This window comes from Notamacropus eugenii, chromosome 4 (genome assembly GCF_028372415.1).
Source record: "Notamacropus eugenii isolate mMacEug1 chromosome 4, mMacEug1.pri_v2, whole genome shotgun sequence".
In the NCBI taxonomy this organism is placed as follows: domain Eukaryota; kingdom Metazoa; phylum Chordata; class Mammalia; order Diprotodontia; family Macropodidae; genus Notamacropus; species Notamacropus eugenii.
In genome coordinates this window covers 168803876-168864842 of record NC_092875.1, presented here as the reverse complement: position 1 = coordinate 168864842, position 60967 = coordinate 168803876, and the positions used below count along the sequence as shown (strand labels likewise).

At 39.8% G+C, this 60967-nt stretch overlaps 1 pseudogene; it reads left to right on the top strand.

The window, feature by feature from the left end:
- Window positions 1–941: 941 nt before the first annotated feature.
- Window positions 942–40405, top strand: LOC140502374 (RNA-binding region-containing protein 3 pseudogene; annotated as a pseudogene).
- The last annotated feature ends 20562 nt before the right edge of the window (window positions 40406–60967 follow it).

The window sequence follows — 60967 nt, the reverse complement described above, 5'->3', positions numbered from 1 at the left end:
TATGAGGATAACATAGATTCTCAAAAGAATGTCTACGGTTACTCATATCTCTCTCAATCCACTTTACTTTCAAGTTGCACTCTTGGAAAAATCACTTAACTATGTATATATGGTTCATGTGTGGGCTCCCATCTCTAAATCCAATATAATATAAACTTTCCAGATCCTGAATGAAAGGGAACCTCAACTCCTTTCAAGTTTGCTCTCCTCTACCAAATGACCTACTAAATTTCTTTCTAATAAATTTCTTTCTTTGGATTTGTTCTTATGATCAGTGAAGACTTCTTTAAATAATGACCTCATGCAAGTTGACTAAAACACCTGCTATAAGAACCAGTACACCATGTTCTAAGATGGTGAAGAGAAGTTTGTTCTTCAAACTCTGCCAAGAGACTATAAATGAGATTCATCCACCACATGGGAGGATCCATGTACAATCTGGAAAAGGTACTAAGTGCTATTTCATGCCTATCTCTCCTGCTAAATATGTTAGAAAAGGAAAAAGTAGAGTTCATCCATGCTGACTAAAGAATCCCTTGCAAATTGGCAAATATAGAAGCCCAAAGTCAAGAATGGGGTCAATACTGGTAAAATAATTGGTAATTCTTATCCTATTCTTATCCTATGAAGTCCTGATATCTGATGTATCCTAATACATGTTGAGGGGTGAATGGGATGTTCAGAAAGGACTGGAATCCCTTTTCAGGGCTGCTCATCTAACTTTGGTGCCCACATGGCACTCAACTCTCACCTGCGGGTCCAAGAAACTGTAGCATGTGCAGCAGCTACATCCTGATAAATCCATCTTGGCAGATGGCCCAAACTAGGTTGAATATAACCAAAATGCTTCAAACCCATTGGTGAGATAGGATGCCTGTCCCAAGAATGTGAAGATTTCCCCTGGTGGAATGGGCAGATGTGAACAATTTATTCCAATCGCCATGAAGGCAGCTGAAGCAGGTACTATGGTCTGCTAAGAGCTTGCTCAGATATCAAAGATACCACATCTTGGGCTATCGCCAGTCATTTCAACTTTTTTTTTTGCCACTGGAATGCAACGACTTTGGAAGAGAGAGAGTGAAGTCGATGACTATACAGCTTTGCTTCTCTTAAATCCAGTTCATGAAGCAGTCAAGATATTACCCTGTGATGTCACTGATCCTCTTCAAAAATGAAAGATAAACAACAGCATATATGTTGACAGTACTAATCAGAAGAAAAGGTTCAAATGAGTAACTGAAAGCTGATGAAGAGCGCATCACCAGATGGAAAGCTAGCAAAATGGGAGGAACATGGAAAAAATAAGAATAAGTGCCATTATTTATTATTTTCATTTCTCCCTCCCTCTCCCTCCATCTCCCCAACACTCTGTCATTTGTTTGTTTGGGAAAAAAAGATACCAAGGTTTGGGGAAAAAGTATCCTTAGAGAACAGTGCTGAAGAGTGGACTTTGGACTACTTTTGGTATTATGGTTTATAAATAATGAGAGGAGGTAGAGACAAGACAGTGACACAACTTACAAAAAGATGGAGTGAAACAATTTTGCAGTCCAAGACTACTTAGAAGATTGGCAGAAAAGATCCATTGCACCAGGGTGACAGTGGAGTGCAGTCCCTGAAGGATATGTCCAAGGAAACCAGCAGTAGGCCTTGGAGGCAATTGAATCAGTGGTAGAGGTGGTAGTTTCCAGACTTTTCAGACCATAGACAATAAGGGAGTCAGACAACTGATCAGAAGTAGATTACAGGGATCTCTTTTCTGGCACTAGGGGAAAGATTCTGTTGCATTGCCTATACTTGGATCTGGTTGCAGTCCTGGGTCTCAGTCCCAGGCTGAGGAGGAGAGTTAGTACACCAGAGCTACTGAAGAAAACAACACCTTAAAAAACAGAATAGGTCAAATGGTAAAAGAGACACAAAAATCCAGTGAAGAGAAGAATGCATTGAAAAGTAGAATTGGCCAAATAGAAAAAGAGATACAAAAGTTTACTGAAGAAAAGAACTCCTTAAAAAGTAGAATTGGGCAAGTAGAAATTAATGACTTTATGTTAAGCAGTAGAATGATCTAAGACAATTCTGAAGGACTTATGATGAAAAATACTGTCCATTCCCAGAGAGAGAACTAATGGTGTCTGAATATGCTTTTTACTTTATTTTTCTTGAGGCCTTTTTTTGGTCTTTTTTTTCACAACATGATTATTATGGAAATATTTTGCATGACTATACACATATAATCTATATTAAATTGCTTGCTTTCTCAATGAGGCAGGAGAGGAAGGGAGGAAGTGAGAGAATTTGAAACTCAAAGTTTTAAAAACTAATGTTAAAAATTATTTTTACATATAACTGAGGAAAGATAAAATATTAAATGAATAAAAATAAACAAATCAGAAAAAAAGCAAAAAGCCATACAAAATAAGGAAACAGTATGCTTCAATCTGCATTTAGACTTCATCGGTTCTTTCTCTGGAGATGAATAACATTTTTCATCATAGCTCCTTCAGAAACATTTGGATCACTGTATTGCTGAGAATTGCTAAATCATTCATAGTTCTTTCTCCTACAATATTGCTGTTACTGTATACAGTGTTCTCTTGATTTTGTTTATTTCACTTTGCATCAACTCATGTAAGTCTTTCCAAGTTTTTCTGAGAGCATCCTGCTCATCATTTCTTATAGCACAATAGTATTCCATCACAATCACATACCAAGGAGTTACAATTGCAAAAGTATTTGATCTCTTCACCTTGTCTTCTCTTCTTGAACATGAAATACTTTCTTACTCTGACAAAAAAAAAATCCTGCCAGTTACATTTCAAATATGTATTCCCCTTTTCCCACTTAGTCATACCCTCAATCTCCTGTGATGTGCTCTACTCTTTGAAAAGAAGTTATCTCAGGAGGAAAAACAAAAATTAGAGATTAAACTCTGATCAGAAAATTTAAAACAAAAATCAGTAAGTCAGTTTTTCCCAGCCTGAGGCAGCTTAGAGAGATATAGGTCTGGGAATGGAGTCTGGCTAGGAACATTGTAGAACACTTCAGTGCCCAGAAACTGAGAGAAGTCTGGCATAAGTTGCAAGGGCAGAAAGATCAAAGAAGATTCCTACTTTGGAAGCTAACAGTAGCTGTGTTACTGGTTCAGATTCCAGGAAATGCCAGGAGAAAGATTGAGTTTTAGCTTCCTGACCAGTGTGCAAGCTGCAACCAGTACCTTTGGTGTGATGGCTGTTGAGCCCTTTTCAGGGCTCTTTCCACCTTTGGTGTTCACGTGTTCCACCCAACTCTCACCCGTGGCTCCAAGAAGCTATAGCATACACAGTGGCCAAACCCCTATAAACCATTTCAGCAGATGGTTCAAATCAAGGTGAGGGTAACCAAATGGTCTCAAACCCATTGGTGAGTTGGGGGGTGTCTACCCCAAGCATATGAAGACTTCCTCTGATGGAATGGGTGGATAAGAACAATTTGTTCCAACAGCCATGAAGGCAGCTAAAACAGGTGATGTGGAGCACTTGGAGCTTGGTTAGACACAGAAGACACCAAGGTCATTCACTGCAGCCTGAATCATCACCAGCCATCTTGACTCTGCCCTGTCACTGGACTATGATGGCCCTGGAGGAGAGAGTGAGGCTGAAGGCTTCATATAACTCTGCCTTACTTAAATTCAATTTACACACGAACCAAAAGACTTCACCCATACCATTTCACTATTATGCCGCAAAGGCCTATGGAGATAGGCAAGTGATGAAGCAGCAGGTGCAGATACAATGGGAGCTGTAGTCACAACCCTGTAGTCACAACCCAGGCAACCCAGGCCATAGAGTCATTTCTCACTAGAAGCAACAGTGGGACTCGGCAGCCCCCTGGGTATCTGAGCAGCCTTTTAAGGATAGCACTGCTCACCTCCTGCTGTGAGGAAGGGGGCTAGAAAAGGTGCCCTAAATATTGTCTGCTTACTCAACCTTGACCTGATTACCTTGACAGGCAGGGAATCCCACTATGTGGTCAAAACACAAAAAAAATGTACAAAAACATCTGCAAAGATGATTTCACTCACCATCACCACATGGAACATGTGCACACTTATAGACAACACAAAATCCAGTAGATCTAATGCTCTTGTTGCAAGACAGCACAACAAATAACACATCCAAATAGCAGTCCTGAGTGAAACAAGGTTGGCAAATGAAGGCCAGCTTACTGAATTTGGAGCTGGATACATATTTTTCTGGAGTGGGTGCAGTGAATGGGAGCACCACGAAGCTGGCATGAGTTTTGCTATCAAAACTAATCTAATCAGCAAGCTGGTATGCCTGCCAAAAGGAGTGAATGACAGGCTCATGACAAGGTGATTGATACTTGCAGGAAAATTCCATGCCGCCATCATCAGTGCCTACCCTGATGAGGTCAAAGAAAAATTTTATGAAGACTAGAAACTGTTATCATCAGTGTGCCAGTGATAAGGACATGATCCTAGAGAGATGGGCTGAACCCTTCCATAGTGTTCTCAACAGACCATCATCAATCAATGCTGAGGCCATTGACCATTTACCTCAGGTTGAAGTCAATCCCTCCTTAGCTGATCCTTCACCTGGAAGCTGGTCATCTATCTGAGAGTGTGGCTTCAGAAAGGACTGAGGAACAGTTGATATGGTTTTTGCTGTCCGACAATTCCAGGAGAAATGCCAGGAGCAGGACAGAGGTCTGTACACAACATTCATGGATCTGATCAAGGCCTTTGACATCTTAGTCATGAGGGCTTATGGAAAATTTTTGTCAAAACTTGGTTGCCCAGAGAAGTTCATCACTGTCGTACATCAATTTCATGATGGTATGTTTGCCCAGGTTCTGGATAGTGGACAATGTTCTTGTGCCTTCCCAGTCACCAATGGAGTGAAACATGCCTTTTAGCATGATATTTTCAGTCATGTTGTCAAATGCTTTCAATGAGAATGAACAAGGCATCAAGGTCAACTACTGTACTGATGGTAAGTTCTTCAGTTTGAAAAGGCTGCAAGCCAAGATCAAAGTGGAGGGAGTGTTGGTGCATGATTTTCTTTTTGCAGATGATTGTGCACTCAGTGCAGCCTATGAAGCTGAGATGCAACAAAGCATGGATCAATTCTCTGCTATCTGTGCTAATTGTGGTCTAATAATTAACACCAAGAAAGCAGAGGTGCCCCATCAGCCACTACCACACCATCCATACATGGAACCATCAATTACAACAAAAGGAGAAGTTTTGAATGCTGTGGATAAGTTCACTTACCTTGGTAGTGTACTTTCCAGGGATGTACACATTGACAATGAGGTTGATGCACACATTGCCAGAGCTAGCTCAGTGTTTGGGAGGCTCCAAAGAAAAGTTTGGGAGAGAAGAGGTATTAGACTGACTACCAAATTGAAGGTCTACAGAGCTGTTGTGCTGACTTCATTTTTGTATGCCTGTGAAACATGGACAGTATACCAGCACCATGCCAGGAAAATGAATTGCTTCCATTTGAACTGTCTTAAGCAGATTCTGAGGATCACCTGGCAGGATAAGTTACCAGGCACTGAAGTCCTTGCTTGAGCTGAATTGCCAAGCATTCAAACTGTGCCTCAGAGAGTGCAACTCCAATGGGCTGGCCATGTTGTTTGAATGCAAAATGTAAGCTTGCCAAAAGACTATGGAGAATTCACATGTGTTGGGGGACAGCTCTGGACCGGGGTCCCCCGTGAGGACCGTGAGACGCCTGAGGGTCCGAACCTGCCCCCTTGTGGGGTACTGGGATGGCCCTGGTAACAGGCTGGCTCCACCCATGGGGAGGCACTTGGGAGGAGCTCGCCCGCCCATGGGAGGTACGGGGGAGGAGACAGGGGATAATAAAAGGGGATGACCACTAGAGCTGGAGGGGAAGAAACGCAATAAAGCTTGCTGACTGCAACTCCTTTCGGGTGCTCTGCCTGTTTATTGCCCTCCCCCAACCGGGAGAGGGACCGGAGACGTCTGAAGACCGGGGATAGGTAAGTAGAAGGCGAAGGCCCGGGAGTCGCCCCGGGCACACATGGTGGTCAGAAGAAGTAATACAAGGACACTCTCAAGGTCTTTCTCAAGAATTTGGATTTGACTATGAAACATGGGAGACACTGCCACAGGACTGCTCAGCATGGCATGCTCACATTGGAAAGGGTGCTGTGCTCTATGAGCAAAGCAGAATTGAGACAGCACAAAGTAAACTCAGGATGCATGAATTTGGAGTATCCACTCCAAATATTCACATGGACTATATGTGCCCATTCTGTGGTAGAGCATTCCAAGCTCATATTGGTCTAATCAGCCATAGTCAGACACACTGAAATTTCACTTTCTCATGGTTATGTCATTTTGGTCCTCTTCAAAAATGAAGGACAACAACCAAACCAAAGCAAGCTGAAATAACAAGGCCAGAAGTCCCAGAGCAAGGGGGAGCCTGCAGTTTAGTCCCTCTGAATCATCAGAGCCTCTTCAAATGAGGAGAGCAATGAACAGACCCTTGGCCAAGATCATACCATTTTGGAAGCACTGAAAGTTTGCAGGCCACCCAACTTAAGCTGCAAAAGCAATAGAAAGTCCCAAGAGGGCTGAAGCTAATCCAGATATTCCCACTACCCCTCAGCCCTTACCCCCTCCCCAAGCATGCAGAACCCAGCACTAACAAAGTCTAAGGTCAAAAAAGTAAACTGGAAGAATGAGTGAAAAATAAACAAACCACAAAAGAATCCAATTATTATGGCAGTAGGGAAGATCGAGACAAAACCTACAAGAGAATGACACAAATATATCTACAAACTAAGCCTCTCTCAAAGAAAGAGAACTTTGACAGAACTCCAAAAAGGATTCTTAGAGAAGTTCAACTGGAAGTTATAAAACTAGCTTTAAAAGGATTTTTAAAAAGAAATGAGAGTTAGAATAGAAAGAAATGAAAATAGAATTACCATCTGGGAACAAGAGATTAAAAAACTTACCAGAGAAAATAACTATGAAAATTATAATTGAGAAATAGGAGCTAATCATTCTATGAGACACCAAGAAATAATAAAACAATGAAGAGATTGAAGAAATAGAAAACAGGAGGGTGAAGCCAAGATGGTAGAGAAAAACAAGGAAATTGTTTGAGCTTTTTCCAATTTCCCTTGGAAACAACATTAAATCAAGCCTCTAAATGAATATTGGAGCAACAGAACCAACAAAAAGATGGAGCAAAACAATTTTTCAGCCCAACATAACTTAGGACTGTCTGTCTTACTTGGGTAAAAGGGGAGGTCAGGCTAACACAGATGATGTCTGGCCAAGCCAGGGGAGAGGCTCTTAGCCACAGCACAGATCAGCAACCAAGGTCCCACACCCCAGGCTTAACAGGCCCATGGCACAGTAGGCCGGCTGTGAGACTTTCACTCCCAATGAAGACAAACTGCCAACCCCAGACCCAACAGGCATGACTAAACTGGGCCACCCTAGCACATTGGGCAAGCTACCAACTCTGAAGGGCCTGGCAACTGAGTGACCAGGCCCCTGGTCCCCAGTGTAATAAGCTTGAGACAGTGCTCCCTGTACCCCACTAGAGAGGTCAACTTTAGAAGTCTCTAAACAGGCTACAAAATGAGCAAAAAAAAAAAAAAAGATCCCTGACCATAGAACATTACTTTGGTGACAGGAAAGATGAAAACACAAACTCAGACCAAAATGCCTACATGCTGATCTCAAACCTAAAAAGTCTTCTTTGAAGAGTTAAACAAAGGATTTTAAAAGTCAAATAAAAGAGGTAGAAAAAGATTGGAAAAGAAATGATCATCATGAAAAAAATGTCAAGAGGTCAGAAAAGGAAGCACAAAAATTGATTGAAGGAAACAACTTCTTAAAAAGTAGAACCGGCCAAATGGAAAAGTAGGTAAGACAGTTAATTGAAGAAAATAATTTCTTAAAAATTAGAACCAGGCAAGTGGAAATTAATGACTCTATCAAGACTCAAACAAAATCAAAAGAATGAAAAAATAGATGAAAATATAAAATAACCCATTGTACAAACAACTTGCATGGAAAATAGATACAGGGGAGATAATTTAAGAATTATTGGCCTACCTGAAAGATGGATGGGTGGGTGGGGTTGTTGTCCTTTGTTTTCAAAGAGGACCAAAATGACATCACCATGAGAAAGTGAAATTTCAGTGTGTGCAACTGTGGCTGATCACAGCAATACAAGCTCAGAATGCTCTACCACAGGTAGGGCACAGATTGTCTGATTGAATATTTGGGGTGGATATTCCAAATTTGAGCATCCTGCGTTTACTTTGTGCTGTCCCAATTCTGCTTTGCTCAAAGAGCACAGCACCTTTTCTTATGGGGCATGCCATGCTGAGCAGTCCTGTGCCAATGTCTCCCATGGAGACATTGAAGACTTTGGATGCACAGTCAAATCCAAAGTTCTTGAGAGACCTTGAGAGTGTCCTTGTATCACTTCTTCTGACCACTATGTGATCACCTGTCCCATGAAAGTTCTCCATAAAATAGTCGTTTTGGCTAGCTTACCTCTTGCATTCATACAACATGACCAGCCCGTTGAAGTTGTGCTCTCCAAAGCATAGTTTGAACTCTTGGCAGTTCAGCTCAAGCAAGGACTTCAGTGTCTGGTACCTTATCCTGACAGGTAATCCTCAGAATCTTCCTAAGACAATTCAAATGGAAGCAATTCATTTTCCTGGCGTGGTGCTGGTATACTGTCCATGTTTCACAGGCATACAAAAATGAAGTCAGCACAACAGCTCTGTAGACCTTCAATTTGGTAGTCAGTCTAATACCTCTTCTCTCCCAAACTTTTCTTTGGAGCCTCCCAAACACTGAGCTAGCTCTGGCAATGTGTGCATCAACCTCATTGTCAATGTGTACATCCCTGGAAAGTATACTACCAAGGTAAGTGAACTTATCCACAGCATTCAAAATTTCTCCATTTGTTGTAATTGATGGCTCCACATATGGATGATGTGGTGGTGCCTGATGGAGAACCCGTGTTTTCTTGGTGTTAATTGTTAGGCCAAAACTAGCACAGGTAGCAGAGAAATTCATGCTTTGTTGCATCTCAGCTTCATAGGCTGCACTGAGTGCACAATCATCTGCAAACAGAAAATCATGCACCAACACGCCCTCCACTTTGGTCTTGGCTTATAACCTTTTCAAACTGAAGAACTTACCATCAGTACAGTAGTTGACCTTGATGCCTTGTCCATTCTCATTGAAAGCATTTGTCAACATGGCTGAAAACATCATGCTAAAAAGCATGGGAGCAAGTATACAGCCCTGTTTCACTCCATTGGTGACTGGGAAAGCACAAGAACATTGTCCACTATCCAGAACCCGGGCAAACATGCCATCATGAAATTGATGTATAATGTTGTTGAACTTCTCTGGGCAATCAAGTTTTGACATAATTTTCCATAAGCCCTCATGACTAACATGTCAAAGGCCTTGGTCAGATCCATGAATGTTGTGTACAGACCTCTGTTCTGCTCCTGGCATTTCTCCTAGAGTTGTTGGGCAGCAAACACCATATCAACTGTTCCTCAGTCCTTTCTGAAGCCACACTGGCTCTCAGGTTGTTGACCATCTTCCAGGTGAAGGATCAGCCTATTAAGGAGGACTCTAGCAAGAATTTTGCCAGCAATGACTAAGAGAGAGATCCCCCTGTGATTGTCGCAGGACAATCTATTCCCTTTACCTTTATAGAGATGGACTATGGAGGCATCCTTGAACTCCTGAGGGATAACCTCCTCTTGCCATATAACCTGGAAAATTTCAGTCAGCTTTTGTATGAGCAAAGGTCCTCCTACGTTGTAAATCTCAGGTGGAATACAAACAGCACCAGGTGCTTTGCCACATGAAAGGAGCCTAATAACCCTCAGAACCTCTTCTTCAGTTGGAAGTTCAGCTGTTTTTGACATTGCAGCTCTCTAATTTTGCTCTCACCAGGAGAGGAATAGTCAGAATTTTGCAAGACTCCCAAAGCCAGGCTTGGGGGTATATTGAGGTATGCACAAGTTGTAGGAAACCTCTGAAGAGAGCTTTGAGTGGGGTGATCCAGCAGGATATGGCTGCCTGGGAAGTCCAGAGTTCATTTTAGAGTCATAGTCTGGGCACCTAAGTCCAATTAAAAATAGGCTTGACCCAGAAGCGTCTGGCAGGTAGTGTTTTAGGGAAACAGGCCAGCTGGGAGGGTACCAACTTTCATAAAAGACTACTAGTCATGGGGAGCATGTTTTCCAAAGTAGAAACTTAGCTTTTACATCTCAACTTTGATTCTCTTTGAATTTGTCTTTGTTTTGTTTTTAGGATTTGATCCAAATTTATTGGATGGGAGGTTGGTGGGGGAGGGAGGTTGAAAAAGCAGAATGAGACTTCCCCAGGTTATAATATTTTAAAATAGATAATTTTTATTTTAACACGTTTCTTTCAGTTTTTTTGATTGTGAGTTCACAGTTTTGGAGGTAGGATATGATAAGGGGTTTCTTTCTCAGTAAAAGTGACAGTTTTTTTCTCCCCTTTGGGTGGAGTTTTAGTAACTGCTTTAAGTAAGTAAGGCTAATTAAGTTAAGTACCTACTTAATGCCACTTAGTAAAAGGAATGTTTGGGTCACTCCAAAATCATATGAATTCAGGTGTAATTGGACCCCAAAGCTACAGTTTGTACATTATATTTAGATTGGATTTAGATTTAGATTTAGATTAGATTAGATTTAGAATGGTCTTTCCTCTACCGCTCCATCCTTCCCCACCCCCCATCTGACATCAGGGTAATGGGTTTAAAACTGCAAACATATATACATATACGGGACACTTTGATCAGGGCTTTTCTATCATGAGCTTAAATGCTATCACTCTAAGATTCAGGTAATTTATGTTTAAAGTGAATATTACCATTGTAAAAGCTGTTTTTATAAGTCATATTGGTGAAAAGCGTGAGAGAAAAACAGCTCTCTCAATTTGCAAATTGTTAACTCTTTCCAGATTCTAAAAGGGGAAAACTAGCAGGAAAGAATGAGTATGACTTTTAATTTGGAAAATTGTTTCAGTTGTTAAGTAGGAAGCAGTATTGACTTATTCTAAATAATATGGTGATCCAAGATAATTCTGAGTAACTTCTGGAAGAAAAATAATCTCTTTCTCCAGAGAAAGAACTTATGGAGCCTGAATGCAGATCAAAGCATACCTTTATTTTTTTTTTAACTTTATTTTTCTTGACTTTTTTTGGCTCTTTGTTTTCTTTCATAAAATGACTAACATGGAAATATGCTTTGCATGACTGCAGATATATAACCTATATCAAATTGTCTGCCTTCTTGATGAGGGTTGGGGAGGAAGGAAGTGTAGTTGGAACTCAAAATTTAAAAAATGAAGGTTAGAAATTCTTTCTATATAATTGAAAACCCCCAAATATTAAATATTTTAAAAGATATTTCTAAGTATGAAGAGGATTCAAAAAAGATGGCAAACTAAGGCAGGAAATTGTCTAGCTCTTCCACATTTCCCCACAAATAATTTAAAATAATGCTTCAAAGTGTACTTTAGAGTGACAGAAATAATTAAAAGATCGGGTAAAGCTGTTGTCCAGCCTAAACAATTTGGGAGTGTGTTAGGGTAATGGCCCCCTGGGGTGGTGCAGATACTTTGGGGCAGATATCACTAAATCAACAAATGAGAAGCCCTGGAGGCACCTGTGTCTATGGCAGTCTCAGTTTCAGGAACTTTTGCCCCACAGGCATTGTAGGGTCAAACAGTTGATCAGAGGAAGATTACAGAGCTCTCCAAAGCCCATGCTTATGCCCAGCTCTTTCATTTTCTCTAGGACTCTAGAGAATTGAGTTGACTGTGCTTTAGATTTCCTGAAGCTTACAGGCAGAGTCATCTCTTTAGGCCCTGCAGGACCCCTCTTCTCTGCAGGTTTCATGGTGGGACTCCCAGCTCCCATGCCCTGCCTGCCAGTTCCTCCTTCTCTACCGGCCTCCTGACTATTGGATCCTCCTTCTCAGCCCCACCCCCTAGTCCCTCCCTCACAAGGATTGGCACTTCCCTGGGATTCTCCCCTACTTTCAAAAAGGAAACCTTGTGCCCAGCCTCAATATGATCTAGAAGACCAAGAAAAGTTCTCTGATTTGTGCCGGGGGTTTCCGAAAAGCCTCTCTGAGCTTTTGGATTTTCCCCCTCAGTGTCTCTTTCACCCTGAGTGTCTCTCATGTTCATCCATTCTCCGTTTGTCTCTGTAGTGAGAGTGAGTGTCTGTGTGGAATGTGACATCATGGAAGGTTTAAAATGCTGCCAGCCGACTAGAGAAGCCTCTAAGGCTCTAGCTGGACTTCACTGGAATGCCTTTTTCTCCTTCTATCCCCTCCTCTCTCCCTCCTTGATTGCTGCAGCCTCAGAGGAGTGGGGGAATGAGAAGAAAAAGAAAATTCTTTACGTAGGGATTGGTAAAGGCAAATAGAGGAGGGTAAGAGAAGTGCTAGATCAGAATTAGAAAGAAATAAGATATGTACAGTTTTAAGCCGGCTTTAATCTAAATCTACCAGAAGGATAAGTAGAGAGAAGATAAGGCCAGAAGGTTTTAGCATAGAGGAATGAAAGCGGCATGAGTGGAAAGGAAGGCATCTATCTTCATGAACAGTTTGAGAGTCTGAGACTAGACATTTTGGAAACTTGGAAAGAAAAAAGTTGTTGATTAAAAACTCTCTGTCTCTGTCTCTCTGTCTGTCTCTCTCTGTCTGTCTGTCTCTCTGTGTCTGTCTCCATCTCTCTGTGTCTGTCTCTGTCTGTGTCTGTCTGTGTCTGTGTCTCCCTCTCTCTGTCTCTTTCTGTCTCTGTCTCTCTGTCTCTCTCTCTGTCTCTCTTTCTCTCTCTGTCTCTCTCTCTGTCTCTCTCTGTCTCTCTGTCTCTCTCTCTCTCTCTATCTCGATATTCAAGGGAAAAAGAAAGGAGGGAAATTTTTCCCCTTAGATTAAAAAAGGGGGTTCTCACATAAAGAAAAGATTTTGTGTAACGTGACTTCCACTACGCAGTCTTTTGCAAAATGGGAATAAATTCACCTTACAGGATCTTAAAAAGAGACACCTTAAAATGAGGCCTGGAGCTCTCTAGCACTGGGGAGAAGGAACTAGGAACCAAATGGATCTTTTCCCAGAGGTTTGGACTCACTTGTCTGGCAGGTTCCAAAGTTCAAAAAAAATTTCTTAAGCCTCTTCTCCCTGTAGTCCTCTCTCTAAGCAGGCTAAGGCTATATCGAAAAGTTAGAACAGCTAAAAACATCTTGGCAGATTCTGGAGGTTTTAAGATTGATCATTAAGGAGTTTTGAATCACCTCCTTACAATCCCAGTCACTTCCTTCCCTTGAGTCAAGAGGGTATCTCAGTGTAAGGACTGCAAACAGCCCTGTGGAGGGGGGAGGGGCAGCAGCTACAGCGAGGGCCCCACTGGCAAGAGGGGACCCTGTAGCCCACCCAGAAACCCTGGAAGTATCGCCCAGGTTCTTCAAATCAAATCATGTTCACCATCCCTCACCAAAAGCTGCAAGCAACATCGGCAGCAGTGGAAAGAAAGGAAAGTGTGGTGGGTCACAGCAGTATGAGATAAGAAGCCAGCCAGCCTTTGCCCTTGGTAAGTCCACTCTTCTAAAGTTGTTTCAACACGTTAATGATGAGATGCTGATTTTCTCTGTAAAGTAATTTGGAAATGCATTCTATAAGATTGAAGTCACATGATTGGTCATGGGTTCACTTCAAGGTTCAAACTGGTTAACTCTTATATCAGTTGGGTCAAGCAACTTTTCATAACTTGGATGTTCTTAGACTCTGAAATGAGACAAGCTAAATACACAGTGGAAAAACTGTTTCCCTGCTAACCCTGTCTTATAATGTTTTGTAACTGCCATCTAGAACACTGGGTATTTCCACCTTAGCCTACAGTTAAGAGGAAATTGCAGCTAAAACAATTTGACCTTCATTTATGAAAACTACGAGAGTGTTAAGTAAGATATTTGGGTTATTTTTAGTGCTAAAACCTAAAACTGGTAATTGATTAATGTGTATGTGTGTGGAAAGGAGGGGATGAATTGAAAGCCTTATCCAGATTGGTTCTGCCTATTCAGAGGAGTCTTCAGGGGTAGTCAAAAGGCACAACTCACAGCAGCTCTAAGGGTATATGGGGTGGATAGGCAGCTCCTTCTTTGGAGTACCTATGGATCCTCCTTATTTTGTAGAATTACCACAGAGCTTGTTTGTATGGAGTTCCTAAACAATGAACTTGGCTTGCTGAGAATTTGCAACATATAGAAATGATCTCTAACAATTGTCTTTCACACCAGAAAAAATTTAAATTTGAGATGTAAGTCCTGGTAGATTGTTCCCCAAGCTCTGGTTACTGAAACTCTCTGTTTGAGGTAAAAGCTCCTGGAACAGCAACTGATTTCATTTTGAATTATCGGACAGATCATAATAATCCATCAATAATTAGTAGTGAATGATCTACCGTCTGAGAGAAATGCCACAAGCTATTCAGAGAGAATGGGATACAGGTTAAGGTCTGCATCTGGAAAAACCCCAGGGATAATCTTAACCTCAGTCTAAGGTGTATCCTCCTGGGTCAGGTTCCCCATTGTGTTCTTTAAAAAGGAATGTTTCCCACCTGTCTATTCCTGAGTCTGGCTATGAGGTGGAATTGCTACTCTGATCTGAATTCAAAGAGAGCTAAGGTTGTTTTATCCTGTCATAGTTGGTATAATCATTTCTCCACTTTATCCTTTTATAGTCAATTTCTGTAATTCTGAAATTCTGTAATCAGAGCTAATGGTCAGTAAGATATTTTGTACAATGTGAGTATATGAGATCTTGCTGTTTTGATCTGAATGCGCAGTCATTCCATATCCCAAACAACTGGGTACATTAATACTCCACCTTGTCATCTTCCAGCCTGCATAGTCATGTGCATTATCCCATAGACTAAGGTTGGGATAATAAAATGCATGTTTAAGATCTGAGCTATTTAGCCCAAAATTATATTCCTTTCTATATCCTAAGCAACTTAGAAATATGGTACTGTTATTAATTACTGAAATATGTGCAAAGGTCAGCCTCCTAAAAAGCAAATTTATTTCTATTACTATTGTGAGGAATGATTAAAACTTTCATTTCCACAGAAATTATGTAATACATGACTTATGAAATCTAGGGAATCCATATATACCAGAAAGTTTTTTGCCTTGCAGCAAATGCAGGAAAATAAATTGATTGTACAAGAAAGCAGTGGGGTATGTTGATTCAACATTTTCACTCATCAGGCAAACCAGCATGGTGAAAAGAATCTCTGTCTCTGAATATTAAGGGCGAGACATTTAAACAGGGACACTATCAACATAGATGAGTATTAGATTATCTTCTAGCAGAAGAAGAGGGAAATTGAGAGATACAGCAGAGAAATATGTTTTTCCCATTATCTTCTATATGAGACATAATTTCTGTGTTATGTCTCCCATTCCGCTGATTGGAATTTATGGAAATATATTTCTCCTATCTTCCTGTCTTCAGGAATATTCATAGCTAATCACCTTGCAATATTATGATTTCTTTTTATACAGTACGTTTCACTATGCATTGGCCCATGCAAGTCTTTCCAGGTTTTCTGAGAGCATTCTGCTCATCAATTCTTTTTTTTTTTTTTTTACTTTGTTGTATGTTTATAAAGAATAGCAAGTTGTACGTAATGGATTGCCATTTCACATACAATCATCTTTTTTTTTTTAAATTATGCTATGTTATGTAAATGTTTGTTTTATTCCATAAATTAAAAATAATAAATTTTAAAAATAAGAAACAAAGTCCCAACCTTAAAGGAGATTACATTCTAATGGAGGAAGATAGGACATAAAACAGGGAGATGCGAGGTATGGGGGGTAAAGGGAGGAAAAGGATGACATTAAAGGAGATGCATTGCCAGAAGTTTTGCCACTGTACCTTTTTTTTTTAATTTATTTATTTAACTTTTAATATTCATTGTCACAAAATTTGGGGTTCCAAATTTTCTCCCCATTTGTCCCCTTCCCCCACCCCACAACACTGAGCATTCTAATTGCACCTATCACCAATCTGCCCTTTCTTCTATCATCCCTCCCTTCCCTTGTCCCCATCTTCTCTTTTGTCCTGTAGGCCCAGATAACTTTCTATACCCCATTACCTGTATTTCTTGTTCCCTAGTAACAAGAACAGAACTCAGCAGTTGTTCCTAAAACTTTGAGTTCCAACTTCTCTTCATCCCTCCCTCCCCACCCATTCCCTTTGGAAGGCAAGCAATTCAATATAGGCCATATCTGTGTAGTTTTGCAAATGACTTCCATAGTATAAGACTAACTATATTTCTCTCCATCCTATCCTGACCCCCATTGCTTCTATTCTCTCTTTTGATCCTGTCCCTCCCCAAGAATGTTGACTTCAAATAGCTTCCTCCTCCCATTGCCCTCCCTTCCATCATCCCCCCCACCCTGTTTATCTCCTTCTCCCCCACTTTCCTGTATTGTAAGATAGGTTTTCATACCAAAATGAGTGTGCATTTTATTCCTCCCTTTAGTCAAATGTGATGAGAGTAAACTTCATGTTTTACTCTCACCTTCCCTCTTTTTCCCTCCACTAAAAAGCCCTTTGCTTGCCTCTTTTATGAGAGATAATTTGCCCCATTCCATTTCTCCCTTTCTCCTCCCAATATATTTCTCTTTCACCCCTTAATTTCATTTTTTAAGATATGATCCCATCCTATTCAATTCACTCTGTGCTGTGTGTGTGTGTGTGTGTGTGTGTGTGTGTGTGTGTGTGCAATCCTACCTACTACCCAGATATTGAAAAGTTTCAAGAGTTACAAATATTGTCTTTCCATATAGGAATGTAAACAGTTCAACTTTAGTAAGTCCCTTATGACTTCTCTTTGCTGTTTACCTTTTCATACTTCTCTCCATTCTTGTGTTTGAAAGTCAAATTTTCTATTCAGCTCTGGTCTTCTCATCAAGAATGCTCTATTTCAGTGACCATTTTTTCCCCTGAAGTATTATACTCAGTTTTGCTGGGTAGATGATTCTTGGTTTTAGACCTAGTTCCTTTGACTTCTGGAATATCATATTCCACACCCTTCGATCCCTTAATGTAGAAGCTGCTAGATCTTGTGTTATCCTGATTATATTTCCACAATACTTGAATTGTTTCTTTCTAGCTGCTTGCAATATTTTCTTCTTGACCAGGAAACTCTGGAATTTGGCCACAATGCTCCTAGGAGTTTCTCTTTTTGGATTTCTTTCAGGTGGTGATCCATGGATTCCTTGAATACTTATTTTGCCCTCTGGTCCTAGAATATCAGGGCAGTTTTCCTTAATAATTTCATGAAAGATGATGTCTAGGCTCTTTTTTTGATCATGGCTTTCAGGTAGGCCCATAATTTTTAAATTGTCTCTCCTGGATCTATTTTCCAGGTCAGTGGTTTTTCCAATGAGATATTTCACATTACCTTCCATTTTTTCATTCTTTTGGTTTTGTTTTGTGATTTCTTGGTTTCTCATAAAGTCATTAGCCTCCATCTGCTCCATTCTAATTTTGAAAGAACTATTTTCTTCAGTGAGCTTTTGAACCTCCTTTTCCATTTGGCTAATTCTGCTTTTGAAAGCATTCTTCTCCTCATTGGCTTTTTGAACCTCTTTTGCCAATTGAGTTAGCCTATTTTTCAAGGTGTTATTTTTTTCAGCATTTTTTTGGGTCTCCTTTAGCAAGGTGTTGACCCGCTTTTCATGCTTTTCTTGCATCTCTCTCATTTCTCTTGCCAGTTTTTCGTCTACCTCTCTTACTTGATTTTCAAAATCCTTTTTGAGCTCTTCCATGGCCTGAGCTCATTGAATATTTATTTTGGTTGTTTGGGATATAGAAGCCTTGACTTTTATATCTTTCTCTGATGGTAAGCATTGTTCTTCCTCATCTGAAAAGGAAGGGAGGAGATATCTGTTCCGCAAGAAAGTAACCTTCTATGGTCTTATTTTTTTTCCCCTTTTCTGGGCATTTTCCCAGCCAGTGACTTGACCTCTGAGTGTCCTCTCCACACCCACCTTGCCTGAAGATCCACCCAGCTAGTGCTTAGGGGCTGAGATTCAAATGCTGCTTCCCAGCCTCAGGGCTTTGGGTGGGGGCAGGCCTGCTATTCAGTGTGAGATTAAGTTCAGGTGCTCAGGTGGGAGCAGGGCCGCCACGCAGGGCTCAGTTCCCTCAGGGGGTTTATGCAGAGACCTTCAACAATGGATCCTGGCTCCTGCCTGCTTTGAGAGCCCTTATCTGCTGCCGCCTCCGCTGCTGCCTCCTGAGGGGGCCTGAGTTATGAGGACACCCCACTCCCCTCTCACCAGCCAAAAAGACCCTCTCACTGACCTGTGGTGCCTGTAGGTGGAGGGACCTGCGAGGCTGCTGGAGATTCTGTCCCTGAAGCCTGCTTGGATCTGCTCCCCTCGGCGCTGTGCGGCCGAGGCAGGGCTGGGCTCTACTCCCAGTCTGGGGTGCGACGGACCTTTCAGGTCAGTTTTTCAGGTCTCTCTGGAACAGAAATCTCTTCTGCTCCATTGTTCTATGGCTTCTGCTGCTCCAGACTTTGTTGGGAGTTCTTCTTTACAGGTATTTTATGGACTGTGGGTTAGGAGCTAGCATATGTGTATCTTTCTACTCCACCATCTTTGCCACTGTCTCACCAATTCTTACAGTATAATAGTATTCCATCATGATCACATACCACAACTTGTTCAGCCATTTCCCCGTTGACGGGCATCCCCTCAGTTTCTAAGTCTTTGCCCTCAGGAAAGAGTTGTGATAAGTATTTTTGTACATACAGGTCCTTTTCCTTTAATCTCTTTTGGGATAGATACCAAGTAGTGGTATTTCTAGGTCAAAAGGTATACATGGTTTTGTAGCCTTTTGGGGCATAGTTCCAAAATTGCTCTATAGAATGGTTGAATGGGGTCAAGACTCTACCAATAGTGCATTAATGTCTCCTTTTTTCCCGTATCCCATTCAACATTGGTCATTTTCCTTTTCAGTTCTATTAACAAGTCTAATAGTTGAGATAGTAGTTCAGAATTGTTTTACTTTGCCTTTCTCCAATCAATAGTGAGTTAGGGCATTTTTTCATATGGCTATATATAATTTTGATTACTTCATCTGAAAATTTGTCATTTCTTTTCATCATTTATGAATTATGGAAATGACTTTTTAAAATAAATTTGATTCATTTCTCTCTGTGCTTGCTAAATGAGGCCTTTATCATAGGAACTTTCTTCAAAATTTTTTTCACAGTCACTATTACCAACTGCAATTTCCACCATCCAATACCTTCCCATTTATTCCATTCTCTCTCCCTCTCCTTAAACCCTGTCATTCATAAAAAGTATTTTGCTTCTGAGTACTTCTTCCCCAAATACGGCCCCTTTGATACCCCACTTGTCTTATTCCCTTCCCCTCCTAAATTCCTGTAGGGAAAGAAAGATTTCTATAACCAATTGCATAGGTGTACTATTCCCACTTGGAGCCAATTTTGATGAGACTGAGGTTCATTCATTCCTCCTTATCTCTCCTTTCTTCCCTTCTAATGTTAAAGTTTTTTCATGTTTCTTTCATGTTAGATGATTTACCTTACTCTACCTCTCCATTTCTCTTTCTCCCAGTACATTACTCTCTGACACTTTAATTTTAATTTTTAGATATCATCCCATCATATTGAATTCACACCTGCACCTTGCAGCTATATATACTCCTTCCAAATACCTTAATAATGAAAAAGGACTAATGGATTACAAATATCATCTTCCCATTCAGGAATGTAAACAGTTTAACCTTATTAAGTCCCTTATGATTTCCCCTGTTTACCTTTTTATGCTTCTCATGAGTCTTATACTTGAAAGTTAAATTTTCTATTCAATTCTTATCTTTTCATTAAGAATTTTTGAAAGTCATTTCTTTCATTGAATATCCATTTGTTTGCCTGAAGGATTGTGCTCACTTACACTGGCTAGGTTATAAAAACTGGGAAAAATGAACACCAGCACCCAGTGAAAATTTATTCTTTCATGTGTTTCGTACTGTCAATGAGCACAATGTTTGGTATCTGCTGGGCTTTCTATTTCTCCTGGAACAAAGCCACTGTGGCCAGAGGAATTTCAATAGGGCTCATCTTCCTTAAGAGAGCTTCCTCACTGAGCTTCTTCGTTCAAGGGCAAAGTACTCTGTGCTTCATTTCCTCATGTGTCAAGTGAAAGAGTTGGTTTAGTAGATGGTCTCTGAGGTACCTACCAGTGGTAGAAGTAGGAGATCACAAGTATAAAAAATGTAGATTTCCTGTAATTCAGTGGAAAGGACATGACAGATTAAGTGTACCAAATCACCAACTAATGCACTAAAGTTTAAAAGGGGAACTGCCCCTCCCCCAAAGAGGAGAACACCTACCTACCCACTTGTTCCATTTCTGTTCATTCAAGTGGCTGAATGACAAACATTACTGGCATTTACTATTGACCAGGTACTGTGCTTTGCATTGGGGAATCAAATGCAAAAGTGGGCCTGTCTCTAGCATCAAGGTGTTCAAATTCCCTCGGGAGAAGATAAGATGCAGGAGAATGGTCCATCACAGGTATCTCTGTTGAGAAAAGACCAAGGATCACCCTGTGATACTTATTAGACTGTTCGGAGGCCTGGCCTCTTCTGCATAGAGGATTTTTCCCAAAAGGAAAAATTGCCATTGTTTTGGCAAGGTATGCACAGGTTTGGCTGGATTGGCAGTACATTTGGAGTGCCTGGTAGGGACTGATTCCAGTGAGGCTGAGCAGGGAATGCCTGAATTAAAGACATGCAACTGGGAGTTTGGGAAATCACACATTTCTATCTTTCCTGGTATATACTCTTTGGTTTTTCTCTTAATCTCAAACTAATCAAATGTATGGTCAGTTCTGCTCAGGGCAGAAGAATAAGCCTCTGTTAAAAGAATTTCTGTTTTCTGTTTCTTTCTTGAGTTTCATGAAGAAGCTTTTGGATGGAATGAGAATCTTGGTATAGTGCTCCACCAACTTGGTAAAGTAGAGATCATTTGGGGATGTAGGCCATGAAAGTGATCACTACCCTGCTCTTTCTGCATCAGCCGGACCAGGAACTGACCACTTTTGCAGGCCACAATTTGGTGGTCAGTTTCACCACATCCAGGTTGAAGGCTGAGAGAGTGGTGACTGGGATAAGCTCTGGAAGGGCCTCTTTAGCATGCCCTGGGCTTGGACCTTTTGGGATAGCAGTTTCAGGGTGGGCTATTGCTTCGCCTTTTACTGCATTACCTTGGGGATGGCACTATAGTGCTACTGTACCTTCCCCTTCTTGAGCTTGTCAACTTTGTGTCAGAACTAGGCGCAGTACTTGTTGAAATTAAGGATGTTGAATTTAGCATTGCTGATTTCATTTGGAAAGGAGGGAGCTTGAAATTCGTAGCCATACTCTATTCCTATCCTCTTGTGGTGAGCAGATGATTCCAGCAAGGGGATTGGGGGCCATAGAGTTCACCTTGGAAGCTTCTGCTTCTGAGGCCTGTTTGGTCTCTAGCAGTCTTTTGGATTTTACTGAATTTGCTGGTCAGAATAATCTGGTTCTTTAGCTAAGGGTCTCTAAATAGCATGTAGAGATGGTTGAATTTCCCAGTCACACACAACTAGTTTCATACAGTGCAATACCATTTTCTCACAAGACAGAAGCTGAACTAGACCCCCACATTGATATTATATTGGATTCAAAGAAAGACATAAGGAAATGGTAGCTGATTGGCCAGTAAGGAGTCAATTTCTAGATAAGACACCTGGGTTGTTTGCCATGTATAAAGGGAAACAATTTCTTCCTTTTGCCACTTCAAGCTTCAGATCACTCTTGCATGCTGATCAGCATAACTGAGGTCAAGTGTTCAGGCATTAAATGAATCTCATCTTTAAGCAATAGCTCTGACTTCTCTACCATGCAGGGAATGGCTCAAACAGTACCAAGAAATGTTCCCACAGCTTGTGCCATTTGGGCCTTAAAGCTCAAAATTCCTAGTGCAGATATCATTACAGAGGCAGATACCTAAGGTAAGACTGAAAATAGCCCATGTCAGAGAGGGCATCTTTATCACCCATCTTCTCAAGAGCTTGAGAGAATTTGTTTAAAGTAGATAAGGACTAGATGGGTGGCAACTCATGGTCAGAGGGATCAGATGGGGTAAACAGTAGGGGTTATATGTCAAGAGATATAGACTTGTACCAGGAAACGAGAGCATCACTCAAGATTTCCCAGAAGGTGAAAAAACACCTGGCCATAAGTGTCACCAGAAACACACACACACACACACACACACACACACACACACACCTTTCCAATGCCATGGGTCCTTTGGTGTCATAACAGTTGAAGAACCTCAGCTAAGCAGAGTCATAATCTCAAACATCCTTTAAGGATATACATTTAGTTAAAAAGAATCTGTAGCTCAACTAATCCATTAATCTCCATTTACTCAACTTGTTTTATCCTGCATTTCCCATTTCCCATGGAGATGTTTGATACTTGGAAAGATCTTTATTTGGAAATTTTGGAATAGACTTGGAATAATGGTCTACAACTGCCATCTGAAGAAAATCTATTACAATAATGAGTTGATGTTGTGCAAGCGCATTGAAATATTACAAAGTTCCCTTTTAACTTCTCTTTTATCATTCTTTTTTTAAGGAGTGAATTTTATTCAATAATAAACTTTGCAAAGGGAACACAAACACACGGTGGAGACTTCTCCTTTCATAGCTTCCCCACTGTCAGTGACCACAGTGTTTGGTATCTGCTGGACTTTCCATTTCTTCTGGAGCAAAACCACTGTGACCAGAGAAATTTCAGTAGGACTCATTTTCTTGAAGAGAACTTTTTCATTCAGGGGCAAGGTAATTTGTGCTTCATTTTCCTCATGTGTCAAATGAAAGAGTTGGTCTAGTAGATGATCTCTGAGGTACCTGCCAGTGGTAGAGATAGGAGCTCACAAGTACAAAAGATGTAGATTTCCTATAATTCACTGGAAAGGACATGACAAAATAAGTGTACCCAATCACAGACCAATGTTTTGCACTGAGGAAGCAAATATAAAAGTGGGCCTGTCTCTACTATCAAGGTGTTCAAGTTCCCTCAGGAGGAGATAAGACATAGGAGAATGGTCCATTACAGGTATCTCTGTTGCCCTTGGTATGTACAGATTTGGTTGGCCCTTTCAGTAAAAATCCTCTATTCAGAAGAGGCCAGGTCTCCAAATAGTCTAATAATTATCACAGAATGATCCTTGGTCCTTTCTCAACAGAGAATAGGAATGTATGTGTAGAATTCATATCAGACTGAATGCTGTCTTGGGGAGAGAGGAGAAAGGAAGGAGGAGAAAATTTAAAACTTATGGAAGTGAATGTTATAAATGAAAAATAAATTAATTAATTTTAAAAAGAGGAAGCCAGTTTCATTTTTGCTTCTGTATTGAAAAAAGTCCTGTAAGACTAAGGCAAGCAGAAATATTTGGTAAATTTTATGAAATGTTCCTTGTTTTTTCAATCTTTTAAACTTTGCATTTGGGGCTGCTTGTGTTTTTTACCTGTACAAAGGAGATTGTTTAAGCCCATGCAACACTGACTGAGATTTTATTGAATGATGCTGGGGAAGCAAGTCAAAAGACATAGACTATGTGTCCCCAGAGAACAGAATTTGTTCCTCGATATTAGGTAATTTGTACATGCTTCAAATACAAGCCTCATTACAAATTGCTTACAGAGCAAACATTGAATGATTGGGTCACAGACACCACAGTTTCTTCTTCCATTGATTCATTACTTGAGAGATGCTGACGCTGATGACTCCAAAGAAAAGCAAGGAGACTGGAGAGAGCTTGTCCACCAGATCTCTGAGCAAGTCAGGATAGGAAGCCAAAACACAGAATTCCATTAGGAAGCCCTATTTTGGTGACTGAATAGAAAAAAAAGTGCAAAGGAGAGAGGGAATGGGCATTTATAGAGTGCCCACTATGTTCCAGATACTGTGCTAAGTACTTTACAAATCTCATTTAATTCTCACAACAACCCTGCAAGGTAGGTGCTGTTTTTATCCCCATCTTACAGTTAATGAAACTGAATCAGAGAGAGGTTGAGTGACTTGCCCAGGGTCACACAGCTAGTAAATGTTTGAGACTGGATTTGAACTAAGATCTTCTGACTCCAGACCCAGTGCTCTATCCACTGCTCTACATAGCTGACAAGAATTAGTAGTAAGTTTTTAATTGCATCTGCTCATTCTGACAATTGCAAGAGTGTCTACTTGGAGGAAAAAAGAGGAATACTGTCAGTCCTGAATATGAGAGGTTTTTTCACTAATAATGGGCATCAAGACGTTCCTCATGTATACATCAAGTTCTTACCCTTGACACATAGAAGCAGCAGACATTGGCAATTTGAGCCAGTGGGACTCATCAAGAAAGGGATTGGGAGTGCCTACCAAACTAAGAAGCACATTAGAGAGGAGAACTAACTTTAGGCAAGAGTTCATGGTAGCAGCCAGCCCAGAGAGGATTAGGATTCTTACTTGCCAGACTTCCAGTTACTCTGCCTGCCATGAAATTCTCATAGAACATCAAGGAACATGAACATTGACAGGAAATGACCAAATAGCCCACCATGTGCATGAAGTTGTTTGCCCTGCCTGGAATTGCTTTGGACACTATTTTACAATAAGGTTACCTAGCCTGGGCTGGTGGTTTCATTCCAGAGTCTGAAACTTGGCTCAGAGGCTGCTGTTCAATATAGAGGCATCATGTGATGCAAAATTGAGGCTACAACCAACTGAGCATGTAGAAGTAATAAGACATAGGCTTAGATAATCTGAAGTTGCAGGAAATGAATTGTCTTGGAGAGGGAGAATCATGGGATCAAGGCTTGATTTCCATTTTTCAACAGAATGAAAATCAATATAGATTATGATCATTTCCTGACAAAGTTTTAACTGATTTATTTATATCAGCGCTAGTGACTAGGAGACCTAGAAGCCCTACACGTCTTTACAAAGCAGACATGTAGCGCCCAAGGACACAACAGATTTAGCATCTAAACTGATCTTTAGTCCATCTTTTCTTTTTAGTTTATTGCTAAGAAAAGTCATCCAATAGCACTGTAAAATGCAACTGAGAAAATAGGTGAAAATATAAAAAAAGATTTTTTATAACTGAGTTACAAGGAGGATAGAGCCACCACTTTTGGGACTCAACCTCCAGTCCCCCAGTGGAAATGTAGAAATAGAAAGGGTACTGCAGGTAGAAGGTTCTGGAAGTGGAGAAACAAACAGTCCAAGTTCAAATCTTCTGTGCCCAGAGTCCTACAAAGCCATGCATTCTCAAGATCATAAGGCATGAACTCTTTAGGTCACGGGCAGCAAAGGAAACATTCTTAAGAGATTTCTGTTGTAGCTCCCAAGAAATGAAAGAGTATTTATTTATCTTTAACTTCCATCTCTAATCTCTTGCAAATTGGTCCCAACTTATCTTTCCAGCCTCACTGGATGTTCCCTTTCATGTGTTCTGCAATCCAGCCAAACTGGCCTCTGTTCTTCCTACATCATATCTCCCATCATTGTCTCAATACTGGCTGTCTCCATGTCTGGAAAGCATTCCCTACCTAGCTCTGTCTCAGAGTCCCTCTTCTTTGAACTCAAGCACTATCATCTTCATGCCAATATTCCTGATTCTAATTGATAGGGCCATCACCCCTTCTACACTACTTTTTCTTTATTAAGTGCATAATTGTGCTGTATATATTTTACATGTACATGTTGTCCCCCTTAGTAAGCATAAGCTCTTTGAGAATAGGAATTGTTTCATTCTTTGTACTTGTATCCCTAGTGCCTAGCATATAGTTACTCAGTGTCCATGATCCATAAGAAAGTGACATCTACACAGCAAGATACCTTTCCTTTTCCTTAACCTCTATCTCATCTGTATCCTTGGATGTTCAAGTGATGACTCTGAGGCAAGCAAAGAAATGGAGCAATACTAACCTGATTACAAAATGACCTTATTTCTTGATATTTGGATGCCCAGTGTTAGGCACAGGTCTAATACTAGCATTCTAGTCAGGCTCTACTTGGGGATGAAACAAGGCCCTCAAGTCACTGAACAGTCAACAAAAGATTTACTTAGCCTTAACATAGCACTTACATGCAACAAGGATAGAGTGGCACTTATCCTCTGCAAATTCATTCCCTCCCAACCCCCACCCCGACCTTGGGTCCATAGAGAGTTGATCAGTAGAAGAGGTTGTGATGACTGTGTATCTTCAGTCATTTATCACATCACAGGAGCTCAAAATTTGAAGTGACTTTTTTTTTTTTATGCACTCAGTACATCATTCAGCTGAGTCAACAGAGGTAGGGGCCAATCAGGTCCCAAAACACTTTATGGCTTTTTTAGGCAAAACTAATCCTTATTGTGGAGAAGAAGAGAAAACCCCTGATAGAAATTTGTCAAGTCATACTCATTATTCAGTAGAGAAAATATGCTCATGAAATACATTGACCTGTATTATAAAGGCTATCGTGTATTAAAGGCACAACAACAAAGTCCCTCTCACTACTCTCATTTGTGGATGATGAGCCAATCGCAGAGTTACAGAAAAGCCTCCTTAAGAAAATCTCAAGCCCTTCAATGGAAGAAGCTAACAATCCACACAAAAACCTAACTGGCTGATAAAACATGGTTGTGACTCAGATTAACATGAAACTGGATAGTGAAAATAACGAACAGGACCCAGACCTGAAGAGGAGTTGGAAGCAGACCTGGCATTTAGCCAGTTACCCATTTCCTCTATAATATGGAACGCTCAACTCCAAGTTTCTCCTTGGAACAAGTTCATCTTATAGCAAGAGGTTGATTCCCATTGGGGTAAGCTTATGGAATAGTCCATATTTTCTTGTCACATCAGGCAAAAGGGAATAAGAAGCAACTCATTAATGATAACTAGCCTTTATAAAGCACTTTATGTATATTATCTCTTTTTATCCTTAGAACAACCCTAAGGAGTAGATGCTATTTGCCCCATTTTTATAGATGAGAAAACTGAGGCTTGGAGAGATTAAGTGATATGCTCAGAATCACCTAGTAAAGAATTTGAACCCAGGATTCCTGATGTCAAGTTCAGGGCTCTATGTACTGTGACAGTGTCTCAATACCTCATTATGAAGTAAGTAGAGATGCTGCCTAAGCTGCCAGAGCTTAATTTAATAACCAACATTTTTGTAACACTTGCTATATGAGATATGTGCTATTATTAATCCCATTTTCAGATGAGGAAACTGAGGTTAAGTGACCTTCCCAGGGTTACACAGTCAGTAATAATCTGACACTGAATTTGAACTCTAGTCTTCCCACCTCTAGGCCCAGCACTATGCACTGCACCACCTAGCTGCTCCCGTAGCTTCGGCAACATGAGCTCTAAGTTCTGCCAACTGAGCAGAGCCAGCTTGCAATAGAATCCAGCATTGCAGTTCTGCTTTGGGCAATTCTATGGAAAGTCAGAAGGAAGGGAATGCTCAAGTGTAAAAGAAGGAGGTCTTTACGCAGAAGCCCAAAGGATTGTCTCTCTGCATTGTGAGAGACCTGCTCCTACCTACTAATCAAGAATTTAGATTTAGATGGGGCAAGTTTATTTCAGTCAGTTTTAAAGGACTACATTTGGGCAAGTTATTTGAGTCAGTTATCAATAAGGACACCCCAAAGAAGTGGAGAGAGATACTCACAGATAGAGACAGAGAGAAAGACAGACAGAGTTGTACCCCAGGAGATGACCAAAGGGAAAGATTCATATTACTCCCCGCTGCTTGCATGTTGTTGTCAGATTTTTGGCCAGGGTTCAATAACTATCGATCTAGGGGAAAGAGTGTTATATAGAGAGCTTATAACCCCTTGAGAAATAGGGACAGGATAGAGAAGAAACTAATGTGCTGTTATAGTCTACTTCCACTTACATCTTGCACTTCCTGTCTTCTTATACTTCAGTCCCCTCCACATAACCCTACAGTCATCTGATAGACCATTGGCTCTCTCTCATGACTCCAATCCTCCTTCCTCGTACTTCCAAATTCTCATTTCCTGGGGTTCCTTCAAGCCTCAGCTCAAAGCTTTTCTGAAAGATGCCTGACCTGGTCCCCTTCACTACTAGTGACTTCCTTCTAAGATTAACTTCCATTGATATGGTCTGTCTATGTATGTAGACGATTATTTGCATGTCTCTCTTCTTGGAATGTGAACTCCTTGAAAGTATGAACCTTGTTTTAGGTCTTTTTATTCCCAATACATATTAATAACTAGCTGACTTTCTGCTATTTCTCTACTATGCCACAGCAGCCTCTTCACCCTGAGCTTTACTCTGCCCACAGCTTTCTCAAACTGAAAGCACATTAGGGCCTGTGGCCCCTTCTTCTGTTTGGCTGGTTCCTCTCAGATCCTCCATTTCAAGTAAGTGCCCAGACTACCCACAACATTATTCCTTTCTGAGCTCCCCTTTTGATTCCAGAGACTTTTTCTACCATGATCCCAAGCAGGTACCTTCTCCTCTCCCCCAAAGAAGCAAGTTGTTAGATGGAAATATCATGAAATCTCTGTGCAAGGTAAACAAGGAGACAGTCAAAATAACAAGACTACTGAAATGCTGCGCTAACTCTTAGACTACCTGTGGGTTGAAATTAGCCACTGTTGAAGCACTCCTGCTATCTTGATGGCAGAAAAAAAGTTCACAATGAGGATGTGAGTGAAATACAGCTGGATGTCAAATTCACAAAATTGGTCTATCTGTACATATATCCTTGAAGTTAAGCACCATGAAAGAAGTGACAGAAATGATTATTTTTCTCTTATATTAACAATCCCAAGTTGGGATTGACATTTTTCCTTTCTATTTCCTCCTTCAGGGACCAGCCCTTGCAGGTCATTCAGTAAGGCTCTGGAGGACATTGTTGATAGAAGAGATTGCCTAAATCCTCTGGGTACATGCTTTTCCATTTTAGGCAGGACTCCACCCAACTAGAAGACCTTACAAACAGAATCTAATCTGAGTTCTTGCTTCTAGGAAGTAAGTCTATGCCATGCAGCCCACCACTAAAGTCTAGGGGAACCTAACCTATGAAGGAGAAAAACAACCAGAGTAGTCTGGGTAGAGATGGTTTCCTTTGTCCAGATTGCTGGAGGCAGGTCATGATCAAGTCACGTTCTCAACAGGAAGAGCTAAGGGCTTTTAAGCCATCTCCTCATTAACACGCCCATCTGCTCATTAATTGTTCACCAATTGGAGTTGATTTTCACCTGGCAGGGTCACCTCCTTTTCCAAAGGTATTTAAGCATTTTTGGATCTCCATATTTTTGTCTTTCATAATGAGAGAGACCACTGCCCATCAATTTATTATTTGCAAGCCTAATTAATATATTGATTATTAATTACCCAGAAACTCTGTCTCTTGTACGTTTCTTTCATCTCAAAACAATAGGCTAGACCTAGACTGAAAAGATATAGTGTGTTCATCCTTCATTGCCAGAGAAGACCATGCTATCAGAGGAATAATGACATGACTTGCACTTGACTGTTTTGAGTGAGGGACGGCTGAAAAAGATAATAGTAACTTGTACTCAATGACACTAGACAGCTGATGAAAGTAATATTTTTTTAATCCCAATATTATCCAACTTGCATTGGGATTTTAGAGTCTCAACTGGCCCCATTTGTGGCCCAAGATGGGCACAGTCATAAAAAGAAGTCCAAGATTCTTCTAACACCAGTTCATAGATTATACTGAGGAGAGGCTTTAGAATTGTGTTGTAATCTCCTGTTATCTGTACAGCCTCAGAATGACCTTTGCATCACAAGTGACAGGAGGAAGATAGCTAGTGAAGAGTTGATACACAAGTATGGAAGAGGATGAGGGAGCACTTAGTTGCTCTTGATGAATTTGTGTGCCCTTGCCAGGTCACCTTCAGCCTTGATCTTGGAGACTGGCTGATGTAATAAGTGAACGACTATAAATGATGTGTGAAACACAATGGAAAATAGGCAAGATACCCCAACACGGGACAAGAGTAAATATCCAGCTTTGCACAAAAAGGGAAGAAAAGTGTTAACTAGGCCAGGGATCCTGACTGTTTTCTGGGAAAGTCTACTTAGGATTAGGAAAGCGAATTTGTTAAAAAGAACGGAAAGGCAAGACATTTGCTCAACGGTCACTGGCTATCTGCTTATCAGGTTTGCCAATCCAAAAAGGATCTTGATCAGTTATAGCACTGTTTTAAAGAGAAGATGAAACATAGTAGGAATACATACCAAATTTTGACCTTGGGAAGGATAAAAAAAAACCAACTTCATCAGTCCTGTTTCAGTACAAACCAAGGATGAAAGAGATGAAGGGGCTACTATGACAGGCTGTGAAGCCAGGGGAAGTTTTATTCCCACAAATTCAGATTAGAACATATGGTTCATAGAGGAAGGAGTTCTTGTATATTGGACCTGAGTACAGAGGAGTCAACTTTTACTGTCAGAGCATTTCCTAACATCAGTGCAAAGATTGTCTTAGTGTTATTTAACTTTGGTCAGAATTCACTGCACAGAAGAAAAAGATGTTTTCTTCAGAGTAGACTGGTAAGCTTCTATAGCGATGTCCCTTCATGTTGCTACTATGCCGACCACCAGCAGCACTTCCTTTTTTCCTTTGGAGGCATAAGATTGACAGGATTTTAGTGTCTGTACTTTTATTTTTGAAATCCTTTTCTTAAGTGGGTTGGGTAAGCCACTGGAGTAGATATTTGTCAGAAACCAATGCATTTCATTTAGCGGGTTTTTTGGTTTGTTTTTACTTCTCATTTTGTTTGTTTTATAACTTTCCTTGCCAATATTTTATCACTTTTTACTTGCAGAAAATGGATCACAGTTTCATTTCCCTACTATGTAGCAGGATGTATGGGGAAGGAAACTATACATTTGTATTAATTGAGATGATTTCTCAATTTCTCATATTGGCTATCTCTCATGAAAGAAATGAATGTTCTATAAACATGAAAAAAGACTATAATCAACCCTGCTCTCAGAGACAAACCCAAGCCCAGAAGCAAGGGTCATGGGAACTTTCATTGGTATGAAAGGCTCAGTAATACAAACAATGCAGATGCTTTCAGATTTCCAGATGTTTGTCTACTGGGGGAAAGGAGAAGCCTGAAAAAGTGGAAGTGCTAGCTTTATGAAGCAGCCATTACTGTGCAAGAACAAAATTTCGGGTTAAATAGCACTCATCAGCACTGCAGATAAAACACAGAGGGCAGTTGCTAGGTGTTTATTTGGGAAAAGTAAAATGCTACTTGATTATTTTATCAGCTTTATAAATTAATAAATTTATAATTAATTTATATTAATAAAATGTTTTTATGGTTTTTTTTTTAAGTGGCCTTCACAATAGATTCTAACCACTGTGAGTACCAAAGGGAATAAAGAAACCTAGGGCTCTTATCAGGAATCTCATCTGCCTTATCTGATGACACACCCATATCTGCCTCAAGATTTGAGTCTCTAGGAAAAAGACCTAGAGAGTCTTATAAGTTTAATACCCTGCACTGAGTTTCATGCTGGGGGTAGGCTTAATACATCCCATTACTTGTTTTGGAGGTGCATCTGATCTGACCTGAATGAAATAAGCTAGCACTTACACCATCATGTCACATTCCCGTACTTCTGCTTTCTCACTCTTGGAGCACATTTGAGAGCCCTCAATCCCATAAGCTCCATATGGGCCCAATTATACTTGTTTTATACCAAGTCGTCTAGGTTCAGAAAGAGTCCTTCATGTCCTTCTAGATCCTCCTTTTTGGACCATTGAGAAAATTCAGACCCAGAGAGGGGAAATTACTTGCACTAAGACTGCACAGTCAGAAAATCACAAGAAGTAGGTTTAGAATCCAAGTCCCAAGTCCAAATATACCACTTACCTCAGAAGGTCTTTTTTCCCCTCCTCCATTCTATTTATGTTTTCCTAAGACAGTGGTAGGTGGGGTAAGTCACCTAAAGTCTATCAGAGGCACATGTTGAGTGTGAAGACACTATATGTTAAATCTTGCTGCCTGTCCTACTTGTCCTGCTTCCCAAGTGTGCTCATCTCTTGTCCTGGGAATTGCTTGAGCAGTTAAATCAAAACCATGGTCAAGCTGTATAATTAGGTATTGTGGTCCTGTCTTGGACTAAATCAATGGTATGATTGTGACTGGGTACACACTGTTCAAATATGTGGATTGGATCTGGGTGCAGTGGCCAGCTAGGGGCAGTGGGCAAGCTGTTCAGTGTGACCCATAAGGAAGTTAGAATATTGGGGCTGGGGCAACATTAGATCCCATCAACAGTATGAGGTAAGAAGCCAGTGAAACTTCTGCGCTTCATAAGCCCACTCTTTTAAAGTTGTAGTTTTAACATATTAATGATGAGGTGCCAATTTTCTGTGTAAAATAATTTAGAAATGTGTTCAATAAGATTGAAGTAACCTGACTGATAATGAGTTTGTTTCAAATTTCAAATTGGTAAACTTTTGTATCAGTTATGTCAAACAGCTTTTCATAATTTGGATGTTATTATGCATGTGTTCATTCTTCGTTGCCAAAGAAGACCATGCCATCAGAGAAATAATGACATGACTTGTACTTGACTTTGTTTTGAGTGAGAGAGGGCTGTGCAGGTCACCAGCCTCACTTCTCCTCCACAGCCATCTGAATCCAGTGACCAGATATTCATCAGGATGACTGAAGATGACCCAGGATGAGGCAATTGGGGTTAAGTGACTTGCCCAAGGTCACACAGATAGTGAGTGTCAAGTGTCTGAGGTGAGATTTGAACTCAAGTCCTCCTGACTCCTGCACTGGTGTTCTATCCACTGCACCACCTAACTTCCCCGGATGTTATTATAGTATGAAATGAAAGAACCTAAAAAGACAGTGGAAAAATTGTTTCCCTGCTAACTCTGTCTTATAATGTTTTGTAACTGCCATTCAGAAAACTAAGTATTTTCATCTTAGCCTATAGTTAAGAGGAAGTTGAAACTAAAACAATTTGGCTCTCACTCATGAAAAAATTAACATTGTTAACTAAGATATGAGTTATTTTTAATGTTTAAACCTAAAACTAGTCCCTGATTACTGTGTGTGTGGAAAAGGAGAGGATAAGGTGAAAGCCTCATCCAGATTGGTTCTACCCATTCAGACAGTCCTCAGGACTAGTCAAAAGGCATAGCTCACAGAAACTCTAAAGGCAGATGGAGTGGCTAGGCAACCCCTTCTCTGTGGGTTATTTTGTAAACTTGCCAAGGAGTTGGTTTAGGGTATAGAGTTCCTAAACAAAGAACTTGGCTTCTGGAGAATTTAAGTATATAGAAATGATCTCTAACAATTGACTTTTACACTGGGACAAATTTAAATTTGAGATGTAAGTCCTGATAAATTTTCCCCAAATTTTCCCCTATGATTAGTGAAACTTGTTGTTTGAGGTAAAGCCCTCAGGACTGTAATTGATTTTGAGTTGTCTGATGTATCATAATAATCCATCCATAATCAATAGTCAATAATCTACCATCTGAGAGAAATTCCACAAACTACTCAGAGAGAATGTGATACAGGCGGATGTCTGCCTCTGGAAAAGTTGAGAGGAAAGTCTTAGCCTCACTCTGAGATGAGATCCTCCTTGCTCAGTTTCCCCATTGTTTTCCTTTGAAAAAGAGTGTTATCCACCTGACTATTCCTAAGTCTGACTATGAGGTGGAATTGACACGGCATGGTTGGAAAACTAAATTATCTGAATTTAAAAAGAGCTAATAATATTTTATACTATCATTTTTGATATAATCATATCCCTGCTTTATCCTTTTATAGCAAATTTCTATTATCACAACAAATGGTCAGTAAAAGATATGAGCACAATGAAAGTATGTGAGATCTTGCTGGTCTGACTTGAATGTGTGGTCATTCCATATCCCAAACAACTGGGTCAATTAGTACTTGGGCTTGTCATCTGCCTGCCTGCATAGTCATGTGAATTATTGTCCCATAGACCCAGGGTGAGATAATTAAATGTGTGTTTGAGATCTAAGCTATTCAGCTTAAAATTATATTCCTTACTCTATATCCTAAACAACTGTAACACAGGAGCCTCTAACAGGCTCACTCTTGATCTGGCAGCCAGAAGGACAACAATGGAGACATGATAAGGGGTTATTTGCTTTATTCTTCTTCTCAGTGGGATTGCTGGCTATGGGAACACCAACTCCTACAGAATCTCTTAAGTACTCTTCTCAAAAGGACGGGCCAGAATGGGAGCACTAACCCCTACAACATTTCCTTAAGCCTCGATGGGCACTGGCAAAGGCACACACAGCATTCCAGTTTTCATTCCCCACTTACTGACCAGTACTCACTTGATTTATTGAGAAGAACACAAAGAATGAAGTTTACATTAACTTTAACAATATCATGGTGATTAAGCATAGTGTAGGTGCAGTGTGCTGTTTACAACTTAACTCAGATGTTTACATTATCTTAAGATTATGTATTGATATGCAAGCTCAGTGAGATTGTTTATGATGTGAAATCCTGGGAACTAGTAGATGGCTTATGGCCATGGATCCTAGGAACTAGTGTCTTGAAAAGAAAACAAATCCACCTTACCTAAAACAACTTAGTAATTGGGTATTGTTATTAGTTACTGAAATCAAATCAGAAATATCTTCAATTTGGTTTGGGGAAGAGAGTTTCAGTGCAATCAGTTTCCTTAGAGGGAGGGAACTTATAGAAAAATGGATATTTGACCTAGTCATAGACCCAAATCTATTGTTATATTGAGAGTAAAAGTCAGTCTCTGGCAAATTCATTTGTATGACTATTGAACCCAAGGCTTCCTGCATAGGACTAAATCCCAAAAGCATCTAATCTCTTTAAGGAATTGGAATCAGAGTAGAAACTTTTTGAGAAAGTTAACAAGATCAGATAACTCTATTTGTATCTTTCAGACAATGGACCATTCACCTACAACTGGTAGTGAATACTGGACACCAGCCCATGTCCACCCATCATCCCCTGGATGTAGCCTATGCTCATTTTCAGTCAAATTGATCCCTGGGAACTCCTCCAAGTAGGGACAGTGTTACATCCCTTGCCAGCAGGAAGCAGTTTCAGAATCAGAGAACTTAGCTCTTTACCCTCAAAAGATTTGGGATCCCATTTGTTTGAGGGGGGAATGATGGGATGATAAAACTTGGACCCTCCAAAAAGAAAAGACCATGCCTTTGAAAGCAACTCAATCCCTGAATTTTCCCATAATTTCAGCAGCCCAGATCACTGGTATCTCTGCCCAAGGCAACTGGCCCAGGCCAGCCCACCTAGATCATCTAACTAGCTTACTTGACATTCATTTCACTGTTGCTCTTGGCCCACCCCAGACTATTTGCATGTACCAACCACTCCTTGATCTCATCCATATCCTTTCACTGTCATTTTTGTATATAGGCATCAGTCTTACCCTTACTAAGTAGCAGGTTCACTAGGAACCTTGGCCCCCATATTATTGGTGTTACAATAAACCTTGCCACTTGATTGGAAGATGGTTTGAGTGTGTGAATTCATTCCAGGTGGAAGCTTCCCTGTAACCTGACATTTCAGGGTTCTCAGCAATGCCAAAATGCATCAGTGGAATAAGTTGGGTACATAGTAAAAAGTAGTTAAGTGATCATAGTAATCTTGGTGACCGTGCACAACCCTCCCTCATTCAAATCAAAGCCAACTACAAGTCATGTCATCATCTTGATGCCATGGTCCTCTTCAAGAACAAAGGACAAACACAACCTGTGAGTGAGTAGCCTCTCCTCTCTTCCCCTCCCTTCCCCTCTCCTTCTCTCTCTTCTCCTCTCCTCTTTATGGTACACTCCATGGCCAAAAGTTGCCTTTTTTTCCTTTAGGTTTACTGGCTACATTTCTAGCTCAAAGATCAAGTCTTAAACCCAATGCACTCTGTAGCTCATAAACTGGACAACAAGACCCCACCCATCTAGGACAGAGTGAATGTAATAACTTAATAGTAATTGTTTCTTGTTTACTCAGAAACCCTGAGGGTCTTCCGCTCCCAGTATGGTTTTTTTTTTTATTAAAGGAGCCATCCCTTGAATAATTTAAAGAAGCCTTTTCATTGAATATGTGTATCTCACTCACAGTGAGAATGTGATAAGACCTCAGCCTTAAAGGGCCAGGGTCTCACATTGCATCCTGGGTCATCTCACTCAAATCAAAGCCAACTTGCTATAAATTCTCCCCCTCCCCCAATTTTGATGTTATCTTAGTATACGGCATGAGATGTTGGTCTATACCTAATTTCTGTCAAACTGTTTTCCAGTTTTCCCAGAAATAAAAATATGAGTCAACTCCCCATTGACAAATGGTCAAAAGATATGAAGACAGTTTTCATAAGAAGAAATCAAAGCTCTCTATAGAAGTAAGGAAAAATGCTTTAAATCATTTAAATCTCTAAATCATTAGAGACATGCAAACTCTGGGCTGCCACCTCACACCTATCATATTGATTAATATGACAGAAAGGGAAAATTGACAACTGTTGGAGAGGATATGGAAAAATAGGGGCACTAATGTACTATTGGTGGAATTGTGAACTGATTTAATCATTCTGGAGAACAATTTGAAACTATGCCCAAAGAATTATAAAACTGCATACCCTTTGACCCAATAATACCACCAGTAGGTCTGTATCCAAAGAGATGAAAGAAAAAGAAAAATGATCTCTATGCACAAAAATATTCATGGCAACCCTTTTTGTAGTGGCCAATAACTGGAAATTGTGGGGATGTCCATTAATTGAGGGATGGTTGAAAGAACTGTGTTATGATTGTGAAAGTATGCTATTTTGCTATAAGATATGAATAGGACAGTATCAGAAAAACCTGGGAAGACATATGAACTGCTGCAAAGCGAAATGAGCAGAACCAGGAGAATATTGTTCACAATAACAGCAATACTGTACAATGGTCAACTGTGAATGATTTAGCTATTTTGATCAATATGATAATCTAAGGACTTGTGATGAAAAATGCTATCCACCTCCAGAGAAAGAACCGATAGACTCTGAATGCCAATTGAAGCAGAATTTTTTTTTCTACTTTATTTTTCTTGGGGTTTTTTGTAACATGACTAACATGGAAATGTGTTTTGCATGATTTCACATATGTAATTGATATCACAAGGAGTGGAGGAGTGGAGGAAAAGGGGGAAAGAATTAAATTATTTTTTAAAACTTTTAAAATTTATGTGAATGTTAATAAATAAATAATAATTTTTTTTAAAAAAAAAAGAAACAGAGATACAGAATACTTAGTCCCTGGATGACAGCTATTCCTGGGGGCAGAAGTGGGGGAAATTCCACCAGCAAATTGATCTTCTAAGCCCTCTGGCTCAGAACAAGGAGAATTGAATTAACTGTACTTAAAGGGAACACCCTAGCTAAGGCTATGCTACCATAATAAGCATGCAGGGCTGGTGTGACAAAAAAACTTTAAGAAAAAATTAGCCTCTACCAGTAGTACCAAGCTCACCACTCTTGGTGCCCCACCCACAGTCAATCAATAAGAGCAGAAAAGAAATGGGCTTAAGGCATAGTCTTTAAGAAAGAAATCTAGACAGTAAAGCCCAAGATAATTATTGCTCTTACAGGTAGACTTTGTTTTCTCTTCCTAAAAGGTCTTAGGGGATTTAATTTGTTTTGGCAGCACCCAGACTGTATATAGCAATTTTTTGTTTTTCATCCAGGAACCCTGAGGTTCTTCGTCTCCCAGTTTGATTTTTTTATTATTATCGGGGCCTTTCCGTAACTCACTTCTTAAACAGGCCTAATCACTGAATGGGTGCTGCCTCAAAGTGAGAACTCAGAAAGACCTTGGCTTAAAAGGGCAAAGCCTCCCACTACATCCTGAGTCATCAGTCGTCCTGATCATTATCTGGTCACTGGTCCCAGATGGCTCTGGAGGAAAAAGTGAGCATAGCCCTCCCTCACTCAAATACAATTCAATTGCAAGTCTTAAGGACATATACACGGTAGGCATGAACAGGAGAGCATCTCCCGAGAAGACGCTCCAGTTCTCCCATCATCTTCACTGCCCAGTCTATGCATGTCCTGTTGGAAAAAGGACACTCGAAACACGCTGCTTTTGCTACTTTCCCTAATGAAAAAGCAGCAATAAAGATTTTGTTAAGACTTCATCAGCAAAAGAACAAGACCAGGCTTCCTCCTTCTGGCAGACTTCATATTCAGGGAAAAATAAAAGGTCTGATGAACCTATGGAAGATAAAGAAGAAAAAGAACCAAGTTGTTTGACCATAGAAAATGGAATTGCACCAAACCATGGACTAACTTTTCCTTTAAATCCGTGCCTCAAATACTTGTATCTACCACCTTCAAGCACAATACTAGGCAACATAGCAAATACTTTGGCAAGCGTGCCTAAGTTCTATGTACAGATCCTTCATCTTATGATGACCATCTTTTGGACCAATTATTGTCCGAACTCCCATGTATGAAGAGTATATGCCAGTGCACATACCTCTTCCCCCACACCTCCTTTGCCACCTGAAAAGCCTCTTATGCCAGAAGAAGGTGAAGGATCAAGCGGAGAAAAATCAGAATATGAAAGTAGTGATGATGAAACCCATAAGAGGATAAGAAAACTGATGAAATTAGCTAATTTTCAACCCAAAAGACCAACAACCTCAAAGCAACGCCATGTAAGGAAAAGGCTCAAGATAAAAGAAATGTTGAATAAGCCTGCATGTGCTTCACATAGTGATTCATACCCTGTGCTGCTGCTTTCAGATGTGTTTGAGGAGCCACAATCTGTAAAGCAGAAAAACAAATAGAATTCAGCATATCTTCTGGCATATCTGCTGCCTTTGAGTAAAAGATTTAGGGGGAAAACAAAATAGTAATTTGTCTGCTCCTGGAGATATAACCAATGAAGGATTTGGAAAGATGTTTCCAACTCCCATTCTGAATGACAAAGAAGAGATTCAAGAAGACCTGGATGAGATATTAACAGAATTTGTCTCTAAAAAGATTTGGAAAAAGGCAGAATTTCTAAAGAAGAAATGGAAACACTTTCAGTTTTCAAAAGTTATGAAGTGGGGATTCAAACTGTAGGATTTATGTAAAGAACTTAGTTGAAGAAAATGATCTTAAGTTTATTTTTGGAAGATATGTTGACTTTTCATCACAAATAGAACGGATCATGTTTGACATACCCTTGATGAAAGAAGGTTGCATGAAAGGTCAAGCTTTTGCTGGATTTCCAGATGAGAAGGCTACAGCTAAAACTTTAAAAGAAATTAATGAATATGTACTTTTTGGAAAACCTATGGTGGTATAATTTGCTCAATCTGCTAGACCAAGACAAGATCCCAAAGATGGAAAAAGGAAATGATAGATAATTGCTAAATGTTCCTTTTGAATTTGTGAGGGAAATTTATGATTTTCATATTGATCGATATGATATGTATAATGAATATGCTATTAATTTGGATTTCTCAGAGCACCATTTTCCAAGCAAACACTGACTTGGGAATCAGAGACTCAAAATGCAACTTGAAGTGATCCATCAATTCTTGACAATGGCTACATTCTTGTGCTGTTCTGTATTTGTGTATGTGAAATGAAGCAAATCAAAAACTAGAACCTGTTCCCATTACAGAATTCTGATTCTGTACCCCATAAGTAAAGTAATGGCCACCAAATCTTGAAACAGTCAACTTAAACATTCCCACAGGATTCAAAAACACCTGTCTTACGCTCATGAACTTGTCATGAGAAACCGCTCCAACCCTGGGAATGATTGTCTTGTAATCCACCTTCCCTCTCCCTTCCCATTTCTGATTTATGTATATAACCTCTGCCTTTACTGCAGAAAAGGGAGCTCACTGAAGGACTACTTCAAAGGTTTGCAAACTGTGTTCCTCACTCTGAAACTAATTAAATAAACTGTTACTTGATTTTGCCAGTCTGCCTCTGACCTGCTTCATTTTTGTCTCCTGTTACTCACACTAGAGACTGGTCCTGGCTGAACTACATTTAAAATTCTGTTAACATTAATTGGTGGCAGCAGTTTGAAATGGTGAACATGGAGAGCCTTGACAGCTCCAGTATCTGGGGGAATGGACTAGACACTGCTAGACCTTTTTTCCAGAATCCCATCCTACCTCCCCTGCAAGTTCAAGGCTCAGACTCCTGATCCATTATTGGGCCCATCCTTTGATTAAGGAATGTCCCAGGGTCCCTTTTCTTGACCCAGATCACTTTGATAAGGCAGGGATTTAATTTTTTTTTTCAGCACTTGAATGGGCAGTTGTTTTTGCATACATGTATCTGTTTGTTTGTTTTTTTAATGCATGTGGTAAATTTTATTTGTATAAGAATTGCTTACAAATATGGTTTTGTGTGCATCTGGAATCAGTTGAAATGAACATTTTCATTGTGGGCTTGGTTAGAATTGTTGAATGTTTGTAATTCAAGTAGATTGCTAGCACGGTGTGAATTATTTGTATTTGTGTTGTCATAAACCTTTACAATGTACTTGTATTTGTGTGTTGTGTGTACTTAAGTAGTCTGTAGTTAAGTGGTGTTACTCTCTTTGAATGTTCACCTTTAAAATGGGACAGATGGATAAGGGCAAAGGGGAGTTCCTGTTAAATCATCCCCAGAATGAGCATATGCATTTCAAATGTATAAGAAATATGGTCCTGACTGTCCCTCATATTGCCAGGATTGGGTTGACTTTACTAGTGATGACCCCAAACTTTGCTGGCCCCATTGGAGTAGCCTTGATAAGACCAAATTAGAGTATGTAAGGCAGAATAAGGAAACTCAACTGCTTGAGTGGGACAGCTCAAAGTACTCAAAGACAAGGGAAACAGAGCATAGGTCTGAATTAGAATTAGTGAGAGAAAAGATAAAGATAAAAGTATTTGAAAATCTTCTTAACAGCACCCAAACCACCCAATTACCTAAACCATACTCATCTTTACCAAGACTCCCCCAGCTCCCCAGTTCTTAAGTTCCCTTTCAAAGTACAAGCCAAAAAGTACAAGGAAAAAACCCCGAGGATGGTGACTTGATCAAAACCTATACTTTCAAGCCCTGGCAGCATGGAGATCTCCAGACTTTTGCCAAGTAGTATCCCACCCCCAGAGAGGATCTGATAGGCTTTGATGTGCAGTTCCAATGCACTCTGTATTCATACAGATCCAGCTCCCTTGGCAGGAAGGGGGAGTCAAAAAAATGGTGCCAAGAAACTCGTTGGGAAGACCAGAAGAGGACCTTAAGATTGATTGGGATATGAAGAGCCAAAGTACAGCATTACCAACTCCCTCAAGTTAATGGGTGAAAAAGCTCCTTTAGGCCATGCTCCTAGCATTCCCTTGACCCACTGATTTAACAAAGATTGGAGATACTAAACAGAATCCTGGGGAATCATTTTTATGATAGACTCACCCAAGTTTTTAATGCCAATTCCTGTCTCCCACATGATAGTGCAGTGGGACAAGTTCAGTTTCTTTCTTACTTGATAATAATCCTCACTTATCCAGCTCTAAACAAATTAAGTTGACTATTTCTGATTGACAACATTCTTACACTGGCTTCCTCCTTGAGACCACAGCTTGGCCAGCAGTCACTCTAGCAGAGGAGGATGAAATAAGTAAAAAGTAACTTAGAGAAACACACACAAAAAGGAAATTTTTCCTTGCAAGCCCTCTTGGAGCTATGCCAACCTATACCTTGCCATCCCCTTCTCCCCTCTCAAAATCAACCAGGCAAGGAGTTTGCTTTCTTATTTAAAAAAAAAAACAAAAAAAACCCCAGGACAAAATGTATAATGAAGGCTACAGTAGAGACAGAAGAGAAAAAAGAGAAAGCAACTCAGAAAGCACTGAGGAACTCCACATGACTCGGACCTGGAGAGAACTAGCAGGAGGGGGCCATGCCTGCTATTCCCATGACTCCTGCTGGAGATGTCGCTTTGCTCATGCAGGGACAAGAGGTGTCTGCTGTAGTGACACTGGTGTCACACTCTCAATTTTAAACCCCTCAGCCTTCTCCACTGTCCCCCTCCCTCCCCAGTCAAGAGTGTATCTCAGTTTCAGGAATTGCTAAAAAGACCATTTTAGCCCATATCTCAGAACCTCTCTCTTTTTACTGAGGGGAGCAGCACATTTCATTCTTTTGCCCTGATTCCTCAGGCCCCTTAACCATTTATTAGGATGTGATCTGCTCCATAAATTACAAGCCACTATTTCATTTGATCTAGGAGGAACCACTTTCTTGTGCCTTTAAGAAGTGTCCCCATTCCTTTAGATTTCTTTACCCTAACCCTTCCAACGAATCTGGCTCTTAACCAAGTTCCCACCAGCTTGCGGGCTTCATATGGAACTGATATTGGATCAGTGAGTAGTGGCCCACCTATTGGTGTCCAGTTAGCTCTCCCATTTTTTATTCACCTCCAAGAAAGGAGGGAATGCAGTTGGTGCAGAAAAAACATGGTGAACACTTTCATCCCATAGGAAAACTTTGGACAGTGCTGGTAACGGCCTCCCAGTCTGTCTCCAGGTAGTAGCAGTCACAGTTGTCCTTGTTTCTGGTGCTGAGGAGATTTATCTTGATTCTTCCTTAGCAGTGCATGTTCCCCATGCTATTGAAACACTCCTAAATTCACACCATACCCAGCATTTGTCATCTTCTGGGCTAGCTAACCTGGAAGTGACTTTGTTATCCAAGCCTAATCTGACCATCAAAGGTGTAAATATATTCAATTCTGCCACCTATCCACTTGAGGTGGAAAGTGAGGATGATACTTTTATTTTTTTATTTACTTTTAGTTTTCAACATTTATTTCCACAAGATTTTGAGTTCCAAATTTTCTCCCCATCTCTCTCCTCCCTCACCCTGAAATACCATGCATTCTGATTACCCCTTCCCCCAATCAACCCTCCCTTTTATCACATTTCTCCCTTACCTTATCCCCATCTTCTGTCTTTTCTTGTAGGGTAAGATAGGTTTCTATACTCCATTACCTGTCTTTCTTATTTCCCAATTACATGCAAAAACAATTCTCAACATTCATTCCTTAAACTTTGAGTTCCAACTTCTCTTCCTTCCTCCCTCCCCACCCATCACCACTGAGAAGGCAAGCAATTCAATATAGGCTATATATGTGTAGTTTTGCTAAAAACTTCCATAATAGTTATGTTGTGAAAGACTAATTGTATTTCCCTCCATCATATCCTGCCCTCTATTTATTCTATTCTCTCTTTAAACCTTGTCTTTCCCCTGAAGTGATTACTTCTTATTACTCCCTCCTCCCATTTGCCCTCCCTTCTATCATCCTCCCACCCCACTTATCCCCTTCTCCCCTACTTTTCTGTAGTGTAAGATAGATTTTCAAACCAAATTGAATGTGCATGTTATTCCCTTCTTAAGCCAAATGTGTTAAGAGTAAGCTTCACTTTTTCTCTCTTACCTCCTCCCTTTTCCCCTGTATTGAAAAAGCTTTTCCTTGCTTCTTTTATACAAGATAATTTGCCCCATTCTATTTCTCCCTTTCTCTTCCCAATATATTCCTCTCTCACCTTAAATTTTATTTTTTTAGATATCATCCCTTCCTATTCAACTCACCCTGTGCCCTCTGTCTATATAATATATACATATATGTATATATGTGTAGTCCCTCCAACTACCCAAATACTGAGAAATTTTCAAGAGTTACAAACATTATCTTTCTATGTAGGAATGTAAACAGTTCAACTTTAGTAAGTCCCTTGTGATTTTTTTTCCTGTTTACCTTTTCATGCTTCTCTTGATTCTTGTGCTTGAAAGTCAAATTTTCTATTCAGCTCTGGTCTTCTCATCAAGAATGCTTGAAAGTCCTCTATTTCATTGAATGACCATTTTTTTCCCTGAAGTATTATACTCAGTTTTGCTGGGTGGGTAATTCTTGGTTTTAATCCTAGTTCCTTTGACTTCTGGACTATCATATTCCAAGCCCTTTGATTCCTTAATGTAAAGCTGCTAGATCTTGTGTTATCCTGATTGTATTTCCACAATACTCGAATTATTTCTTTCTTGTTGCTTGCAATATTTTCTTCTTAACCTGGGGAACTTTGGAATTTGGCTACAATATTCTGAGGAGTGTTTCTTTTTGTATCTCTTTCAAGAGATGATTGGTGGATTCTTTCAATATTTATTTTGCTCTCTGGTTCTATAATATCAGGGCAGTTTTTCTTGATAATTTCATGAAAGATGATGTCTAGGCTCTTTTTTTGATCAGGGCTTCCAGGTAGTTCCGTAATTTTTAAATATCTCTCCTGGATCTATTCCACTGTTTTTCCAATGAGATATTTCACCTTGTCTTCTATTTTTTCATTCTTTTGATTTTGTTTTGTAATTTCTTGGTTTCTCATAAAGTCATTAGCTTCCACCTGTTCCATTCTAATTTTTAAAGAACTATTTTCTTCAGTGAGCTTTTGAACCTCCTTTTCCATTTGGCTAATTTTGCTTTTTAAAGCTTTCTTCTCCTCAATGGCTTTTTGGGCCTCTTTTGCCATTTGAGTTAGTTTATTTTTAAAGTTGTTATTTTCTTCAGCATTTTTTTGGATCTCCTTTAGCAAGCTGTTGATTTACTTTTCATGATTTTATTGCATCTCTCTCATTTCTCTTCCCAATCTTTTCTCCAACTCTCCTACTTGATTTTCAAAATACTTTTTGAGTTCTTCCATGGTCTGAGACCACTGCATATTTATTTTGGAGGTTTGGGGTGCAGAAACCTTGACTTTTATGTGTTCCGCTGATAGTAAGTATTGTTCTTCCACATCTGAAAGGATGGAAGAAAATACCTGTTCACCAAGAAAGTAACCTTCTATAGTGTTATTTTTTTCCCTTTTTGGGGCATTTTCCCAGCCAATCACTTGACTTTTGAGTCCTTTGTCAAGAGGAGGGTATACTTTGGGGACCTGTAAGTTCTCAGTTCCTCCAAGGTGGCACAATCAAGGGAAAGGAGTTTACTCCTCCCTGGCCTGTGCTCTGGTCTGGGAGCTACCAAAGGTTTTCTGCTCAGGATCTGCAAGTAGAATTCCCTTTCCAGAGCCTCCACCAGCTCCACCATGCCAGCACTCTTCCTCATCCCAGGGCTACCACTCAGGGCTGAGTCCCTGATCAGTGGCTCAATTCCCCCAGGATCTTTAGGCAGAGGGCTCCAAAAATGGATGCGGCTGCTGTTGCAGCCATCACCTGAGGCTGGGGCTAGGGAAGGACCCTGCTCCCTTCTCACCAGGTGAAAAAGCTTTCTCACTGACCTTTGAAGCTATCTTTGGTGTTTGTGGGTTGAGGAATCTGAGAACTGTAGCTGCTGCCAGGGATTCTGCCCCCGAAGGCCTGCTCTGGTTCTGTTCCTGCCAGTGTGTGGAGAAGGCTAGTCTGGGCTCTGTGGGCTGTGCTCTGCTCCATGCCCCATGTGATAGACCTTTCTTGTCAGCCTACCAGGCTAGAAATCTCTTTTACTCTGTTGTTTTGTGGCTTCTGCTGCTCTAGAATTTGTTTAGAGTCATTTTTTACAGATATTTCATGGGCTGTGGGGGAAAAGCTAGAGTAGGTGCATCTTTCTATTCTGCCATCTTGGCTCTGCCCCCAAGGATGATACGTTTAGAGCATGACTATGTAATTTCTATGGATGCCTTGCTTTCCTACCCAGGAGGACCTGAAGGCAACCCCTTTAAAACATGAGACTTTGACTGCTACCATATGGATGTATGTGCCTCAGGAAGGAGGAAAGAGACTTGGTTGCCAGTTTCGGCACTACCACTGCCACAGGAGTGGTTTAATTTTCATCATTTCTTGATGTCCATTCAGCACAACTAACCAAACTCAAGGCAGTAGCCAGGGTTTGTGAATTAGGAAAAGAAAAAGGATTAATATCTACACTGATAGTAGATATGCATTTGGGATGGCACATGGTTGTGGGATGCTATGGAAACATCAGGGCTTTCTCACCTCCTTGGGAAAACCCATTAAAAACTGGAAATAGGTTTCCCATCTGTTAGACTGTTTACTGCTTCCCCAGGTCCCAGAAGCAATTAAAATTCCAGGGCATAGCAGAGAAAAGAGCATTCAGGCCAGTGGAAATGACTCAGCTGATCAAGGAGATAAAACAGCATCTTTAACTGCTCAAATTCCTGAGCTACTCCCTGAGTACAAGTCTTTATGGAACTTTCGCTTTGCCCCTTAAGTGTGGCCTTATTAGCATATTCATCTCACCCTGAAGGCCTATCTAATCTTTTCCTAATTAAAAAAAGGAATGGCTATATCCCGAAAAGAATGCTTATCACAAAACTGGATGAAGTCCACTCCAAAAGGAGAAGTTAACAGGATTTTACTGAGTCAGTCTCTAACCTGAGAATGACAAAGCAACAGACCAGAGAGGAAGTGCCACTAATTAACCAGGCAGCCATTTAATTAATTAGCTTCATTATGAGGAACAGATTTGCAAATCAGGAATTCTCCAGATCTGCATTCCACCTTGATGAAGTGAAGACAGAAATTATATATGTAGATCTCAGTGAGAATGGAGAGGGGGGAAGGTGGATTACAAATAATAATTTCCCAAAGTCTGGCCAGTGTCTTATGACAAGCTCACAAGTGGAAAACAATACAACAATTCTTGAATCTTGTGGGAGTAATATTGCTTAAGTTTTTGGGGTTATTACTTGGGGGGGGGGGTGTCACAGGACCAGAGCACTGTGACGGGAACAGGTTCTACATGCTTTGATTCACTTCACTTAAGGTACACAGGGATAAGAATATTGGTGTGGGAGTTTTCACAGGCCTGCTGTCATTTCCTATGAGCTGTGTCCCACCTGCTCCAAGCACAATGCATCAAAACCTCTGAAGTCAGCCCCTCCCAGATGCACCCTTTGAAACCTGGCTGATCTACTGCATTCAATTTCAATCTGACTGTGGTATATACATACATACGTATATATGTATATATGTGTGTGTGTGTGTGTGATTGTGTGTGTTTTCCCATTGGATGGAAGTGTTCCTGTCATACTTCAAAAGCCTCTGAGGTAATAAAAATCCTTTTAGAAAAAAATCATTCCATCATGGGGGTTCCTAAAGAAATACATAGTGATAGAGGTACCCATTTTAGAGGGGCTTCATTAGCTAAGCTACTTTCATCCTGACCAATTACTCAGCACTTCCATTGTGCTTATCATACCCAGTCATCAGGAATGGTTGAAAGAATTGATGGAATACTTAAAACTTCCCTTGCTAAATCCTCTGAAGAACTACATATTTCCTGGCCCAAAACCCTTCTGCTTATATCTAAACCACTTGTTTCCTGAAAGCTGGGTCCCTATGAGTTAGTAGTAGGATGCCCAATGCCATTGTACCTGTGGGTGGGAAGCTTAGCAGCCAAAGGCCTCATACAATAATGTATTGGGTTGGCTCAGAAAATATCAGAGACTTTCCAACTTGCCTCAAAGTCGAATTCCTTAGAAATTTCAACTGAGACTCAGTCTCTGATCCAACGTGGTGACTGGGTCTCCTAGAGACACCATCTCCAAAAACACTCCTTGGAGCCACGGTGGAAAAGTCCCTTTGAATTCCTGCTTACCACCCCTATTCTGCCAAATTCCAGGGAATAGAGTCCTAGATCTACCTGCTACATCTCAAAAGGGCAGTACCACTCACTAGGATTGTGGAAGCCACAGGTGGCCTGACCATGAAAATCAAACAGGGTCTGAAGCAGTCAACATCTGAGGTAGACAGCTGTTCCCAAGACCCACAGGCTGAGAAGAAGATGACATCTGAGGCAAACCACTGAGCCAAGAAACTGGATGTGGACTGAGGTTTGCAGTATCTAAACTTTTTCTCTCTCTTTGCTTCTGGCCTCCTAGTCTTAATGTTTATGGAAGTAGTGGAGTTTTTTTCTTCCCTAAATGCCTAATAGTATTCAAGTCCTAAGTGGCTGTTTAAATTAAAAATTCTTGCAACTGTAACTTGATTTGAGTTTTGATTACTGGAATGGTTGTCTGAATTGTCATAAAGTCAATAAGAGAAGGCATGTGCAGCTGCCTGAGAACTGCTAAAGTGGATTGTCTGTGCCTGGGAAAGGTTGTGGGTAGGACTCAGCCTAGGTAGGATACTCCTAAGTATTTCCCCATTGTGCTAATTCCTTTCTGGAAAAGAAAAATTCCCCACCTGGTTAATTCTGAGCCTTGTCTTTAACACTCACTAACTGCATAATTGGTTGTCAGATATGAGTCATGCCTGGAATCAAACGGAGCTAAGGGAGTTTTTCTCCTTGTTTCATGATAACTGTGTCCTTCTTCCTTTTATAGCAAACTTCTATAATCATGTTTCAGAAGAATGTTCCTCAGCCCTCAAGGGTCGTTCCAACCTTTTCAGCTAAAAACAGGGAATGGGAAAGAAATGTATTAGTATATTCATTATACATATTATATTGATCAATGTAAGGGGCGCTGACCGCCACACCATCTGGGATGCCACACTGACGGACATCAGATAAACTGAGTCTGGTGCAGGGAAGGGTGAACAAGATGGCACTGGAAGGGACGGCCCCACCCCTGGTTTGTTTTTGTCACCATAGTTCCAGCTTGTGTTCATTACTATAGCTTCGGGTTTGTTTGTGTGTGTTACCATGGTTCACTGGGCTAGCTGGCAGAGACTATATAATCAGAGTACTTGCTTGAATAAATTGGAGTTGCTTCATGACCCGCTCTACCACCTCATTCTTTTACTTGGAAGATCCACAGGAGGACAAGCAGCCTGCTGGTCAGGCAAAAGACTTGCTCCTCTTGGTAAGCTATGCTGTCACCATAGCAGATCAATATGAATATCATGTTTCCAATGATATTTTTTTAATTTAAATGTAACAAAAAATTAAATGGTCTCCTTATGACTACAGGATCACAGGCAGAGAAGCTGGTGCCTAAACTGTTCAGTTCTAATAGATCAAAACTGCTACACACAGGACTTGTCTTCTCATAAACTTAGGGGTAAGTGGATATGGATTTGTAAGGAATCTCTTGCCCACTCATCATATTGGCAATTAAACCCTATTAAGCCTCAGGCTTGGCTTACTGCCATCATTCACTGCCTTCAGCACTGTGTATATCTTGCTGAATCAATGTGGAGAAAGTCAAGCAACTCCTGCCTGAGTCTACTGCAACTTCAACCTCAACTGGGCCATCACTACTACTAGGCAATCCTTCTGTACCTCCTCAATGAACTCACTAATCCACTCATCATAGCTGTTCTTACAAACTTTCACATCCCTCCTCAAACTTTTTATGGTGCCCTTCCCCCAATCATCTCCACTGAGAGCCTCGCCTCATTTTACAGGGGGGCACAATGAGGTCACTTGCTACGAGTTTCCTCTTCCTCTTTTATCTCGTATTGCTCTGTTTTCTGTCACCGTCTCCTTCACCCTGTCTCATAAGAAGAGGTTGCCCTTCTCCTTGCCCTGCAAGCTTCTTTTCCTGCACAAGTGATGTCATTTCATTCTACCTTCTCTAATACATCACCCCCTCTATCATCCCCACACTCACTCATCTTCACTCTCTTCCTGTTTACTGGTTGCTTCACTATTGATTACAACTGTGCCCATATCTCTCAAAAAAAAAAGGCATCATTTGATCCATCCATCCATACCTGCTAACTATCATCACCCTCTTCCTGGATACTCTATATTTGGGAGATATCATCCTCTGTTTTCCTCCTTTCTATTTGACAACTCCTTAGTCTCCTTTGCTGTATGTTCATTCATATCTCACACTTTAACAATAGTAATTGCTCACGTTTTCTCCTAAGCTCTCTTCCCTTTTCCCTCCTTATTATTTCACTTGGTGATCTCATCAGTTCTGATAGAACTAATTACTTCCTCTATGTTGAGAATTCTCAGATGAACCTATGTTGTGCTAACCTCTCATCTTGCATTTCCAGCTGTCTATTAGACATCTCAAACTATGCAAAAAAATCCCCATAATTAGTTGGCTTCCCCCAAAAGGGAGGATTTTGAAGATTTAGAATAAATCTTAATTTTTTGAAGCCAATAGCCAGGAAACAAATGGAGTTCCTTCTGGTATATTCTAGGTCATTATTCTAAGCACACTTGATCTTCCCACAGGAATTGGGACAACTCTTGTTTAGATAAAATGGGGGAGGAGAAGAGAAGAGACCTTTCGTTGTTTGTATGATTGCTTTCTAGAGGCAGCGAGTGGGATATTATTGAGAATAATCAGACTGGGTTTAAAACTGACTGCACTTCTATTAAATTGAGTTTCTCTGTCTTTTCCTGATGGTTTTTGCTAGTAATATATGGAAATGCTAATCATTTATGTGGGTTTATTTCATATTCTGCTACTTTTCCAAAGTTGTTAATTATTTCAATTATCATCTTCAAAGAATGTTAGTTGTGTTTGTTATTTTTGTTTGTTATGGATATGCTCAATTATGCTTAGAGTTTTCCTAATGTTGAACCAGCCCTGCATGCCTGGTACAAATCCCACCTGGTTTAATATATTGCTGTACTTTCCTTGCTAGTATTTTCTTTAAAATTTTTGCATCAATATTCATTAGAAGAATTTGTCTTCAGTCTACTTCTCTTTTTTCTGTGTGTGTATGTGTGTGTGTTTGTGTGTGTGCATATGTGTTTTGCTCTTCCTGGTTTAGGAATCAAAACTATATTTGAGTCATGAAAGGAATTTGATATGATTCTTTACCTATTTTTAGCCAATGTAAATATAATTTTTTAATTTTTCATAAAACTAGATATTAGTTTTATTATTTAATAGGGTTTTTTGTTTCATTTTTATTAATCTCCTTGGATTTTTATTTTTGTGTTTAACTGGGGATTTTTAATTTCTTTATAGTTTATTTTTGCAAACTCAAGTCATTAATCTGGTCTCCCTTTTATTGATCTAACCACCCCAACTATTACTTTGACTGCATCTCACAAACGTTGGCCATTTGTTTCATTGTTGCCATTATCTTTCATACAATTGATTTTCTAAGATTTGTCCTTTGATCTGCTCATTCTTCATGGTTAGTTTCCAATTAGTTCTTAATCTATACATCCAAGATGCTTTGTTGAATGTAATTATTACTGCCTTGTAGTTCTGCTTTTAAATTTTTCTGCTTTTCTTGCATTTGTGAGGTTTTTGTGCCCTAATACATGGTCAGTTTTTGTGAAGGTGCCATGTACAGCTAAGAAAAAGGTATACTCCTTTATATTTCCATTCAGTTTTCTCCAAAGGTCTATCATATGTAACTTTTCTAAAAATTCTCTGGGTAATTCATTCCTTGAACTTTTATTCTCTTGCCTGCAAAAAGGGATTATGTCTATAGCACCTATCTAATAGGGTTGTGAAGACCCAGTGAAGCTATGTATGGGAAGGTAATCTTGCAGGTGGACAGAAAACTCCAGAAGTTTAAATGAAATGAACAATTCCCAACTACTAGATTATTACTCTAACATCTGGTATACTAAACTCTAACAGAGTGAGGAAAGGTCAAGTTTTTTCCTGTCCTAAAAACCTGAGTTTACATGACTTACTATCTGCAATCTCAGGCTATCTCCTTCTCTTTCAGCCTCCATACTCCTAGATATCAAGCTGGCATAAGAAAAACTCGTATCATCTACCTCATGGGATTATGGTGAATAAAAATTTTGAGTTGTGGAAAAAATGGTTCTAGTTTCTACCTAAGTCCACAAACTTGATGAAAATCTTGTACCACTTCACGTCTGTAAAATCAACTCAGGTTTCAAAATGCTTTCCAGCTGGTTGTCTATATTTCTACCTGGATTAGAATACTCAAGTGAAAATTTCCATGGCCAGGAACTGTAGAAATCTGACAATCTATAATTATGTAAGGTAAACTTGGAATTCATTTTCCCTTTTTATGTTGGGTATTTAGGATAGTACCTAACAAGTAGGGGGTGTTTGTATTTGCTATTTGGTTTTCTTTTTCATCTTTGTGAGTAAAGAAAAGTATAACAAAGTGAATTAGTCTAATTCTTGCTATTTCAATAGCTCACTTAATATTTAAAGAATGCTCAGCTTACCTATCTTTGCTGGGATATGATACCCACTCTTCCCAGTGAAAGTGCTTGTTAGTCACAAAGTCACTTATTTCTAGGAATTGACATTGGAATGAACCACAAGAAAGAAGAAAGAAAACATAAAAGAGAGAGCAAATAGCATGCTTTGATCTGCATCCTAATCTAGCCTCTCAGGTAATAAAAGAAATTTTTGTAAAATAAAGTGCTATCTATATCCAAAGAAAGAATTATGGAGTATGGATGCAGATCAAAGCATGCTATTTGCTCTCTCTTTTATGTTTTCTTTCTTCTTTCTTGTGGTTCATTCCAATGGTTATAATTCATCTTTGAAATATGACTAATGTAAAAATATGTTTAGTGCGAATGTATATGTAGAGTCTACATCAGATTGCATGCCGTCTTGGGGAGGGGGCGAGGGAGAAGGGAAGGGAGGGGGAGAAAATTTGCAACTTGAAAGCTTGTGGAACTGAATGTTGTAAACTAAAAATAAATAAATACAAATTTTTTAAAAAGAAAAAAAGCTTTCACAAACGGTAGACAGCTTAAAACTTCAAATGGCAGTCTGTTATTAGGCTGCTCTACTTGATAAATTCTACTTTCTCAAGGACTTCAAATCTGCTTTTCTCTAACTTCTAACCATTGGTCCTAGTTTTGTCCTCTTGGAATACCAGCAAAATGAATTGCATGTTCCCACATAAGACCCCTTATCTTAGGGAGGCAGTAACCACACACTAAGTCTTCTCTTCCTTTCGGTCACTCTTTATACATCATAGAAATCAAGGCTCCCAAGCTTTGCGTTTGCTCTCCAGTTGGTGTTCCTAATAAGGTAGTTTTAACTGAGTGTAACACTAAGATGTTTCTTACTATGCTGTGGAGTAGGAGAAGTGACTCCATTTCTCTTACTCCAGGCAAGATTTTGGGTTCAGCCTGAACTTTTTTCTTGGGGATTAGAAGGGAAGAGAAAAGGAACAGTCATAACCTTATGTTGACTCATATACATATATGAGTATATATACATACATACTCATATACACTCACTAGTGTATAGTTCCTATACACTAAAGGAGACAGAGTGCCTTCATTCTAAAGAAAAAAAAGTTAAGAACCCATTTAGTATAAAAGTCTCACGGGGATGATGCCAAAATAAGCAAGAATTCCTGTCTTCAAGGAGTTTACCTTCTATTTGGGTGAGATAAATAGGAGCTTCATGAACAAGAGGTTCTGGTAACAAGTATTTCTCCTACCAAGGTTTCAAACAAGAGGCTGGATGGTATAAGAGCACCAAAGTCCTATGTGAGCCTGGGAATGTCAATGCTCTCCTCAGCTTTTTAGGGTAAATTGAAAAACAAGTGTTGACTTCTACTGGTAAGAGGATTTTCCCCAATAAGTACTTACAACATACCATGGAGCTCCCTATACCCATTGGATTACATTTGACTATATGAAGGGAACTTTTCTGCATGGTCTTTCTCTCCCTCCCAGAGGGCAGCTGGTGGTCAAGGCCCATTGCTACCACTTCATTCACAGAAAATCTCAGCTATGTAAGAATCAAAATGCCTGAGGAGGCTATAGGTTTGTTGTACCCTAGGACACAAGACTTATTTTTAGGAGATGCAATACAGAATTAAGCCTTGGTGTAGCAAGGCTCTAACAGACAATGATAGAGAATTAGAAGGCCCTTAGAAAGCTTAAGAGATGCTCTAACTGTCACTAGGTCCTATTCAGTGATATTCACTAGTACTATGGTTGGTACGAGAGCCAACATCCTTATGACCCTCTACAATGATAGGCTTGAGTGCCAGTAGTTATTAAAGCAGCCTCTGTGCATCAGGTCTGACAATCAAGTTTCAGAAGAAGCTTATAAGGGCAAATCAATATTTGACACATGCTTTTTCCATCAAGACAACACAGTAAAGTACCCCATGTGCTAGTTTTTATCCTTATTCATGAAGAGGATTAAGTAAAGCCAAGATGAAGCAAAGAAAGATTTTTAGTGTACTTAAAATCGTGAACACCTAGGCCCTAATCCATCCTCTGATGCTTACTAGCTTTGCGATAATGGGCAAGTCGCTTGGCCCCTAAGCCTCAGCTTCCAGCTCTATAAGATGGTGATAGACATCTTGCCTCCAGGGATTATTGTGTGAATGAACTGAGATGGAATTATGAAAAGTGTTAGAAAGAATTATATTTATGCAGCAATGCTCAAGTCTCATAAACATAGCCACTCCATAAAAGAAACCCTACTGATGGCCAAAGCATTTGATATTAATTACTACAAATGCAACTTCCCATATAGGCCATGTTTACATAGCCTTTTCTTTTTTTTAGAATTCCTTCCCCCGATTATCCCATAAGATGCTGCAAATTTGCCATTTTGTAGATAAAGAAAAGGCTAAGGAGAGAAAATAAGCCTAGCAGTTAGCAAGCTCTAGGCTATTAAAATTTAGAGCTGGAAAGTGTCCTTGGAAGTCATCTAGCTTAACACCATGTTATAATAGGAAAACAAACAATGAGTCCTGGAAACAGACAGTGACTTCCTCTGTTACACCAACAACATTCAAACCACTCCTTGAGCACATACTATCGGGCAAACAACATGTTAGTAATTAGGTAGAACAGGTATTTCAATCTCAGTTCTGTTTCCAAATCAAGATCCTTTCATGATTCCTATAATACCTCCTGGAAGACTTTTAAAAAAAAAGAGAGAGAGAGAGAGAAGAAAAGAAATATTTTGTGAAGAAAATGAGAGAAATAAGTTTAAATACCCCTAACAAGACCACTTAATATTTAAATCAGAGCAATACCTTAAGAAAACTTTCCTACCAACAGAGAAAGAAGAATTTATTTTCCTTCTTCAAGAGAAGGGCAAGCAGAAACCCAATCCCTTAGCAAGGAAGAGAACTCAGTTCCTCCTCCCTCCTAGATGCTGCTTTTAAAGGCAGCAGGCAGATTGAGCATGCTCATGAAAAATTCATCAAAGTTGCATTTGCTTCTTTTTCTCTTAATTTCCACCATCTCCACCTCCCCAACTCCCTACTTCTGTCCTTGCACCTGGTATGACTTTCAAAGATTGATGGAGGAGAAACTGTTTTGAGGGGAAATTGAGTTTCACCAGGAAAAAGTATCCAAAGCCCTTGCTAGAGGGAGGAGGCTTCAGGGGGCTGGAGAAACATACAGCTAGAGGTGTCCAGGTAAATGGTTAACAACAAGCTCATTGGCATGGAAGGAAGACACATTTTTAAGTTTAATATGCTCCATTATTTTTTTCAGTTCAAACAATCAACAAAGCAATAAATTAAGCCCTGATCTGTACCTCACCCATTTCCAAGCTGTAAATGTTCTTATTGAATTGAGTTTGAGCTGGTTCCAGCACACCCCTACTCACAGCTCTCATTTTCTGAAGTCCTAGCTAGTATTTAATCCAATGAAAAAAATGGAAAAGCCTACAATGAAAAAGTCAGAAAAAACTTTAAAACAGAAAATGTCAAAATATGAAAACTGAAATGAGAGACTTAGAGCAGGAAGGATATGGGAACATGGAATGTTAGTCTGTAGGATGGTAGCCCTCAACTCCTAAAACACCTGAGCTATCTCTTCTAACTTTACAGATGAGAAAGCTAAGACCCAGGGAGATTTGTCGTGCACAAGGTCATATAAAAATTAATCAGAGATGTGATCCAGAATCAAATACATATATACACACACATATATATGTGTATATATGTATTTGAGAGAGAGAGACATAAAAGGTCTGAACCAGAAGAGAGCTTAGCAATTTAATAATGCACTCTTCTAATTTTGTAAAGAAAAAAAAGAAAACATGGGCAAGACATGTGACTTGGTCAAGGATATTCTCCAAAGATCTCCACCCCCACCTCGCCCCCACATTTCCACCTCTTTCTCGCCTCCCCTTTCTCCATCCCACTCTTTCTCCTATAAGTGTAAGTCTCACTTCAAGGTAGCTGTCCAGAAGGCATCTCCACTTTATCCTACCCTCACTCCAACTTCCCTGACTGAGGACTAGTAGTCTCAGAGGCTTTCCTTTTTTTCTAACAAAAAAGATATTTTTTCTTTCTTTGCATGAAACTGTTATGCAGTTATACCAAAGGAGAATCAAAGATTTCTAGTTTAAGGGATAAAGTTCCAAGTAAGTATCTCATTCAGTAGTAGGATGTATTATTTTTTTGAGGATGTGCCCTGAAAAAAAATATCTGCTTGCTTGGCCCTAGCAATACATTGTCTAAGAAGAAAGCAAGGTTGTAGAACTGCATTCATAATTCCAAGGCAAAAGCTATGGGAAAAGAAATGATGTCTTACGGCATAAGCTAACCTATGAATCTTTAGCTGATATCCACTTCTAACCAAGTAAATATCTCCTTATTAGTGATCCTTTTAAAGCCAGAGCTTTAGAAACTTGTCTAAACAAAACAAATCATAAACTCACCAAGGAGAAATGCTGGATAGGAGAGTAAGAGAATCATGATTTATTTAAAAGTCATGATGGCATCACTTAAAAAATTGCTTTTGCAAATAGCTATCCCCAGCAAGAAAGTAAAAAATCTTCACAATCAAGATACCCTACAACAAATGTTTCCTTTCACCAAATGAGAATGAGGGAATGGGAGTGGTGTGGGACTTGCCAAGGATCTGGATAAGGGTGACCAGTATGGCTAACAAGTTTTAGTTATGCCCCATAAGGATTGCTTTAATTGATTGCCTAGTTTTCTGAGGGGGAAAAAGACAGAAAGAGAAGCAGGATGATTTGATGACTTTTAAATACAAACTAGGTGTACCAAAGTATTTGAAGGATGGAGGCACAGAAGGATTACATTTTGTCTACCTGGTCCCCACAAAGAAGAACTGGGGCCACTGAGTGAGGTTGCAAAGAAACAGATTTAAGCTTGATGTTAGGAAAAACTCACAATGGAGTTGCTCAGAACCATAATGAATCCACTTTCTAGGCTTATTGTGAGGAAACCAACCTGGGTGAATGTGAAGAGGTCACCAAAGGTGACTACAAGTTAATGATTTTCTTTCTTTTTCCCTTCCATCCTACCTTTTTTCCTTCCTTCCTTTCTCTTTCTCCTCCTCTTCCTTCTTTTCTTCTTCTTTCTCCTTCTCCTCATCTTCTACCATCTCTTCCTCTGTTTTCTTTTCTACTCTAACAATACATAAAACTGATAAAATTACAAAATGAAAATGACCTCAGTTGTTTGTGGTCATCTTTCACAATGATAATAGCAGACTGGCTGAAAAGGAGGATGAAGATGTTAACAATAACCAATATTAGATGATCTAAAAGTAATTTAATTCTTGGTACTCTATCCAGCAACAAATGAGGGAAAACACCTGATAGCAAAAGTGAACCAATCTATATTGACACTTTTACTATAAATTGAACCAGATAACATAAAGGTATCACAACAAATGGATGGATGGCCCATAGAATCTCCTTGAAGAGAGAAAGGAAGGGGTTGACTTTGTTGTGCATGCAAACGTAAAAAGAAATTCCCTTGGTTGGGCTCACCTCATAGTTGATCACAGTGAGTACAAACAAATAGATCATCATGAAGATAATTACAGCTCATACACTAAAACTTGTAAAGGATAAAAAGTAGAGAAATCCTTTGAAAAACTTAAAAGATCCTCCAAACTAAATCAATTTTTCTATTAATAGATGGCACCCTCAAAGGTATTATGGGCAGAGAGCAATGTAGAAAACCATGTACAAAATATGCTTTGACATCTAGAAGTGAATAAAAAAGGTAAATGCTTAAAGACCAATACAATAAATGCATAAAATTTACATACATATATGCATATGTGTGTATATATGTATACATACATACATATATATGGCATGTATATATTTATGGTATACTATGTATATTTACTTCAAGAAGAAAGCTGGAAGATTCATGATTCAGTAAACATTAAACATGAAAAAATCATGAAATAATATTTGTGGGGTTTTTTTTAGTATTTTATTTTTTATCTTTCCCCAGTTACATGTAAAAATATTTTTTAACATTCATTTTTTAAAATTTGAGTTCCAGATTCTCTCCCTTCTTCCCTTCCTACTCTCCCTCCACCTTGAGAAGGTGAGCAGTTTGATATAGGTCATACATATGTAGTCATGCAAAACATATCCATAATAGTCATGTTGTGAAAGAAAACAAACCAAAAAAAAGAAACTAAAGAAAAAGTTTTTTAAAAGTATGCTTCAATCTGTATTGACACCATCAGTTCTCTGGGGGTAGATAACGTTTTTCATCAAAATCCTTCAGAGTTGTCTAGGATTGTTGTATCACTGAAAATAGCTGGTTGTGTTTGTCCGTTTTCAAAGAGGACCGTGACATCAGGGAAATGATGACATGATTTGCAGTTGAGTTGGATGTGATTGAGGGAGGGCTGTGCAAGGTCACCAGCCTCACTTTATCCTCCAGAGCCATCTGGGCCCAGTGGCCAGATATTCATCAGAATGGCAAGAAATGGCCCAGGATGCAATGGGAGATGCTAGCCCTGTTAGGCTAAGGACCTTTCAGGTTCTCACTTTGAGTGAGGTTAAATCCCATTCAGTGAATAGGCCTCTTTAAGAAATGAGTCAAGGGATGTCCCCTTTAATTAGAAAGAAAGAGAAAAGATCAAGCTGGGAGTTAACATTGACATTCACTCAAAGCCAGGAGAGCCAAAAATACAATCATCTCATAATATTGCTGTTACTTTATATGCAATACATTTCACTTGACATCAGCCCATGCAAGTCTTTTCAGGTTTTTCTGAGAGCATCCTACTCATCATTTTTTATAGTACAATAATGTTCCATCATAATCACATCCCACAACTTGTTCAGCCATTCCCCAATTAATAGCCAACCCCTTAATTTCTAATTCTTTGCTGACAGATGAGATAATACTTGTCAAGCACTTAGCACAGTGTATGGCATATGGTAGGTACTATATAAATGATTTCATTCCTGGAGAGGCAGCAGGTCCCACTTCATTGCAGATCCTCCAGAAGAAGTTTGATGACTGTGGAACTGCTGTGTTGTACTGTATTTATCTCTTGGGAATGAGTTGAAGCAGGTAATTGCCAAGGCTCCTTCTCACTGAATTTTTACTCCCTCAACCCCATAGACTGTAGTCACTGTTTGAGTACTGCAAGTGACAGGAAATTCTTGCCTTTCTGGTGCATTTCATCTTCTTGTGAAATATCTATCAAGAAAGTTCTTCCTTACTGCTACTCTTAAAAAAAACCTTGCTTTCTGGAGTCATATCTATTTTCTTCCTTTTTGACAATGTACTGAATATCTCAAGCTTTCTCTCAGACTGAATATTTTCCTTTCTTTCCATTGTTGGATCAAATTCAGTAATTAAGAGGCCAGCTGTGTGCCAGGTTCAGTGCTGTGGATACAAATATATATTCTGAATAAATGGAGGATATTGGGCAATATGGAAGTCAAGGCTTTAGCTGAAGTTTGAAGAAAATCTCTCATTCTGAGGATGGAGAGAGGTGAACTGAGAGAGAGTACCCTAGACCTGGGGAATGATAACGTGCAAAGGCTGAGAGATGAGAGAGAATGTGTCTGAGGAAAAGCAAGCAGGGTGGTTTTCAGGACCAGGCAGTGTGGGAAGAAGTTATGTGTAATAAGCCCAGAAAGATGGGCTGGAACCGGGTGTTGAAGTAAGGTGGATTTCAGGGTGGAAGGTGAATTTTTGTTATTCTTTCTTAGAGTTTAGTTTACCAGGATCCATGGCCATAACAATCTCTATTGCACAAGTGCATGCCTTGTAAACATTTCCACCGTGCTTACGCAGCATTATATAATGATAAAGAATATAAACATTTGTACTTAAATTGTAAATATTCACTGCAACTGCACCGTGAGATATAGCAGTGAGATAATGTAAACTTATGAGGCTATTGCTGACAATATGCCTTGTCTGTTGCCCTATAAAGCAGGTAGGCACTGGTTAGTGAGTAGAACTCTGTGTGTGCCTTCATCGGCCCTCATCAAGACTTTGGGGGACCTCTGTTTGCCTCAGTGCAGCTTGAGGGGATTTAGAGGAGTGCATAATCTGTGCCTATCTCTATTGACCCCATCAAGAAGTAGGGGTAGTTGTCCCCCACTTCTTGCCAGCCCCTGTGAGAAAGGTGATTAGGGAATGCTGTAGGAGTTGGTGCTCCCATTATCAGCAACCCTCTTGTGAGAAGACTAGACTAGAATAAAGTAAGATTATTAACCCCTTCTTGTCTGACCAGATCAAGAGTGAATCTATGCTAGCAGCTGTTTTGTGTTCTAGTGTTTATCTGTCTTACAGAAGGTTGAGGGGAAAACCTTGCATAGAAGAAGGTAGGATTCCCCTTGAGTCAGTTTCCCTATTGTGCTATTTCCTTCTGAACAGGAAAATTTCCTACAGTAATTAATTCTGAACCTGACTGTGGTACCCTGTGAACAATGTGGAACTTAACCTTTACTTTTAGAGACTCTTTCCTGGAATCAAAGCAGGCTAAGGAAACTTCACGCTTATATGTCAGATCATTCTGTATCCTTGAAGGAACGGTCTTAATATTATTATCACCAATAATTTTTTCTTTCATAGCAAAATTCTAAAAAGGCAGGTAAATTGTAAACGTTCACATGTTT